Raw genomic sequence first — 72,089 nt, 5'->3', positions numbered from 1 at the left:
GTAAATAGCATTTCAAACCTACAAGTAAATTATTACTGTACTGGGTCAATTATTCAAATGTTCAGAGATATTTAACTATTAATATTAATCACATGCCTTTGACCAGAAATGGGATAATGCCTTTAAAACCTACAGTTTATGGAATTTCAAGAAGTTGTCTGGGATGATGATAGTAAATAGCATTTCAAACAAACAAGTAAATTATTAATGTACTGGGTCAATAATTCAAATTTTCAGAGATTTTTAACTATTATTATTAATCACATGCATTTGACCAGAAGTGGGATAATGCCTTTAAAACCTACAGTTTATGGAATTTCAAGAAGTTATCTTAGCTGATGATAGTAAATAGCATTTCAAACCTACAAGTAAATTATTAATGTACTGGGTCAATAATTCAAATGTTCAGAGATATTTAACTATTATTATTAATCACATGCATTTGAACAGAAGTGGGATAATGCCTTTAAAACCTACAGTTTATGGAATTTCAAGAAGTTGTCTGGGCTGATGATATAGATAAGCATTTCAAACCTCTGAGCAAATTATGAATGTACTGCGTCTATAATTCTATTTTACAGATATTATCAACTATTATTATTAATCACGTGCCTTTGACCAGAAGTGGGATAATGCCTTTAAAACCTACAGTTTATGGAATTTCAAGAAGTTGTCTTGGCTGATGATAGTAAATAGCATTTCAAACAAACAAGTAAATTATTAATGTACTGGGTCAATAATTCAAATTTTCAGAGATTTTTAACTATTATTATTAATCACATGCATTTGACCAGAAATGGGATAATGCCTTTAAAACCTACAGTTTATGGAATTTCAAGAAGTTATCTTCGCTGATGATATAGATTAGCATTTCAAACCTCTGAGCAAATTATTAATGTACTGGGTCTATAATTCTATTTTACAGATATTTTTAACTATTATTATTAATCACGTGCCTTTGAAAAGAAGTGGGATAATGCCTTTAAAACCTACAGTTTATGGAATTTCAAGAAGTTATCTTGGCTGATGATAGTAAATAGCATTTCAAACCTACAAGTAAATTAATACTGTACTGGGTCAATTATTCAAATGTTCAGAGATATTTAACTATTATTATTAATCACATGCATTTGACCAGAAGTGGGATAATGCCTTTAAAACCTACAGTTTATGGAATTTCAAGAAGTTGTCTGGGCTGATGATATAGATTAGCATTTCAAACCTCGGAGCAAATTATGAATGTACTGGGTCTATAATTCTATTTTACAGATATTTTTAACTATTATTATTAATCACGTGCCTTTGACCAGAAGTGGGATAATGCCTTTAAAACCTACAGTTTATGGAATTTCAAGAAGTTATCTTGGCTGATGATAGTAAATAGCATTTCAAACAAACAAGTAAATTATTAATGTACTGGGTCAATAATTCAAATTTTCAGAGATTTTTAACTATTATTATTAATCACATGCATTTGAACAGAAGTGGGATAATGCTTTTAAAACCTACAGTTTATGGAATTTCAAGAAGTTATCTTGGCTGATGATAGTAAATAGCATTTCAAACCTACAAGTAAATTATTACTGTGCTGGGTCAAAAATTCAAATTATCAGTGATTTTTAACTATTATTATTAATCACATGTAATTGACCAGAAGTGGGATAAAGCCTTTAAAACCTACAGTTTATGGAATTTCAAGAAGTTATCTTGGCTGATGATAGTAAATAGCATTTCAAACAAACAAGTAAATTATTAATGTACTGGGTCAATAATTCTATTTTACAGATATTTTTAAGTATTATTATTAATCACGTGCCTTTGAAAAGAAGTGGGATAATGCCTTTAAAACCTACAGTTTATGGAATTTCAAGAAGTTATCTTGGCTGATGATAGTAAATAGCATTTCAAACCTACAAGTAAATTAATACTGTACTGGGTCAATTATTCAAATGTTCAGAGATATTTAACTATTATTATTAATCACATGCATTTGACCAGAAATGGGATAATGCCTTTAAAACCTACAGTTTATGGAATTTCAAGAAGTTGTCTGGGCTGATGATATAGATTAGCATTTCAAACCTCTGAGCAAATTATGAATGTACTGCGTCTATAATTCTATTTTACAGATATTTTCAACTATTATTATTAATCACGTGCCTTTGACCAGAAGTGGATAATGCCTTTAAAACCTACAGTTTATGGAATTTCAAGAAGTTGTCTGGGCTGATGATAGTAAATAGCATTTCAAACCTACAAGTAAATTATGAATGAACTGGGGTCAATAATTCAAATGTTCAGAGATATTTAACTATTATTATTAATCACGTGCATTTGAACAGAGTGGGATAATGCCCTTTAAAACCTACAGTTTATGGAATTTCAAGAAGTTATCTTGGCTGATGATAGTAAATAGCATTTCAAACCTACAAGTAAACTATTAAAGGTCAAATGTTCATAAACTATTATTATTAAAGGTCCTAAACCCTAGGGGGTAATAATACATAAATCACTAACTGGCATCGTTATAAATGAAACCCCGTCATTAAAACTACTCATTTCGACCTTTAATTGACTTAAATCGACCTTTTTGACAACAGTGCACAATTCTCACCCGCGAACGAAATTTCAACCAATCAGAGCGGCGCGACTCTGTGACGTCATATGAGGAATAGCTTTGGGGGCCGATGCAGAATTCATCTACATTTTAGGGGGTAAATTATCTTGTTTACAGGCTTGTATAAACCTGAAATCGTGACAATTGTTGTGGAAAATGAAAGCTATATGTTCTCACAATCTACTGGCATTTAATTTTGTCTCCTGCTTTGCCTAGTTTCCGAGTTACAACTTGTTTTCATAGACGCTTCTGTCACAATTGATTGGTGTCGTTAGGCCCTATTTGTATAATGACTGATCCAAATTGATCCCATTTCTGTGTTTTTACCTCGATATTTAATCATGTCATGTAAAAATCTGTTTGTATTCTCAACACAGTGTCGGCCCATAAGTTTTCACATGCAATACAGCAATTAATACTCCTTGTTGTAACCCGTGTTAGGTGGTATAAACCTACACATGTTATTTGTCACCATTCACTTGATGGTCAGTTAATGAATTTATAACAGGTATAATTAGTGGTAACACACTTAGATTACCGACAAAGGTTCCCATTTGGCATTTCTTGTGTCTGGAGTAAATATTCAACATTATGAACATCGATCAAAGGATTAACCGATAACACGCTGATTGATTAATTACTTTTATCTTACACAGCGGATTTGTCAAAGGTAGTGTTTATGTATGTAGATTTACTAATCTATACTGAATACACTCTGCCGTGCCGGTGTCTGCGTAAAACAACGTCCTTCTTTCAAAGGATTAACCGGCAATACATTGATTGATTGCCCATTATTGGCTAACTAAATTACTGTTTTTTAATGAAAGGCGGACATTATGCAATTAGTTGCCAGGTGTGCTATCTTGGGTGACCAATGAGACTATACACCAATACCTGAAAAGATTTATCACTTTTTCGTATATTAAACTGTTAAAAGACACATCATTTGGAACAGTTTTGTGGATATTGATGGATACATTCCTCAAACAAGGTAATGGCCTGATATTGTTCCTATAACTTTAATCTGTTTTAATTTTAATATTTGCATTTTGTTTTTTAATCATTTGTCGTAGCATTCAACAGAATCATTGTTTTCGCCGTGAAGTGTAATGAGACAGACAACATACACTAGGGTGTGTGTGCGAATTATGATTCACATTGGCAAACTATAAAATGTCTAGATATTACAGTTCTGTTATAAATTCACTATAAGTATCAGCAGATCGTCAGCTTTTATTTAGTTTCAAAATGCATAAAAGTATGATAATAAACTAATTAGGATTATAAGACCAAATATAAAGACGCACATTGACTAGTATCTACATACTGGTGAGTGGACATTAACCATGTGAATGTAGCAAGAAATTTATCGCGCAGTATTGTGACTTCGACCCCACCTCGCTTCCGTGGAAGAAATCGTTATGTTATAAGTTGTGTCATGCAAAATCCTTTTGGTTATGATTCCAATACATATTTAACTACGAGTAGAAAGTAGTTTTGATTTTCTAACTTGATGAAAACAAACTATAATCTCATTAATTCTAACAGACTTTACGATTTTCAAAAATGGCGGCGCCCTGTCGGGAACATCCGCCAGTCTGTGGATAAATGCTATTTAGGTTTGTTTTCACCGAGTTACAAAATCAAAACTACTTTCTACTGGTAGTAAAATATGTATTTTATTGATGGCCAATAGGATTTTGCATGACAAAGCGTATAACATAACAATTTCTCACCTGGCAGCGAGGTGGGTATCAATCTAAAATACTACTTACAATATTATTGTTACTTCGACCACAACCTCACTTCCGAGGAAGAAATCGTTATGTTACAAGTTGTGTTATGGAAAATCTTTATGGTCATCAATCATATACATATTTTACTATAACTAGTAAGTAGTTTTGATTCTTTAACTTCCGTGAAGCGATCTGAACACAAGTAAGATATCGTTTCAGGCTTCCACAACGCTCGCTTCGCACTCACAAACATAACCCATTTAGCACGAACTGCGGGATCCTGTGGAAATCTGTGCATGGTGACACCATCACCCGACCCCTAGGAGCAATTGACTACAAAGCAACGATTCGGCATGTCGTCGTTCATGTCGAGAAATCATCAAAATGATGAGCGTGCTACACACTTTCTATACAACTAACTGAAAATCGTTCCTCATATGACGTCACTGCAGTGCTCTGGCGACAGAGTTACGTAACCTGTCTGTGGTTTCGTTGGCGGGCGAGGGAAGCAGGCGACTTTTTGGCCACTTTTAATCGCTCGGTATTAATTAACCACAAGTTTTTAAAGAATAAATTTGGTGTTCCGCATAAGACTAACCACAAATCTTTCATATGTAATGGTTAAAAGAGTAACAAAAAACAAAGTTTAGTGGTTCTTTAAATTTTCAACTATTATTATTAATCACGTGCCTTTGACCAGAAGTGGGATAATGCCTTTAAAACCTACAGTTTATGGAATTTCAAGAAGTTATCTTGGCTGATGATAGTAAATAGCATTTCAAACCTACAAGTAAATTATTACTGTACTGGGTCAATTATTCAAATGTTCAGAGATATTTAACTATTAATATTAATCACATGCCTTTGACCAGAAATGGGATAATGCCTTTAAAACCTACAGTTTATGGAATTTCAAGAAGTTGTCTGGGATGATGATATAGATTAGCATTTCAAACCTCTGAGCAAATTATGAATGTACTGCGTCTATAATTCTATTTTACAGATATTTTCAACTATTATTATTAATCACGTGCCTTTGACCAGAAGTTGGATAATATCTTTAAAACCTACCGTTTATGGAATTTCAAGAAGTTGTCTGGGCTGATGATAGTAAATAGCATTTCAAACCTACAAGTAAATTATTACTGTGCTGGGTCAATAATTCAAATGTTCAGAGATATTTAACTATTATTATTAATCACATGCATTTGAACAGAAGTGGGATAATGCCTTTAAAACCTACAGTTTATGGAATTTCAAGAAGTTGTCTGGGCTGATGATATAGATTAGCATTTCAAACCTCTGAGCAAATTATGAATATACTGGGTCTATAATTCTATTTTACAGATATTTTTAACTATTATTATTAATCACGCCCCTTTGACCAGAAGTGGGATAATGCCTTTAAAACCTACAGTTTAAGGAATTTCAAGAATTTATCAGGGATGATGATAGTAAATAGCATTTTAAACTTACAAGCAAATTGTGATTATACTGGGTCAATAGTTCAAATTTTCAGAGATTTTTAACTATTATTATTAATCACGTGCCTTTAAGCAGAAGTAGGATAATGTCTTTAAAACCTACAGTTTATACAATTTCAAAATGGTATCTTGGCTGATGATATTGAATAACATTTCAAACCTGTGAGCAAATTATGAATGTACTGGGTCAATAGTTCTTATTTTCAGAGACTTTTAACTGTTATCATGAATGACATGCTCTTTGCCGAAGTGGGATAAAGCCTTTAAAACTTACAGTTTATGGAATTTCAAGATTTCCTCTGAGCTTATAGTGGTAAATAACAATTCCAACTTGTCAGCAAATTATGAATGAAATAATAGTATAGCATTAATAATGAAATAGTAATAATGATACTCACATGTCCTTAACCAAGAGTGGTACAAATCTACAGTTGGATGTATTGTATGAGAAGGGTTGACTGTTAGCACACTATTAATGTATTAGTGATTTGCATGTAGTAACCTTTAGTATTTTGAGGGAAACAGTGGTTGTGCAATGTTTGATTAGTGTCTAAACTGTGCTGTGCGTGATGCCCTTGAAGGGTGATAGTTATTTTACTCAAGCTGAATGGGTGTGAGTGTGTAAACTGTTAGGTTCATGTTATATCTATCTGGTAAAGTTATTATGGCGTTCTTATTCCTTGTTGTGACAATACCTGCTTGAGTAAAGTTGACTAAAAAATTACAGTTATCGAATCTAAAGATTCCTCATGGCTGTTGATAGTATTTAGTCATATGTGAAACTTGTGAAACAGAGTCTACATGCAACAGGTCAATATTGCCAATGTTTAGAGATTTTAAAACTATTTTATACTATTCATATGCCCTTTATTAGATAAAGGAAAACAACTTTAAAATCTGATGATAGTAGATCATATTTCAGACATGTAGAAAGCAGACTATGAAGCAAATAGGCCATTAATTAGTACAACTTTAAGAGAGTTAACTTGATTTAATCCTGTTTGCCTTTGACCAGGAGAGGGATAATGTCTCCTAAGTTTAATACTAACAGAATAATCAGACATTTAAAAATTGTGGGCTGAATCTTGAACACGACAATATCCTGTACAATATTAGTATAATACATACAGATTCAACCAGAAGAGGGATAACACCATAAAATTACAATCAATGGAATCTTCTGATTTCATTTTGCCTGCTCATAGCAAATCACACTTCATATTTAAAAGCACACTGGGCTGATCTACAGTACTAATTTTAAGAGATTTGTTTAATAGTATTACTTATATTCCCTCAACCAAATGTGTTTGAAGTGGAACAAGTTTAAAATCTATATTTTAATGGAATTTATTATTTTCTTTTGGGTTCTTATACTTCATACTTATGGGCAAAATCTAAAAGCAGTGGGGCAATATTGCATGTCTTAATTTCCTTGACTACATTTATCATACAAATTCCTAATCCAAAGCTGGCATAAATTGTTTTGCTTGTTTGTTGTTTGTTCCTACACAATATTCTAGCTACATGATATCTGTAAATAACTGAGTTTGTACCAGACAATCCAGTTATTTAGATAATAAGCATCCACACATGCAATCATTCAGACTTGATTCTAAACAATGACTAAGTCATTGAGCCTGACAACCATATCCACATCAGGTAGCATTGGTTGCTGGGGAAAATTACACACAAAAAAGTAAATATGAAGGCATCATTTACCTTGACAGTGTCATCTCAGTCCCAATATGTTATCAAAGAAGCTTCAGCTGCTTGGCCTTCTAACACAAGGAGCAGATGACCCTTTCAAGCAAATTGTGAAGGGGGGGACAACTCTAACCGCTAATTCGTTCAGCAAATATAATGTTATTGATGACAATGCATGGAATAACAAGTTCAAGCTGCTATGAAGGGCTCAGTGAATTTCCCATTTATATCAAGGTGACCAGGAAGGGGATTTTCAAAGGAACATTAAAGAAATGTTTTTGGATAATTTCTACACCATAATTTTTCTTCAAAGTTATAACTATAGCCTTCTGAGATGGGGCACAAAGTCTCCCACTTTTTTCATTCTGAAGTAATTATGCCTTGTATGTCTGGTGTCTGTTACAAACAGCTTCCATGTACACAATAATGATGAAAGCTATAAATGATCATTACTGGCAAATCGTATATGCTAATAGCAGTAATATTAACACAACATTACTTGGAGGCTAAACATGTTATAAACATAGGGAGCCACTAACTGCTTAGGGGGCCATGTGAACTTTTAGGGATGAGAACTTTAACTGGACCTTTCACTCAGCATTATCAGAATAGTATTACCGGTATGTCTGATGGTGTGTTACTGAATACACCCTACCATTATAAATAATAGATCACCACTCTTTTTACAGTGTCATGAATGTGTACATGAACCTGTATATTTTTCGAGTATTTCATAAGAAATATTCTCTGAAAAGTATGACCACGCAACATACCAATCTCTTATATACTCTCACAAATGGCATAACACAAATAACTTAGAAGTCTTAAATCCCCAAAACAAACTTGAATTGTTATACATACATACCCATCAAGAATGGATGTAACATCATTAAAAAAATAATTATGACATAATTTAATTTTCTTTTATTCCCCGTTCTTACTTTAAAAGAAACTATTTACTGTATTATTACATAAAACGCTGTGCAAAATGGCCAGGCTTGCCGATATTTAGATACAACTTACTATATTTTTACACATATTAGCATAATTATTAAACTATAAAATCAAAGTCCAATACCATTCACATCATATATTTTCTGGTTCTATTTGTGGGCATACACGTATATTGTTAAAAGGAATAATTAGCTATATTTTAAAATATCATTAGATATTGCATGAAAGTCATATTTCAAGTTGAGCAGTAACCATTTCTGGGAATGAATGAATCATTATGAATAAAAATGAATGAAAACACCTGACACCTAAATTCAGCATCCACAACCAGGAACATTAATTGGTCGCTCACTTATTTTAAGCTAGTAGAGTAATTACAGTAAAGCGTATGAAAATGAATTCTATTTCGTTTCAGTTTCACGTTTCTACATTTTCTGCGCTGCTATATTTAGCTATTATGGCGGACATCGACTATGGAGCGCTGCCATTGGCATTTTTTGCAATCAGTAGTTAAAATAAAGGACACGAGTTGTGCAGCTGATTTTGATCTTAATAATTGTTTGTCGATTAAATACATAGTTGACAGTAAGACGTATAATTCTCCATATTAGTTATCCCAGTTCTGGTCGTATCCCAGTTCTGGTCGCAACACACGTTCGCTCGTAATTCCTCAAGGCGTCTGCCCAGCATGACCACAAGAGCTATTGTCTTTCGTTTTTTGAATTTGGCGATTTCGATTTTCGGCAATCAATCTTATTTCTCATATTTCTAACCGATAAGTAAAATGTGCATCCTATTGCTATAAACAATTTGAAATTAGAAATTAAAGGGCATATTTTGTCCTCACAAAATATTTCAAAAGAAGTATAAGATGAAACTGTCTCTCTGAGGTAGTGCAACAACAATATATAATACAATAGTTTGATAAAGTAAAGTGTCGTCTGCTCACATCTATCAGAGTTCTCGTCTACTATTGTTTAGACATGGAAGCTATGTGAGCATTGTTAAATCCAGGGACAACCCGCATTCTGCCAAATATATTAAACACTAAAGATACAGTTTGACCAATCAGAACACGTTGTGCGTTCTTTCTCATTTCCATTAATGAGAACATCCCATTACGTTTCATGTCAGAACCCGATCTTTTACCTGAGGTACGGTGGTTAAGTCTTGTGGTTAAAGCTTTCGTTCGTCCTGCCAAAGACCCGGGTTCGATTACCCACATGGGTACAATGTGTGAAGCCCATTTGTGGTATTCCCCGCCGTATTATTGTTGTAATATTGCTAAAGCGGCGTAAAACCGCATTCATCTGCCTCATTAGTTAATAGCTTATCTGTTTGGTAGAAGGGACGGTTGGGTGGCCTAGTAGTTAAAGCTTTCACTCGTCACGCCGGAGTGATTCCCCTCATGGGTACAATATGTCAAGCCCATTTCTGGTGTCCCCTGCAGAGATGTTGTGGGAATGTTGCTAAAAACGGTGTAAAACCATACTCGCTCACTCACTCATTGTGTGGTAAAGGGACAGTCGTATGTAGTTTCTTGTCTAAATGTTTGACAGAAGTTGCTGAGGCTGAAAATAAGAGCACTGGTTTTCCACATGCTTCCATCTTTACAGGACTGGCAACGCATTTGGCTTACATGTTTCAATCATGGAAGAACTGTTGTCCTCACGGGAGTGACATTGTACTCAAAACATTGTCCAAATTATCAGAACTATCCAAAATTGTGACTAATTCGATCTGGACGTGTTGGAACAGCTATCTACAATATGATTACACTAGGAACTAGAAAACAAGAAACCATGTGATGTAGCGATGTTATTATAATGCTCACTTTACCAGTGACAAATATCGCCGTTTTCAGTAATATTCCAGCAATTTCAAGGCGGTGGAAACCATAAAAGGGCTTGGCATATTGTACCCATGTGGGGAATCAACCAAGGTCTTCGGCGTGACGAGAGAACGCTTTAACTCCTAAGTTGACCCACCTCCAAGAATATTGAGAAATAGACTACTCGGCCCAACAACTAAATTTTGGGGACGCCAGAAATGGACTTCACGCTTCATACCTATGCGGGGAATCGAGTCCTTTGGCATGAGGGGTGAGCTTAAACTTTCCACTTAAAATGAGGATGAACCTCCTAAATGCATCCCTTGTGACAAAAGGTTCACATGTATCATATGTTATATTTGGGATATACACTTTCTTAGCAAAGTACAGATTCTAGTAATTTTTGGGTTGAATCCAATGCGGGATTCGAACCCACACCCTCAGAGTCAGGCACCTAATCGCTAGCACACAAAGTCAGCCGATTTCCACAGATTTACTTTACTAAGAAAGTGTAATCCCAAATATAACATATGTTACCTTTGACCACTTTCTTAATGGCATTGTGTAATCTAAAGGTTCACAGTCAAGCATATTTTCCTGGATGGTGTGGACTTCATTCTTTTGCAAAGGAGACGGTTATTGGTCAAAAGGATCTTTCTATTCGTTAATGCAGAGATACGATTTTGAATACTTGATAATTAAATTACAATCATAATGTTCTTTGTGTACACTACAAACTGAGAATTTTGAGGCAGTATCATTTCAACTGGTTGAAATAGCATGAAATACTTGCTTCAACCCCTTCTCAGTCATGCTCACATTCACTTTCCTTTGTGGGGTGGTTTGGTAGCCTAATGGTTAAAGCGTTGGCTCGTCACGCCGATAACCCGGGTTCGGATCCCCACATGGACACAATGTGTGAAGCCCATTTCTGGCGTCCCCCGTCGTGATGTTGCTGGAATATTGCTAAAAGCGGCGTAAAAACCAAACTCAGTCAGTCAGTCACTATCCTTAGTAGTAGATATTTATCTCTATAATAGTTCTTGTCACTTTAATCATTACTGTGTAAGCACTGATGAAAAAGACAAGAAAAACTATGAATAATATGAAATTATGAATAATGCCTTGGACTTTTTATTCTTTTCAAGTTAAAGTTAATGAAGGCTGATCTTTTGTCATGTGGAAAAAAGTCTTAAAGTTTGGTTACAAATTGGTTTTAAAAAAGATACTTTCATAATATATGAATTAAGTGTTGATTCAGAGGGAAAAAGTAACATACATTCTGATTAAACATTGAATATTTAAAAAAAAACCACGTGATCATATGACGGACATGTGATAGTGAACATATATATGGGAAACAGCATGTCCACAATTGTAAATACAATTTAGTATGGACCTCCTGAAAGCTGCAAACAATGTTGATATTAAGCACCTGCATCTAATAAACTCAAAAGAGACATTGTTATATAATTCTAATACAAAGGGTAACATATCAATATACGCACTTCAAGCGACATTCATAACAAAGTTTATCTGCACTATCAATGTGAATGTTACTTCTATGTTTTTTACGGCCAGATTATCGTATCCAATTCTGAATTTCAACAATTGTCTCTTGTATTAGCTAAATTCTGAAGACTTAAAGTTCTGGGACTGTCGGGTTTATGACCGTCAGATGTCATCAGTCTTACGATGGTGTCTGCCTTGTACATCATGGTTGCTCCCAGGAGATATCATTGTAAGGCAATTCCCTCACGGTCACTTGTACAACGCTGGAGCGATATACATTAGAAGTGAAACCGTTTGCATACTTGTGGATATTGGTTTGTCTGTACTCATTTACAGTTTTATATTCAGATGTCCAATTTCCTTTGTTTTCATTGCTCAAGACACGTGGGACAGATTAAACCTGGAGTAGTATTGGCAGTTTGAACCCGGAGTAGTGTTGGCAGATTAAACCTGGAGTAGTATTGGCAGTTTGAACCCGGAGTGGTGTTGGCAGATTAAACCTGGAGTAGTACTGACAGTTTGAACCCGAAGTTGTCTTAGCAGACTGAACCTGAATTGGTGTTGGTGTTTATACCATGTGTTGTGTTGGCAGTTTAAACATGGAGTAGTTTTAGCAGATTAAACCTGGAGTAGTGCTGGGAGAATACATCTGGAGAAGTAGTGTTGGCAGAATACAGCTGGAGTAGTGTTGGAAGAATAGACTAGGAGTAGTGTTGCAAGAATACATCTGGAGTAGTGTTGACAGAATATATTTAAGGTAATAGTGCCACAACAAACCTTGAGTAGTACTGACAAAATAAACTTTGAGTAGTGTTGACAAAATAAACCGTAAGAATTTTGCCAGAATATACCTGACATACTGTTGACAGTATAAACCTGATGTGGTGTCGCAACTGACAGGGGAAAGCAACACAACTCATACTATCATCTGTGTAAAATATGTAAATCTTTGATGTAAGACGACCAGTGAAAAGCTCGTCACACCTTTTAAAAGAATACGTGGTAAAGGACGGCAATGAGCACCACCAGCAGAGCCAGTGTGAGGAGTCTGTGGGACGACTGCTTCTGTGTACCTTCAGGCAGAGGTCTGGTCTTAAAGGGGTACTCCATTCTGTATGTCTGGGTCATGATGGCCTCCCGGGCCCCCGACCAGGAGCCCGGCCCCCTCAGGCGGAATTGGTAGGGGGTGGTGGGGCCGAAAAAGCACTTGAGTCCAAGTTGCGGATCGGTGAGAAAGAGACGACCTGAGACAGAAAGTTTGAGTAACTTGTAGGGTGAAGAAAAATGTGCACATTAGAACAACCATTATTCTAAAGATTCTCTAAACTGAAATCAGTCTGATAAAACCAAGACTCTTGAATCCCACCATTGTTTCACAACGGACCAATAAGACAGACCAAATGCCAAATTTGTTCGATATTCTCAAACATTTTCTGGAGGGATGAGGGTTGACTTTATGGTGACATCATTCCTATGTTCAGTTCTACTAAGAGGAGATTATTTATATTCGAATATATTCGACTGACATCCCACAAGCTCTGCCAGTTCGTTCCAGCCACCAAAAATGGCAACTTCACGGTCTCAAACTTAAAGGTCACTTGCAACGTAAAACACAACTTTGCAGATTCCGATACCTTTCGGCATGGACTTATAGATACAAATCATCAAAAAATGCAAATTGAACTTATAAAGTTGAAAAATAACGCGATGAAAAAAACGCCGCGAAATCGGAGTTCAAACGATTCACTAAATTCACCCCAGCGCTTGGGGTGAAAAGTGGTTTTGAACAGCTGTGCTGCGCTGTGCTGGGCTGCGCTCATAGCACATGCGCAGTGAAATAGGTTCGCGCAGCTTGGAAGCGGGATGTCCGGATTATAAGGTCGTGAGCAGGAGTAGTCTAATCAAAACAAATAGTAAATAATCTACTCATTACAAAAAAGAACCTTGTTAGGATCAAGATCTACTCAACCAGTGAGGCGTTCGACATTTCAAGACGGAAAACCTCCGCTGGCGGTGAATACTCGGTGAAGGCTTTGATGTGACCTATTTTTCTAATGTTTTGTTGATATTTCACAGGCGCTAGCTTTTTTATATGTTATGACAGTAGATTACCGATTTAACTGTTTATATAATTTCATTTGTCTATTTCACCACACGTTCTTCTTACCGAGTCACTTTCTCAGTTCGATACCTAAAAGCAATGTCCTTATTTAGCGTTGACAGAATTTCTAACTGTGATATAGATATGTCGTTGTCACATACAGACAAAACTCAATGTCTGTTTTATTGACACCTATGTGTCTGCCTGTCCGTCTGCTAATGACAATATTCAATACGCAACTTCGATCACTGACCACATGCAATTTGAAGTTAACACCTATAAGGCTATACACCATAAACAAAACGCATTGATTTAACCCAACATATTGCACTTTTAATTTGCGATTGCACGCTTATAATTTTGTTTATATGTTTTTTTCATAATCAGCAACGAATATTATATGTCATGACGAAGTGATAATTGTGTTCTAATTATGTTTGAGTTTTTGGTTGCATGTGACCTTTAAGCGTGACTTTCACCCCGTCTGCGGTACACTCGGGCAAATTTCAATGTGAATAAAGATTCGTCGCTGACAACTAAATTCCGCTGTCTTTGATTAAACCTTATGTGTTCATCTCCCTACTTCTGGAAGTTGCAGTAACAAATCTGTTCGAAAGATGACGTAATCGTATTGCTTGATCTTCCCGGACTGACGTCACACATCGGTCGGCAACAGTTCCGGTTTAATACACTCTCATCCTAAGATTAAAAATTAAAGGATCTTGCAACAACGACCACAGATTGACCAGCATCAAGCTTCCCCACAGCACATTGACGTTCTTGATTTGAAAGGCGTGGAATTTCCAAACAAAGATTAAAATGAAAAGTTAAATTTGCTTTTCCAGCTCACATTCAATGTGCGTGTTCAGTTGAAGCAAACATGCACGAAAAGACTTCATGAATTTGCTTTTCACAAGTGCATTTAGAATTTTTCAACTTTATAGACTACAAAGTGTAGGTTTGCATGTGAACTTACGATTTCACGAAATTAAAGCATTATCAATTTTGCTGAGTACAGTTTTAGACATTTAACTAGGGGTGACAGTTGTTGACAGAACACTTGGGTATGACTCGAGATGAGATAATTAAGCATTCTCAATTGGAAGAACATCCCATTCTACTAACGGGAGATAATTCACCATTCACCTATATTCGGCCGACATCCCACAAGTTCAGAGAGTTCGTCCATGAAGTCGACGTAGTCGACCTGTATGGTGTGACGCTGGGACTCGACATATCTTGCCGCCATGTTTGCCTCTTTCTTCCCAATGTCCGCCCACATCTCGTACTTTGAAGGGAGACTGCATATGCCCTGGTGAACACAGATTATGACATGTGGAATGTGTTGGAATGTACATGAAAGGCTGTTCTATGGAAAGGGTTTTGTCGCTTCTATCTGTATACAACCAAGTTCCCATTTTGAAGTAAAAGGAATAAGGTCCAGATGTCCCAGCAAACTCTCAGCAACAAACAAATCTCTGGACAGTGACTGAGGATACGGTTGGTTTTATATTCGCAGACTCGGATCAGGTTTGTCCTGGTAATAAATGAGTGATTCATTTTCCGATATCAACTTATTCCAAACAAAGAACCAGTAAAGAACCATTTATGCTTACTTTGAACACTCTGGTTGCAAGGCGACACTGCAATTCTGCAAGGGGCATAATGGCGCCAAGAGGCTGAAAACAACCAATCACCACCAATGTCTGTTTCGGTAGGTCAGGTGGAAACATATATTTGAACATCTTGACCTTATTATTCTGAACGTTGATCACAGATTCATCCATGAACGGGAAGCCGAATTTATATCCTGTAGCCAGTATGATAACGTCGATATCATCTTCCACCGTCCCGTCAATGAACTCTACGCCAGTCTTGGTAAACCTCTTGATGTCAGCCTTGATCTTTAAAGAGCCAGTCGCGATTCTGTTGGGCATGTCATCGTTTACAGTAGGATGTTGAGCAAACACCGAGTGTTTAGGCATCAAGGAGTACAGCTCGTGGTCGAAACGTTTGTTCAGAGGTTTTTTTAGTATATTGCTCAGTGTTTCTTCAGGCATGGCGTGTCGAATGGTATTGAACCAACGCGTGTTTAGAAGAAAATCGCCGGGAATACCATTGGTCGCAATTCTGTTGAGCACCCAGGTACCACGCCTCGTACTCAGAAACACCTGTGCAAAGAAGAATCAGGTCTTCATTCATCTTTTTGTGGGATCCAATATTATTAAATCAGCAATATGTTTGAAAGCACACCAGCATATTTCAGCTGAATGACGGATGTATATAATCGAGACTGGGCCAGATAATGCAGTGATTTTGAGCATCCATGCTCCCGGCCCACATTAAATATATCATCGACTCCTACCTCCGTGTTGCATTAAGTATTTTGAGATAGCATATTGATAATATCAATTCGTCCAAAGTAAGGATGATTGTACGTGTGTGTTTTCTAATGCTGCATTCTGCACTATATTAGCTGTATGAAGGCTGTGTAAACTCGAGTCAGGACCAAACAATCGTGTGAGCAACCATTCAGGATGGTTGTTACAGGGCACAGGCTGATTATCGATTCTACCACCCAATGCATTAAGTCACTTCTCACTAAATAAAGCCTAATTAGGGTTGGCTTTCAATATCAGCGACACTTACCTTCCCCACCCTGCTCAGCTCCACAGCCACGTCCCCGCCTGAGTTACCGACCCCGATAACCACTATCCTTTTCCCAACGTACCCGGTCCAGTCCTTGTAGTCATGAGAGTGAAGGATCTTCCCCTGGAAGTCCTCTTGACCGGTGAAGTGTGGCACATTCTTGCTGGCGTGATGACCCGTGCACACCATCACAGCGTCAAACACCTGCGTCTCGTCACTTCCGGTCTTGTGATCTCTGATCTGCAGATCCCATCTTCCGGTCTGCTCGTAGTCACTTGATTTCTTCACGGCCAGGATCTCTTTGTTGTATTGGATGTGTTTCGTCAGGTTGAAGGCATCTGCATACATCTTGAAGTACTGCCATACCTGGAGTCAGAAATCGTTTGACTTGAAAATAAAGTCATGAGGACCTGTCAATCACTCTCTAGTAGACCTCAAGGGTTCGCATTTCGGTAAAACTACACTAATTCCTGGTGCCATTTCCACGATATCACGATCTCAACTTACCCTCTCTTGGTGTTCAAGAACATTTTATCAATGGACTTCTAATGGACATAAGAAGCAACATTTTTAGGTTTTGTATCTGCATGTCAGTCAATTCTTTAATGTTGAATTTCCCACAAACACTATTGAAGTCAACTGGGCTGGCTGCCATGCTGATTGGTTCGTTAGCCCAAACAGGGCAGCAAATGAATGAGTTTAGTTCTAAGCCGCACTCAGCACTATTCCAGCTATACGGCAGCGGTCTGTAAGTACGCTTAGGCTGCATTGGGAAAATGCCATGCTAATGAATGCTTACCTGATGGAGCAAAACCTCCGAAATCTACGCATGAGCCATGAGCCAGTTGAACCTACCACTGGAGCTCATCAGGAACCTTTGCATGAACAGAATGCTCAAGTGGCAGTACACCCACAACTTCAAATGGACACCTGCGTCAATCTCTCTTGTCTTTGCAATATAAACTCACATGGCCCTGATCCAACTGGCCCCGAAATTTCTGAATCTGATTTTTCTTCTTCAGTTGCAGATATCTCTGATCATCCTGTTTATGTTATGTTTCACTAAATAATTTGATAAAATATTTATTTTACCTTAAAAAGTAGGAGGCCAATCAATTAAATAGCTAACTGTGTTTTTTCCTAAAATGAAATTGATTTACTAAATGGAGTCATTTCTTTAAATAAATTTGTGGACTGTTTATTAAATGAAATTAACAGCTACGTGTATGTCGCTACTCAAGCTCTGGAGAAACTTCACACAGTTTTCAAAGAAATGGATCAAATGCTAAGAAGAATAAAACGACAAAGTAAAAACGGTTTAAGTCAAACGAACTGAAAGTAGAAAATCTATTTCCTTGCTTGAGATGTGCTCTTCCAACGATATAGTGACGAAAGGGTGTTTGGGGTGCAAAGATCAGCTCCATGTACAAAATGTGCTGGATTGACTCGGATACAACTGTCCCTCATGAACGGATTCTGAAGTCTCTTCAATGTAGTGATCTGCCTTAGCAACTACTTCCTTCACTCAAGTCTTTATAATGAGTTGCTGGTCGACTCAACTCGAGATGTTCAGGCACCTAATCGCCAGCACACAAAGTCAGAAGCCGCGGTGGCTGAGTGGACTAGGCGTCTGACTTTGTGTGCTGGCGATTAGGTGCCTGACTCTGAGGGTGTGGGTTCGAATCCCGCATGGGACTCAATCCAACAAAAGTACAAGAATCTGTACTTTACAAAGAAAGTGTAATCCAAAATATAACATATGTTGTACAGTTTTGTTAACTAAAGATAGGGGCATGACGTTTGGACTCGACATATGGAATACTCTTTATTTGAAACGTGGCTGGGTAATGAATGATGAATCGGTCACGTAACAAGGGGGGTGGGGTTATCTTGTAGAAAACCAGGCACACAGCTATCTCGGGATGCGAGAATTTCCATATTCACGATATACGTCAGGATGAGTATAAATCTTGCTAACAGAAAATCTGTCACCCAGAGCTAAATGCTCAAAACAAGGCCAAATCCACGTCTTCGGCCTACTCAAAAAGATCTTGCACTTAAGTACCAAATTGGCAGCCGAAGAGTTTCGGACATTTTGAAAAAGTGCCAGGTGTATGAAACTATATTCATACAAAACATCAATTCAAGAACAAAACGGGTGAATGAAAACAGTAAGTTTGACAAAATTACCACACTGACGCATGATTGGTTTTTGATTGCCCGCAGTAAAAACATGCCGATTTCCTAGTCTGCCAGAATGAAATATCATCTAGTTTTACGGCAAACGAAAGATCATTCTCAGGTTGAAAAGAGAAGAGTTCTCTAAACCGGCACATCCTCTATAACAGCATTTTTTGCCGGTCCCAACGAAGGCCGGTTTAGAAGGCTTCCACTGTATACCTTTGCTATGCCAGTCCTATTCCGTTGGAGTAGTTGGTGCAATGTGTGGAACAGAATAGCAATGAAACCGACTCCCTCGCCTGAATGAAGTCGGCTGGTCTTAAAAGTGAAACAGAGGGCTTCCTTTTATCTGGTCAGGACCAGATACTTCCCACTCGCTATCGCCAAAATGTGATTCTTAAAGAAAATATCAATATGACATGTCGACTATGTAATGAATTCATTGTGACTGTTAACATCTTGTCAGTGGATGTCCTTCTTTGGCACAAACAACATCTTAAATGACATGATGGCATGGCTCGTTGCTTCTATTCACGATCCTAAACATGTTCTGGACGTCATGGAACATGATGCTTTTAAACTGCTTCGGAACAGGCCCATATACAGACACAGATAACGTCTGGCTAGCAAATCGAAACTCGCCCTTTCATAAATATTTTGTGTTATTAAGTTTTATGTCCCTCTTGAAAGCAATGTGATTAGAAAAGCTTTTGAAATGTTTTGCTTGCATCCCAAGAATAAGTTTGTCCGATTCTCCATTGTTCTCGGTGGCATTAGTTTGCTACCTCATGATCTCTTGGTGTAGGTCATAAGAGTTCTGAGTTCTCCACCGGGGGCACAGCTCTTCTGACACAGTGGTACCTGAACTGTTGATGAGCTTAACCAGTCTGACTGTGATATTATCACCCTCTGTGTGGGTACATTTATTCTAATAATAATAGTCAAGTATTGCAGTGGTGATCATTATTTTTAAAAACAATTTGAAAGTATTTTTATTCACTTTACTTGGTTACATTTGAACAAGATATGTCGGTAGAGTAGAATGGTACAGGTTGCATAATATAAAGCAGACAATGTATAACATATGGTACTGGGAATATAGATTAACAATTGAGATGCTAGCTAATATTCAAAGAATTAAAAGACTAAAATATAAATTACAGGACTGCATCTAGGACATTCCATTTTCTGTAAAAATGTTTCATATTATCGTTTTTCTTCTCGATAAATTTCTCTATCTCGTAGACATCTTATAATAATGTTCTGTAGATTGTGAAGCTAGGTTTGTGTCCTTTTATATTCATTACGAAAATGTGGCGCTTTGCCAATAGTATCATGTGGTTGAGTAAGTGGTTACTACTGCAACAAAATAGAATATCATGGTTTGACATTTCATACGTTTTACCAAGGACTTGAGTTATAAAATTGTTAAATTCTGACCAGAACATTTTGATGGTTTGACAATCAAGGTATACATGGTAAATATCCTCACTTACTGAACCACATAATGTACATAAGTCATTATCTATCAATTTCATTTTTAGTAATTCTCGTTTAGTGTAAATGACTCTATGCAAAAACTTATATTGAAAATCTAAGAGTTTCGTGTCTTTAGTGCATTGTCTATATTGTGAAAATATGGTTTTCCAATTTATCAACTCATTTAGTTCCCCGTTCCATTTGAGACACACATTCGGAATGTTATAGTCAGATATAAAATTATCATAGAATATCCTTGAACCTTTAGTAGGTTTAATCAAATCGTTGGTGATCATTATTTGTTGCAAGGCAAAGTGAGATGATTTTTAAACCTACATTGGGGAGAGCATGCTTGTGCATGTGTTGATCTGCTTGTACGACCCAAGCCCAGTTCAGTTTTTGTAGATATCACGCGGCGGCCTAATATGGATATTATCCCCTTAGTTTCGAGTGTCAGGCAGGTTTACAAGGACCGTTTAGCGGGTGGGTGTCTGTATGGAGAGATCGGTGGTTCTATCCCCAGACAGAAAGACAGCTACACATGCATGCATGCATGCATGCACGTACATGCACAGGGCTCGATAAAACGACCTTGATTGAAATTGCACCAGGTGCATAAAAAAAAAAATTGCAGCAAACAAGGACATGCTGTAACCTGTTCCCAAAAATGTATCAAAATTACGGAATTTTGTATCTATTCTGAAATAATTCAAAATGAAAATTATACTTGGTTACATCAAATTACAACCAAGAACAAACCACGTTTAAGAGGTGGAGAAGAAATGGAGAAGAGAAAAGATTTCTTCGTCTCCTACCTAGCCATCGGGATGGAATGACCAGAAAATAATGACCACAACCATAAGGAACGATTAACGATATAAGACCTAAACTGGACTGAACTGAACTTCAATATATTCTCTGGCACTATCTGCGCAATTAGAAGTACAACCGCCGCCATACAGCTGGAATATTGCTGTGTGGGGCGTAAAATTACACACACTCACTCACTCACTCACTCACTCACTCACTCATTAGAAGTACAAATTCCTTTCAACAACATATACATGTACATACAAATATAACAAAATCAGATTATGACTGAGGTTTGAGATCAATAGCATATCTATTATCACCACATTCTTTGTTTTGTTGGCATCAAATCAATGTTGATATAAACTGTAAAAGAGAAGCAGATCCTGCAGCAAAAGATGCTCTTGAGAAATCCCGAATAAATATCGAATACCGAACAAGCTTGTACTGACTTAATCCAACAGGCAATATGTGAATCAGTATTTGGAAACAAACTGGGCTATACAAACCAGTTTCAAGTTGCATAAAATTCAGTCAATCATAAATAATAACAATGTTGGTGTAACCTACTGCAGAATATAATTTAAACAAAATCTAAAACCCATATAGGACCCCAAACAAACAACGGCCAACGCGAAATAAGCAAGGCGTTACCTGAGTGTTATGCATGAAATTGGGGAACTCTTTGGGTATAGGGAAGTCGCTGAAACACATCAACTCCTTGCTTGTGTTGATGACAGTTGACTTCATCACGCACGCTTGATCCTCGCAGATTTTTTCCGTGAAATTCCATAATCCCCCGATCTCGTCAGTTCGCTCAAAACAAAACGGCTGCAGATTTTCTTCTAAACAACATTTGATAGCGATAAGACCGCTACACCCGGCTCCGATGATCGCCACCCGCTTCGCCATTTTGAAAGTTGCCAGAGCGGTCTGACCTTCGACAACACTCAATGTCAACAGTGTCTACGTGCAGTTTGGCACGCACACTACCACACTCATGTCTACTTTGAAATGTCACCTAATTGTGGCAACAGAGTGCCCGTCAGACCGGAATTTATGCAGGAGTCTGCACAACACGACATGTGGCTGTTTACTTTTCTGCACCAGTCTGATATTTAGATTGTCACTGAGTCTGCTTACAACGACACTGAACATATCAAAGTTCTTTCTCATTGTCTCTAACCCCCAAGAATAAGAATATCATAGCTGTGTTGAATTTTGTGTTTTGTGAATCTTGAATCTTATTTTCCATACTTTAATCAATAAAATAAAGTTTGCATTATCTTAGTATAAACAATCTGATGGTAATAAAGGGCCGATTTTCAATGAGGTTTCAAGTTTAACGAAATATCTCCACAACCAGTGCATATTGGATATATATATTCCAACTCCTGGTAAATAATAGTTCAAGTATAAGATGAAACTACCTCTATACATGCAGCCAGTTTTGATATTTCACATTGTTTTAGAAAACAAGAACTCGTGTTTGATGCAGATTAACCCATATTGAGCACTTGTTGCAATATTTTTCCTTTTGGTGATGAAGGCCATTTCCAGAATGAAAGAAAGGATAACAAAGTCAGCAGCCAAAAGTGACCTAAAGACATTAACCTTTATTTTTGAGCAAAATCCCTTTCCACTTTGATGCACACTGTATGCACACAACTGACGCGATGTAACATATGTTATATTTGGGATTACACTTTCTTAGTAAAGTACAGATTCTAAGATTCTAATAGTTTTGTTGGGTTGAGTCAAATTCGGGATTCGAACCCACACCTTCAGAGTCAGGCATCTAATCGCCAGCACACAAAGTCTGCTGGTGGAAGCCGCGGTGGTTGGAGTGGGTTAGGCGGCTGACCTTGTTTTGTACGATTTGCTCTGCTATTTCTTTAAAGAAATGTCAATATTTCTAGTTCTTCCTTGAAATAAATTCTGACATTTGATAAAATAACACATGCAATATATTTGGCCTGTTTTCCATTTTATATTGTTTAAATTGTTGCACAGTTTTGCTTAAGTTAATCTTTTGTGTCACTCCTCTAGGTCATGATGGCCTCCCGGGGCTTCGCCCACGTACCGGCCTCCACAGGCGGTGTTTGTGGGGGTGGGGGCAATGTAGCACTTAAGCCCCAGTCCCAGTCAGCATAAGACGGCCTCAGATAATGTATAGTAACGTATAGGGTGAAGAAAAGTGTGTGTACTGGAACTTTTCCATGTGTAATGTATCGATTCTCTAAACTGAAATCAGTCTGATAAAACCAATACGCTTGCCTCCTCCACTGATTCACAATAGACAGAGGCGACAGACCAAATGCCAAAAATGATTTGGGAGGATGGACCGCCAGTTGTTACAGACATTTGTGTGAGTGAGTTTAGTTTTACGCCGCACTCAGCAATATTCCAGCTATATGGCGGCGGTCTGTAAATAATCTGGAGTCTGGACCAGGCAATCCAGTGATCAACAGCATGAGCATCGATCTGCGCAATTGGTAACCGATGACATGTAGTCAACCAAGCCACCACCCGATCCCGTTAGTCGCCTCTTACGACAAGCATTGGTTACTGAAGATCAATTCTAACCCGGACCTTCACGGGTTGTTACAGACATTGAATCAGGGGGGATAATCCATATCTCATCATTTCATTGGGTATAACTTTATAGTAGCATCATTCCTATGCTCGGTGAGAGGAATTTCGAGTTATACTAAGTAGAGATGAGTTACATTTAAATATATTCGACTGACATCCAATAAGTGTTGACAGTTCGGCCCTCAAGTCAAATGTAGTCAACACTCGTGTTGACGTAGGCAATCGACATATCTCGTTGTCATGCCCGCTTCTTTTTTCTCAGTGTCTCACCTGAGACTTCACGTGTCTTCGTGAACACAGATTATTATTTGTGCAATAGATTGAATGCACATTAAAGGCTGATATCAAGTTCCCATTTGAATTTAGCGTCATAAGGTGCAGATGTCCCAGCTGCATTTAAACAACATATCACGTAAATATCATGACAGTGTCCAAAATACGGTTTGGTTTTACATTCGCAGACTTGCATTAGGTTTGTCCATGTGATAAATGAATGATTGATTTTCCAATATTAACATATTCCAAATAATATCCAGAAAACACAGTGCTTACTTTGATTTGCTTGGCGACACTGCAATTCTGCAATAGGCATAATGGCACCGAGAGGTTGAAAACAACAAATCAGCATTATGTATGTTTCAGGATGGAAACTTGCATTTGAAGATTTTGACCAGGTTATTAAGTGTTGAGTCAGAGGAGTGAGTGAGTGAGTTTAGTTTTACGCCGCACTCAGCAATATTCCAGCTATATGGCGGCGGTCTGTAAATAATCGAGTCTGGACCAGACAATCCAGTGATCAACAGTATGAGCATCGATATGCGCAATTGGGAACCGATGACATGTGTCAACCAAGTCAGCGAAACTGACCACCCGATCCCGTTAGTCGCCTCTTACGACAAGATAGTCAGAGGAAAAAAGTAACACAAATTCTGATTAAAAATTGAATTTTTATTAATAAAAACGTGATTATATGACGGCTATGTGATATTGAACATACATGTATATATGGAAACAGCATGTCCACAATTGTAAAGACAATTTAGTGTGGACCTCATGAAAGCTGCAAAGAATGTTGATATTAAGCACCTGTATCTCACAAACTCAACAGAGACATTGTTATATAATACAAAGGGTAACATATCAATATACGCACTTCAAGCGACATTCATAACAAACAAAGTTTATCTGCACTATCAATGTGAATATTACTTCTATGTTTTGTACGGCCAGATTATCGTATCCAATTCTGAATTTCAACAATTGTCTCTTGTATTTGCTAAATTCTGAAGACTTAAAGTTCTGGGTCTGTTGGTTTTATACTGGCCAGGTGTCATTAGTCTTACGATGGTCTGCCTTGTACAGCCGAACATTCGGGCCTCAGGGTTGCTCCCAGGAGATATCATTGTAAAGCAATTCCACCACAGTAACTTGTACACCGCTGGAACGATATACATTTGATGTGAAACCGATTGCATACTTGTGGATATTGGTTTGTCTGTACCAACTTAAAGTTTTCTATTCAGATGTCCAATTTCCTTTGTTTTCCTTACTCAAGACACGTGGGCCGGATTAACCTGGAGTAGTATTGGCAGATTAAACCTGGAGTAGCGTTGGCAGCTTAAACCAGGAGTAGTATTGGCAGTTTTAACCCCCAGTAGTCTTAGCAGACTGAACCTGAATTGGTGTTGGTGTTTATACCCTGAGTTGTATTGGCAGTTTAAACATGGAGTAGTCTTAGCAGATTAAACCTGGAGTAGTGTTGGCAGAATACAGCTGGAGGAGTGTTGGCAGAATACAGCTGGAGTAGTGTTGGAAGAATAAACCTGGAGTAGTGTTGGCAGAATACAGCTGGAGTAGTGTTGGCAGAATACAGCTGGAGTAGTGTTGGCAGAATACAGCTGGAGTAGTGTTGGCAGAATACAGCTGGAGTAGTGTTGGCAGAATACAGCTGGAGTAGTGTTGCAGAATAAGCAGAATACAGCTGGAGGAGTGTTGGCAGAATACAGCTGGAGTAGTGTTGGCAGAATACAGCTGGAGGAGTGTTGGCAGAATACAGCTGGAGTAGTGTTGGAAGAATAAACCTGGAGTAGTGTTGGCAGAATACAGCTGGAGTAGTGTTGGCAGAATACAGCTGGAGTAGTGTTGGAAGAATAAACCTGGAGTAGTGTTGGCAGAATACAGCTGGAGTAGTGTTGGCAGTTTAAACCTGGAGTACTATTGGCAGTTTGACCCTCGAGTAATGTTGGCAGAATTCAGCTGCAGTTGTTTTTGGCAGAATACAGCTGGAGGAGTGTTGGAAGAAAACAACTGAAGTAATGTTGACAGAATAAACCTAGAGTAGTGTTTGGAAAATACAGCTGGAGGAGTGTTGGCAGAATAAACCTGGAGTAGTGTTGGCAGAATAAACCTGGAGTAGTGTTGGCAGAATACAGCTGGAGTAGTGTTGGCAGAATACAGCTGGAGTAGTGTTGGCAGAATACAGCTGGAGTAGTGTTGGCAGAATACAGCTGGAGTAGTGTTGGCAGAATACAGCTGGAGTAGTGTTGGCAGAATACAGCTGGAGTAGTGTTGGGAGAATACAGCTGGAGTAGTGTTGGCAGAATAAACCTGGAGTAGTGTTGTGAGGCTGGAGTAGTGTTGGCAGAATCGAACAGAGATTGGCAGCTGAGTAGTGTTGGCAGAATACAGCTGTTGAGTAGTGTTGGCAGAATACAGCTGGAGTAGTGTTGGGAGAATAGGTGTTATAACCTGGAGTAGTGTTGGCAGAATACAGCTGGAGTAGTGTTGGCAGAATAAACCTGGAGTAGTGTTGGCAGAATACAGCTGGAGTAGTGTTGGCAGAATACAGCTGGAGTAGTGTTGGCAGAATACAGTGCTGGCAGAGCTGGTAGTGTTGGCAGAATACAGCTGGAGTAGTGTTGGCAGAATACAGCTGGAGTAGTGTTGGCAGAATACAGCTGGAGTAGTGTTGGCAGAATACAGCTGGAGTAGTGTTGGAAGAATAAACCTGGAGTAGTGTTGGCAGAATACAGCTGGAGTAGTGTTGGCAGAATAAACCTGGAGTAGTGTTGGGAGAATACAGCTCGAGTAGTTTTGGGAGAATAAACCTAGAGTAGTGTTGGCAGAATACAGCTGGAGTAGTGTTGGCAGAATAAACCTGGAGTAGTGTTGGTAGAATACAGCTGGAGTAGTGTTGGCAGAATAAACCTGGAGTAGTGTTGGCAGAATTCAGCTGGAGTAGTGTTGGCAGAATACAGCTGGAGTAGTGTTGGCAGAATACAGCTGGAGTAGTGTTGGCAGAATACAGCTGGAGTAGTGTTGGCAGAATAAACCTGGAGTAGTGTTGGCAGAATTCAGCTGGAGTAGTGTTGGCAGAATACAGCTGGAGTAGTGTTGGAAGAATAAAGCTGGAGTAGTGTTGGGAGAATAAACCTAGAGTAGTGTTGGCAGAATACAGCTGGAGTAGTGTTGGCAGAATAAACCTGGAGTAGTGTTGGTAGAATACAGCTGGAGTAGTGTTGGCAGAATACAGCTGGAGTAGTGTTGGCAGAATAAACCTGGAGTAGTGTTGGAAGAATAAACCTGGAGTAGTACAGGGAGAATAAATCTGGCGTAGTGTTGGCAGAATACAGCTGGAGTAGTGTTGGCAGAATGCAGCTGGAGTAGTGTTGACAGAATACAGCTGGAGTAGTGTTGGGAGAATGCAGCTCGAGTAGTGTTGGCAGAATACAGCTGGAGTAGTGTTGGAAGAATAAACCTGGAGTAGTGTTGGCAGAATACAGCTGGTGCAGTGTTGGAAGAATAAACCTGAATTAATGTTGCAAGAATACATCTGGAGTAGTGTTAACAGAATATGTTTAAGGTAATGGTGCAACAACAAACCTTGAGAAGTATTGACAAAATAAACCTTGAGTCATGTTGACAAAATAAACCGTAAGTATTTTGCCAGAATATACCTGACATACTGTTGACAGTATAAACCTGATGTGGAGTTGCAACTGACAGAGGAAAGCAACACAAGGAACACCAGGTACCCATGAACTGAAAACTTTCTGTCAATAAGAAAAGTCTCCAAACAGATTCCTGGCTTTGAATCCCCAGCATCTCATACTACCATCTGTGTAAAATATGTAAATCTTTGGATGTAAGACGACCAGTGAAAAGCTCGTCACACCTCATTTAAAAGAATACTTGGTAAAGGACGGCAATCACCACCGCTAGCAGCACCAGTGTGAGGAGTCTGTGGGACAACTGTGACTGTGTACCTTCAGGCAGTGATCTGGTCTTAAAGGGGTACTCCATTCTGTATGTCTGGGTCATGATGGCCTCCCGGGCTCCCGACCAGGAGCCCGGCCCCCTCAGGCGGTATTGGTAGGGGGTGTTGGGGTCGAAAAAGCACTTGAGTCCAAGTTGCGGATCGGTGAGAAGGAGACGACCTGAGACAGAAAGTTTGAGTAACGTATAGAGTGAAGAAAAATGTGCACATTAGAACAACGATTATTCTAAAGATTCTCTAAACTGAAATCAGTCTGATAAAACCAAGACTCTTGAATCCCACCATTGTTTCACAACGGACCAATAAGACAGACCAAATGCCAAATTTGTTCGATATTCTCAAACATTTTCTGGAGGGATGTGGTTTGACTTTATGGTGACATCATTCCTATGTTCAGTTCTACTAAGGGGAGACAATTTATATTCGAATATATTCGACTGACATTCAACACGCTCTGCTTGTTCGTTCCAGCCACCAAAAATGTCCACTTCACGGTCTCAAACTTAAGCGTGACTTTCACCTCGCCTGCGGTACACTCGGGCAAATCTCAATGTGAATGGAGATTCGTCTCTGAAGACAACGAAATTCCGCTGTCTTAAATGAACCCTATGTGCTCACTCCCTGCTTGTGGAAGTTGCAGTAACAAATCTGTTCGAAAGATTACGCAATCGTATTGCTTGATCTTCCCGGACTGACGTCACACATGACGCTCCCGGCCTCGGGCGGTCGGCAACAGTTCCGGTTTAATACACTCTCATACTAAGATTAAAAATTAAAGGATCTTGCAACAACGACCACAGACTGACCAGCATCAAGCCTCCCCATAGCACATTGACGTTCCTGATTTGAAAGGTGTGGAATTTCCAAACAAAGATTAAAATGAAAAGTTTAACATGCACGAAAAGTCCTCATGAATTTGCTTTTCACAAGTGCATTTAGAATTTTTCAACTTTATAGACTACAAAGTCTAAGTTTGCATGCGAACTTACAATTTCACGAAATTAAAGCATTATTAATTTTGCCGAGTACAGTTTAAGACATTTAACTAGGGGTGACAGTTGTTGACACAACACTTGGGTATGACTCGAGATGAGATAATTAAGCATTCTCAATTGGAAGAACATCCCATTCTACTAACGGGAGATAATTCACCATTCACCTATATTCGGCCGACATCCCACAAGTTCAGAGAGTTCGTCCATGAAGTCGACGTAGTCGACCTGTATGGTGTGACGCTGGGACTCGACATATCTTGCCGCCATGTTTGCCTCTTTCTTCCCAATGTCCGCCCACATCTCGTACTTCGACGGGAGACTGTACGTGCCCTGGTGAACACAGATTATGACAATGTGGATGTGTTGGAATGCACATTAATGGCTGTTTTGTGGAAAGGCTTGTGTCGCTTCTATTTGTGTCTGTGTACAATCAACTTCCCACTTTGAAGTAAAAGGAATAAGGTTCAGTCCCAGCAACCACTCAGCAACAAAAACACAAAATTCTCTAGACAGTGACTAAGGATACGGTTGGTTTTACATTCGTAGAATCGGATCAGGTTTGTCAAGGTAATAAATGAGTGATACATTTTCCGATATCAACTTATTCCAAATAAAGAACCAGTAAAAAAGAAAACTGCTTACTTTGAACACTCTGGTTGCCAAGCGACACTGCAATTCTGCGATAGGTATAATGGCGCCGATAGGCTGAAAACAACCAATCACCACCAATGTCTGTTTCGGTAGGTCAGGTGGAAACATATATTTGAACATCTTGACCTTATTCTTCTGAACGTTGATCACAGATTTATCGATGAACGGGAAGCCGAATATATATCCTGTAGCCAGTATGATAACGTCGATATCATCTTCCACCGTCCCGTCAACGAACTCCACGCCAGTCTTGGTAAACCTCTTGACGTCAGCCTTGATCTTTAAAGAGCCAGTCGCGATTCTGTTGGGCATGTCATCGTTTATAGTAGGACATTCAGCAAACACCGAGTGTTTAGGCATCAAGGAGTACAGCTCGTGGTCGAAACGTTTGTTCAGAGCTTTCTTTAGTATATTGCTCAGTGTTTCTTCAGGCATGGCGTGTCGAATTGTATTGAACCAACGCGTGTTTAGAAGAAAATCGCCGGGAATACCATTGTCCGCAATTCTGTTGAGCACCCAGGTACCACGCCTCGTACTCAGAAACACCTGTGCAAAGAAGAATCAGGTCTTCATTCATCTTTTTTTGGATCCAATATTATTAAATCAGCAATATGTTTGAAAGCACACCAGCATATTACAGCTGAATGACGGATGTATATAATCGAGACTGGGCCAGATAATGCAGTGATTTTGAGCATCCATGCTCCCGGGTTTTATTAAATATATCATCGACTCTTACCTAACGTAAAATGTATTCGATTCTGGATTCGAATTTTAAGAATGCCAGCACATCGCCTTCCCAAACTTGCTTACAACATCATGCTATTGCACTATGATAATCTTGGTAAAGTCACATGGGCTTCTCACATCCATATGTTACTTTTCTCTCTTGGTTTTGGATATATATGGCTGTCACAATCTGTGGAAAATGTAAATATCGATTTCGACAATGTTTCATTGAAAACTTTCGACAAGACTGGATGTCTACTTTAAGTGATAGTTCACCTTATACCTCCTATGTCTATTTTAAAGATACCTTAGAACCTGAAAAATATTTATCCTGTCTTCAAGCTAAAAATATGAGAAATACATTTGTTCAATTTAGACTTGGTCTTACAAATCTAATGATCAATGAAGGTAGAAAACATGATTTAGAAATGTATTTGCGATTATGCCCTTTGTGTAGCTCTGGAATTGAAGATGAATTCCATTTCTTATTTTTGTTTCCAACTTTTAAGTTGCTGCGAATAAAATATCTTGGCGAACATTATTGTCCTATTCATGTAAATTTTACCGTTTTCGCTTATCTCTTGCCTACAAAAAATGAAGCAATTTTATCTGATCTTGCATTCATTGTATGTACATCACGCATTGTATGTACATCACGCACTTGTATGATTATTGTACCAGGTCACTGAAATTTAATATCCTTGGTTTAAAATATTAAATGAATGATTACAGCAGAATGAATATGTTTACATATTGTATCTATGAACTATATATAGGCCTGTTAACTCGAGTCAGGACCAGACAATCGGGCAAGCAACCATTCAGGATGTTTGCTATCGAATCTTACCACCCAATGCATTAAGTCACTTCTCATTAAATAAAACCTAATTAGGGTTGGCTTTCAATATCATTGACACTTACCTTCCCCACCCTGCTCAGCTCCACAGCCACGTCCCCGCCTGAGTTACCGACCCCGATAACCACTATCCTCTTCCCAGTGTACCCGGTCCAGTCCTTGTAGTCATGAGAGTGAAGGATCTTCCCCTGGAAGTCCTCTTGACCGGTAAAGTGCGACACATTCTTGCTGGCGTGATGACCTGTGCACACCATCACGGCGTCAAACACCTGCGTCTCGTCACTTCCAGTCTTGTGATCTCTGATCTGCAGATCCCATCTTCCGGTCTGCTCGAAGTCACTCGACTTCTTCACGGCCAGGATCTCTTTGTTGTATTGGATGTGTTTTGTCAGGTTGAAGGCATCTGCAAACATCTTGAAGTACTGCCACAGAAATCGTTTGACTTTAGAATAAAGTCATGAGGACCTGTCAATCACTCTCTAGTAGACCTCAAGGGTTCGCATTTAGGTAAAACTACACTAGTTCCTGGTGCCATTTCCACGATATCACGATCTCAACTTGGTGTTCAAGAACATTTTACCAAACAATCAAAACTTGAGATATGGTAAAATGAAATGGTGAAGGGGGAACTTGTAATGGACATGAGAACATTTTGAGGTTTTGCCTCTGCATGTCAGTCAATTCTTTAATGTTGAATTTCCCACAAACACTATTGTAGACAATTGGGCTGGCTGCCATACTGATTGGTTCGTTAGCCCAAACAGGGCAGCAAATGAATGAGTGAGTTTAGTTTTAAGTCGCACTCAGCAATATACCAGTTATACGGCGGCGGTCTGTAAGTAATCAAGTGTGGTCAGGCAATCCAGCATGAGCATCGATCTATGCAAATGGGAAGGATGTGTGTGTGTGTGTGTGTGTGTGTGTGTGTGTGTGTGTGTTAGTGTGTGTGTGTGTGTGTTAGCAAATGAGACTCAATAATGAAAATCAAGGGAAAGAAACTTGCCATCAAGATAACCAAGGGATATAAGCGGCGGATTTCGTTTGCATTTTGTGTTTAATGAACTGCAAATTTTAAGTCGACTACTACTACTACTACTACTACTACTACTACTACTACTACTACTACTGCTACTACCCCTACTACTACTACTACTACTACTACTACTACTACTACTACTACTACTGCTACTACTATTACTAGAGCCCACCATCCTCGCTCATCCCTCCATCTTTTATATTTGTGAATTCAATTGGGAGAATATGGCTTGGTTAACGTGGAGGCTTTTCATTTTATTGAACACTTTTGCACACATTTATCTGTCTGATGATCTACTTGTGTAGCATGTCAAAACTCGTGATGAAAGCAAGGTATTCCACAGCTGGTCGACTCAACTTGAGATGTATTCGCAAGGGCAGGTGCAAACATTACAGTCTGTTCCAAAGTATTCTGAAGTCTCTTCATTGCATTCACCTCTTTTGATCTTTTGTGCTCAATGAAGAGGAAGGTTACCACCCTGGACCTCCGCATCAAAGACCCCCAACACTGCTTACTCATCTGCTTAATATGGATAACATGGAGCTGCTGCTTGACAAAAGAGAGACAAATTCGAAGACTGGTTTTCCTTGTCCAGATTTTTTTCTAAAGATAGGGGCATGACATTTGCACTCGACAGATGGAATACTCTTCATTTGGAACGTGGGAGGGTAATGAATGATGGATCGGTCAAGTAACAAGGGGGTGGGGTTATTGAACATATTCACGATAGACGTCAGACTGAGTATAAATCTTGCTATAGGAAAATCTGACACTCAGAGCTAAATGCTCAAAACAAGGTCAAATCCACGTATACCTTTGCTGTGTCAGTTCTATTCCGCTGGAGTAGTTGATGCAAAATAGCAACCAAACCGAGTCCTTCCTCTGAATTAAGTCGACTGGTCTTAAATGTGAAAGAGAGGGCTTCCTTTTATTCAGGACCAGATACTTCCCACACGTAATCGCCAAAATGCATGCAAGCACAGGGCTCGATAAAAGGACCTTGATTGAAATTGCACCAGGTGCATAACAAACAAAGTGCACCAAACAAGGCCATGCTGTAACCTGTTCCCAAACATTTATCAAAATGCAGGAAATTTTGTATCTATTCTGAAATAATTCAAAATTACATCAAATTACAACCAAGAACAAACCACCTTTTTTTTAAAGACTTGGAGAAGAAATGGAGAAGAGGAAATGACCAGAAAAAAATGACCTTAACCATAATTCTAGCACGACAATGTGTGATGCTCGATTCTGATTGGCTGAGAGCTCATCAAAACCGTACTTAAATGACAGTTTAAGGACCGAAAATTAAAGTGACCGATTCACCGTGTATGAATACAACGAACTCATTGACCCTACTGTTTGTAAACAAACATGTCGGACATAGGCAATTTTTATCTCGGCAGCATCTTTGGTGTTTCTGAAGTAAAAAGCGAATGGTTTGAAGGAGAATTTCTTGACCCTAATCCCAGGGAAGAAACTACGAAGCTGGAAAATCCGTCAGCAGCGCAAAAGCGGTAGTATATTCAAAGCGGGTCCAGATCTACGTGTGTTGACGTCGACAACAAACGTCGGCCCACACGTCCTAACCTGACCGCTTCCGTCCCGGTCGTAATGCCCAGTCCTTCCACTTTCACTGTCCATGTATCCCACATAAAACGTGGCATGTCAGGTCTTTTCCAAATTGGGAATAGTAGGGTGGTTATCAACAATTATTTCCGTGAATAAAGTTAGCGGCGACTAAACTTAGCGAGTTCACGGCTTGCATTTGGGCGAGTCGATTGTCATACAGTAGGGGAGATCAATAATTCGCTTGAGAAAAATCAAATAATTGTACTTGCTCACAGTATAAACTGTATGTTTTTTTTATTTATGCATGCTACTTGTTACAAATACAAGCATACTGGTTCCTGAAATATAGCATTTATGTTGTTGAAAATGTCTTATTTTGTTCATTACACAACCTGTCCCTCAACGGGACGACTCCAAGCGATTTCCAGGAAAAAGGCCCCTTTTTCCGCCTTGTGTTCTTGCGTGCCAAACAGTTCGGTTTTAAAACGCTTATCAGTCGTGCTAGTGTCATAAATTCGACTCCAAGGTTTGTTTACAGTAGTTGTCTCGTCGCATGGGTGACGTCATAAAGCGTGACGTCACGACTGTGTGGGTAGGTTTTGGACGTGTGTGAGAGAATAAAAGATGGCGAACTACACCAACGCTTTGCTTGTCTGTGATCCCCAAAACACGGGCGTGCAGCAAGGCCAGAAATCCCCCATACCTGTTATACGCTTGTAGGGCGTCAATCCTACATGGTGGAGATGCAAAGGTAAACCTTACACTCGGAAAAGTCGTTTCAAATATGAATATTCTCGTCATTATACCGTGACCTTGATTGTCCTTGGCATTCGGCGTGTCTCAATCCTATGACTGTTTCAACCAAATCTTCAGCGATTTGGATTCGTGATACAAAATGTCTCAAGTCTACCGTCACTACTTTCTTACACCTGGAAAACTACCCAGTTTCAAGAACTGAATTAATAAATCTACTTGGACCCTAAATCGGCTGCAAAATACGACGGCAAAATACAGCTGTGAATCTTTCTTGGAATTTCTACGGAGATTTAACATCCTATGGTCACCACAACTCGCAGCTCGCCTTGTACCACATGCATCGTGTTCAATCGTATGGTCTTGTGTAGATATCCGACAGAAAAGAACTAAGATGTAATCCAAAATTTTGCTGTTAACAAGATTTCTATCAGGATATCAAAATGGCAGTTGAGTATAAACATTATCAGTTGAGGAAATTTACTGGTCTATCTTCTGAGGATGGGGAAAAGTATCTGAATGACTTTGAAGCTTACGCTACTTTGGCTCAACTTCAGGGGCCAGCTAATGATGCACGTAAGGTTGCTGCATTTCAACTCCATTTAGATGGTCCTGCTGCCAAATGGTTTATGTCCCTAATACCACAAACACGCAGATTCAACTGTTACAATGTTTGTTCTGCCTTTCATACTAAGTATATTGATTTTGACATGAATGACAACCCTGCTATCATTGCCGAGGCCGAACGTTTTGCAAACATGAAATTAAAAGAAGGTCAGCCTATAGAAGTTTTCCATTCAGAAATTCTTAAAAAGGGAAGGAGATTAAACAAGTCTAACAGGGACATATTGGCTAAATTTGTTGAGGGCCTACCAGAAAGATTGGCTTTCTATGTACGAGCTGGACACCCTATCAGTCACCAGACAGCTCTTAATTCAGCCAAAATGGGAGAGGTTTATGGTTACCGTTCTGATACAACAATCTTCCCCCAGTTTCCAACTAGCCTCAATAAACATCAAGCCAATGCAGGTGATAGCACTCAGGCTATGGTTTTTCAGCCAACCCTACCATATGTTGCTTCAGTTGGAAGATCAGAAATGGATACACTAAGGGAAGAAATACAGAAGCCGTCTCAGACTGTACATGAACTTCAAGTTAGTACACAATTAAAACCAAACTCAGCTCTTCACTTTCGGCCAAGTCATAGATATCAGGGACCAAGAGCTGGATTAACAAATCCACCCAGCACTGATAGCTGTTTCAAGTGTCAAGGAACTGGCCACACTAAATCACAGTGTAACTCACCAGACAATCTCAGGGGACGATCGGATCTCTCTTGCCAGGTTTGTCACCAAAATGGTCACTCAGCAAGGAAGTGCAGGCTTGTGACTGTCAAAGACATGGGACAGGGAAACTAGGCATTCCCAAGGAAGCAACTAAGGCGCGCACCCTTGGGATCTGCGAAAGCGCCAATTCTAATCATGTTCAATCAGACTCTATTTTGTTTACAACTAGCAACAGTCAGAATTCAGATAGGTGTATTGTCCAAGAATCAGCCAACAGTTCAGAAAAAGACGATTGCTATTCTTCTCAGTCAGAGCAATGTGACAGTGATGCAGAAGAAAATGAACCCATCCGTAAGACTTTCATGTTTATGCCTGTTCATTTTTCCTCCCTTGAAGTTTCAGCCTTGCTTGACTCTGTAAGTGATATTAACATTGTGTCAAAGGAGTGTTATATGATCCCAGATTGTGACAAGAAACCAATAACCCCAGCCCGGATTGAATCAGTAGTTCTTGCCAGCAACCAGAAAGTTCAAGTATTGGGGACATCAAGAATGAAGATTTCAACTCCTCATGGCAAACATTTTGTAACTGTTCATGTGTTATTACAGACTTCTCATCCAATCATATTGGGAACAGGCTATCTCATATCAAAGGGCATTGTACTTGACTTCAGCCAATGCAAAGTGAGGAAATCAAGTGCCAAGATCAGATGTAGAAAGTCATTTACAGTTCCAGCAAACTCAGAAATTGTGACCCATGGTAAATTACCTGCTACTATTGGTTATGGTGTACAGGGCATATGCACACCAATAAAAACTATTTTAGGAAAGGAGCTCCTAGTTGCAAAGACAGTTGTTTGTTGTCCCTTGAACAACAAGGTACCAGTGAAGTTGATTAATGTCACAGATAGTGCTACTTCTGTTGACAAAGGTCAGATTCTAGCACTATTTACAGCTTTTGACAGTACTTTTGAGATCAAATCTACTGAAGAGGAGAGCCCTTCTTGTGCACATGCTACTTTATGCAGCCCACCAGAGCAGACAAATACTGACATCAATGAACAAATACAGTCAAAGGGGAGTTCCTTATCTGAGCTTGATCACTTTATCTCAAATTTTGAGCTACCCAAGGATCTTGCTGATGGACAGACAAAACAGCTTGCAGAATGCCTATACGATTACCAGGACATCTTTGTGACACCTAGGAATTCTTCTTTGGGATTGACTCACTTAGTTGAACATAAAATTCACTTAAAACCTGATTATGTTCCAAAGCATCAGCGGCCTTACCGCTTACCTCCAGACAAGCGAGAAGTGCTGAAACATCAGCTAGATTAACTAGTTCAGCAAGGTATTATCAGATTTGTGGATGAAACACAAGATCTTCCTTTTACCAGTCCTATAGTGTTAGAAACTAAGAGGAACAAATCTAAGAAAGGACTTGTTCCGGGCACAAAGGAAGCAAGTTTAGCTCTGTACAGATTTTGTTGTGACTTCCCCTACTTGAATTCTCAGACACAAGATTTCAGGTACTAAATTCCAGATCTTCAAGAACTGACTGAATCATTTACAGAACGGAAACCAAATTTCATAACTACCTTGGATATGTCATCTGGAGCCTTTCAGATGAAGATTTTTCCTGACTCTGAAAATACACAGCCTACAGTACTTGTTTTGGTACATATCAGTCCCAAAGGTTACCAATGGGACTTTCTACTGCCCCAAACAGTTTCCAGTTACTTATGGACAAAGTTTTGAGAGGTTTAACCTTTAAGTCTGTACTGTGTTATCTTGATGATGCTGTCATTTACTCTGATACTTTTGATAGTCATATATCTGATCTGAAAGAAGTCTTCAACCGTTTCCGATCAGCAGGACCTAAACTTGGACCAAAAAAGTGTACTTTTGCTCAGCACAAATTTATATACCTAGGTCACGAGATATCTAAGGATGGGATCCGTCCACCCCCAGAAAGATCGAAAGCTGTAGAAAACTATCCTGTTCCCAGAAATGATAGCGAAGTGAGGCGTGCTCTTGGCCTATTCAACTGGTTCAGGAAATTCATTCCTAAATATAGTATCTTGGCTGCTCCACTTAACAAACTCATGGAGAAGAATGTTAAGTTTGAATGGACTGCTCTGCACCAAAGAGCCTTTGATGACATTAAGCAATCACTCTTGAAATCACCAGCTCTTGCCTTTCCAAGGTTTGACTTGCCATTTCAACTTGCTGTGGATACCTCTAGTAAGGGTATAGGCTACATGGTGTATCAGATTCATCCAGCTAATGAATTTCCAAGTGACACTTCAGAGAAAGAAAGAGTTAAAACAGTGCGTTTTGGTTCTAAAGCTTTGTCCCCATGGCAGAGTGCATATGGACCCACCAAAGTAGAACTTCTTGGACTTGTCACCAGCATCCTTGATTGTGCCTCATATCTCAGAGGTAGAAGATTTAAGGTTGAATGTGATCACCAGGCCCTGAAGCCATTGTTTCAGAAACAGATGAAGGGAGCCATATACGAACGATGGTTTGCCATTCTGCAGCAGTTCAGCTTTGACATTGAGTATAAACCAGCTCAGCAGATGGTGGTACCTGATGCTCTTTCAAGATATTTTCCAAATGATGCTGACAGCACATTTCACTCACGCCCAGAAGAATAAGATCCTTATTTTCCATATGTAAAATTAAATTTCCAGATGGACAGGTTTTTAGGGGATTTACTACAGCATCCAGAAGTGAATCATGTAGCAGCACCCTCCATCAGCAAACTTCTACCATTGGTTCATTCACAGGACGAGTATGATGCAGATACTGAGGACCTTGACTATATCAAAGTTCCCATAACACACACAAGATACAAGAAATCCAGGCTTAGAAGATTGGTAAAATGTACTAAACCCATGTTTGTTGAGAGTGATGGAAATGGTGAGGAAAACTTCACAAAATCTGTAAACAGCAGTGCTGCAGTGGTTGAGCGTAGAAGTGGGTTTAATTCCTATGAGTTGATAAACAAACCTTCCAGCACCATAGAGCAGCATCCAGCACCAGTCCAGCTCTGATGATCAAAGATGCCCAGATAGTGATATAGTTTTAGATAAGGACAGCAACACTTGTATCAATGTATCAACATCTTTTGTGTCATCTGAAATCTCTACCCAGACTGAGACTGAAGAGCCTTCTACTTGTGTCAGGAACGTTGATGAACCTCTTACAAAAGGTATTGAACTGTTTGGTCATGGGCTAATCACTGAAAATACATCAGCTGAACTACAAGCTAATGACCCAGATTTGAAGCCAATTATCAGACATCTAACAGAGGGATGGTTGCCTGACTCCCAGAAACAAGCTCGTAAGTTGCTGCTAGAAGTTGCAGACTACAGCATGGTCTCTTATCTTCTATTCCACTCTCAGACAGCAAAGAGTAAGAGAGAAAGAAATCCCCAGCACTACCAGCTTCTTATTCCAAGAATTCTTCAGAAACCTGTTGTTGTACTACACCATGACTCTCCATTAGCAGGCCATGGAGGTATTATTGACACAGTGGGTCGACTGACAGACAAGTATTATTTCAAGAGACTTGGCCAGATCGTTGCAGATTATGTTAAGTCCTGCCATGCTTGTCAAGCTAGTAAAACAACAAAGGTGCCAACGCATGCTGGTGTTGTCCCACTTCCTACTCCAAGTGCTCCTTTCCAGGTTTGGCAGGTTGATTTATATGGACCACTTTCCCATACACCTCTGGGAAATACTTATGTGTTCACAGCCATAGACATGTTCAGCAAGTTTGTAGTTACCATACCGATGGCCAACAAGGATGCCCTGACAGTAGCAAGTGCTTTGTTCCAGTTGTTTACTAGATATGGTGTGTGTGATACCCTGGTCTCTGACGAAGGTAGTGAGTTCATATCCAGAGTAAGTAAGGAAGTTGTTAGACTTCTGTGTGTACCTCAGCAGTTTACTCCAAGCTTTACTCATCATTGTCTTGGTGCAGTTGAGAGAAGTCGCAGAACTCTTGCTGAAAGATTGACCCCTTATGTCAAAAACAACAAAAGAAATTGAGAGGATTTCCTGCCAGCTGTAACCTTCTCAAAGAACAACAGTGTAAACTCATCTTTAAAGTACTCACCTCATGAAATTGTGTTTGGAAGCAGACCAAACTTCCCACTGTGTTTTCCCAAGAACACAAACTTCGATTCTGTGCCTGTAGATTCACATGTCTACATCAAGAAACTTCTGAAAACTCTTGATGAAATCAGAGATAATGTGAAAACAAACATTACTGCAGCAAAAGAGAAAATGGTAGATCTCACCAGAAATTAGGAAAACCCACTAAAACTTTCACCAGGTGACTATGTCTACTTATCTAAAGACCCTGTGGGTTCTGGCAGGAAAATTCAAGATCGGTTTTCTGGACCATATGTGGTTGATAGTATATCACGCCCACATTTAGTGAACATTCGTGATCCACAGACAAAGCATAAGCAATCACTAGTTGTTCATATCAACCGACTGAAGATGGCCTATGTTCGAGAACCTAATCCATCACCATACTTTCTTGATGGAGTAGTCACCAAGGCTGTATCAAGAATGGATTCAAACCAGATCAAGACCACAGATAAGGACACTCAAGTGTGTATCAGGGACCTTGTTCAGCAGCATGGGGAGAACAGTCTTGAAGCTGTTCGTCCCATTCGTGTCAGGCGAAAACCGTCGAGATACAGAGACTTGGATCATGTTGACCCTCTAGAAATTAGTGGCTTTAGTACTGTGGACAGTGACAGTAAAGGCTACCATAAAGTCAAAAGGGTTTTGGGTCAGAGACTTGTAAACAATCGGAAGCAGTATTTAGTGTATTTAACCAACCAATCCATTTGGGTTTCTAAAGCAAACCTAAATGCTAAAGCCTTAAAGTCCATCACTGAGAGACCACCTCCTTAATGTGGTACATCCAGCAACTAAAGCCAGAGACATTGCTGAAATATTCAGTTAAATGTTAGCTTAATGAAATAATCTGCACCACTTGTTAACAAGTTCAGTTCTATTCACAGTTAAAACAAAATCAGTATTATAGTTCAGTCAAATGGAAAGGTGTTCCTAATCTGTCAAAATGGTATTCTTTTCATGTTTCAGGTTATCTGTATGGATGTTACTCATGTTATATTTTTAACACCCATGTTAGTGTCACATCACAATGTAGATGGTAACTCTGAAGATGTCCTTTATACATGATAGAAATTTAACCCAGTTCTATGAGGTAGTAGCACATGTGATATATTGACTTTGGAACATCCTATTCGGCTTGTACAAGTGTGTATGTATGGAGTGTGTTAGTAGGTCATATCTGAGCTAAATAGTTCCATTGTGTGAATGGGTTTGACAGATAGGATATGTCTAGACTGCATTCATCATTGTTACAGGCAAAATCAGATAGAACAAAGTCAATAAGTGTAGGGTTACACTGCTATCTACTTTTGCCATTGTAATATACTGAGTCAAAAAAGAAACTTCACATTCTTTCTTCAGGACACTACAAAAGAACAAGAGTTGGTAAGATGGTTAAATTGTTATTATTTCATTGCTGAGATCTGTGTGATGTACTCGATACACTGACAGTGCCATAATCAGTTCCATAAGGCTACACCGCCGTTCCAAATCACAAGAATGAAAATGCGAAATTTCTCAGTTCAATATCGTGTATGGCCGCCCCGCGCATTCACCACTGCCAAACACCGTCTCCTCATCGACTGCCTGATGCTTGTGAACACGTGGTTGGGGATTCTGCGCCATTGCTCTTGCAAGGCAGCGCCAAGTTCCTGCAAATTCTGAGGTTGGTTCCTAAGACCACGAAGCCTTCTCCCAAGTGCATCCCAAACGTGCTCTATTGGATTAAGGTCAGGGGTCCTCGATGGCCAGTCCATGACGTTGATTTCAGCGTTTTGAAGGAAATTTCGTGTCAACATCGTGGTATGCGGCCGAGCATTATCATGCTGGAACTGTAGACCTGGGCCATGAGCCGCCATGAAAGGAACGAGTTCAGGGGTGAGCACCTGGTCGCGGTAAGCAGCAGCTGTGAGGTTTCCACGGATGCCCAGAAGTCGGGAACGGTTGTTCCGACAGAAAGCACCCCACACCATGCAACTTCCGCCCCCGAATCTGTTGACTTCCTGTACACAACATTGGGCATACCGTTCACGACGTCGTCTCCAGACTCTATGCCTGCCGTCCGCGAATCTGAGGGTAAGCCTGGATTCATCGCTAAAGACGACTCGATTCCAGTCTCTCTGGGTCCATCGGAGGTGGCGTTGGGCCCACAGCAGACGTTGACGTTGATGAAACGGCGTCAATATTGGCCCACGATATGGACGTCGACAATGGAGATTGGCAGCCCGCAACCGATTTCGAATGGTCTGTTAGGACAGTCGACCTCTAAACATCTCAGCCCTGGTTCGTGTAGCCGGCAGAAATCTGTCACGTAGGTGACGTAGGACGATTTAACGGTCTTCTGCTCGTGACGTCACACGTGGACGACCCGACCTTGGGCGATCAGAAGTGGTGCCAGTTTGTTGTAGACGACCCGGCAAGTCATACACAGTACGGCGGCTGCATCCCATTGCTCTTGCGACGTCAATAACTGATCTTCCCGCTTGCAACATGCCAACGGCACGTTCACGTTGCAAAGTTGACAATCATGGCATTTTAAGTACCGTTAGAACTGTGGTTTAAAAGTGTTTTTTCAATTCTTGAGGCCAATGCAAACACGTGCATATGAGGAAAACTTCGATGCGAAGATCAAGTGATCGACTGCACGTGCAAAACCTGATTTGGCACTAACGTCATTTGCACGACGAATGGATGGGTTTGAGTGGGTTTTGCTAACGTTTTTCTAGAGTCGAAAGATAGAGAAAAATTATTCATTATTTTTCAAATTACATTTTTTGAAGTTTCTTTTTTGACTCAGTATATATGTATTGTTTATGGCATTATGTTGTAGGACCATACTATGATGTAGTTATGTAGTACATTATGTTATCAGGACACTCGTCACAAGTATATAAGAGTCTAAGACTAACATAATGTACATAGTTTCACACTCATCAATTTGAAGTTGTAGTCTGTTTTTGTTTGCTATTTTCACTCCCTTTGTCAAGTTGCAGTTATTGCAGGTATCATGCAACATCTATGCTGCAATCGAAACATACAAAACAAACTATTTGTTGTATTACAATCAGCAAGTAATGTACCAGATCAGATTTTATTACTTTCCGCAAGTAATGTTACATTTCAGCAGTGTGCAGTTACACTCGGCATGGGTGATATTTGTAAACCCCCTTACTTTTGGGCCAGTGATATTATCTGTAATTGTTCAGTTACACTCAGCATGTGTAATGCCTGTCAGTTTACCCATATTCTAGGCAGTAATTCAAACCTTTGGCCTACATTTGTTTGTTTTTAATTGTCTATTTTTAATGTTTACCATATACTTATCTTCATCTGTTCAAAAGATGTCATACCTGTTAAAGTTATTTCATAATTTGTTCAGTAAAATCAGTTCCACCATTACAAGTGTGTTACTGAGTAGTCTCACTCCAAGACATGGATCTTAACGAGTAGTCTCCCTTGTATCAGTGCTAGACCATAGTCTGAATATTTGTGTTAGAGGACATGAATGTGTGTTTTGAATTATTAGCCAGTTTACCAGTTCCTGTTTCTGTGCATACTTAAGGTTTCACTGTATTAATACATTGTCACAGCCATAAGCATTAGTTTAGGAAGCAACATCAATGTTCACAAACTTTGGAGTCAGTTAAAATTAAATTGTTGCCAATCCCAGCAGGCAACATCAACGTTGTTTCAACGTTGAGAATAGGTTGATCCTCAACGTTGAAAATAGATTGAAAATAGGTTGTATATGAAAGTTTTTTTGACGTAGATATCCGACGTGGAATCAACGTTGAAGTTTGACCGATTATCAACGTTGAGAATAGGTTGATCCTCAACGTTGAAAATAGATTGAAAATAGGTTGTATATGAAAGTTTTTTTGACGTAGATATCCGACGTGGAATCAATGTTGAAGTCTCACATATTATTAACGTTGAAAATGGGTTGTTCCGTGGTTGTGTCTGGGAGTATTACGCTTTCCTGTAAATAGACTCGCACTTCATCTTTTAACTACAATAAAGTAGCACCAAACTCCTGCATCCAGCTAAAATACCCAAAAAGCTACATGCAATAAACAGTGTTCAAACAGAAAATTGCAGTAAAAATATTTACCTGATAAAATACTTGGTTAAAATTCCACATTCAATATAATGTTCACTTAAGTTTTATGTCAGTTGGGCGTATAATTCCAAAAAGAAGAAAAGAGTATTCCAAATTAAGAAAAACTATTTACTGTTGTATTGTTACCTTGAAAAGGTGAAAATTGTCCCGAGAAGACATTTTGTCTGAATTTCAGCTCTTAGACAGACCCCTGAATAAACACAATGCAATTACTTTCACCATGAAAGGCATCCAAGATGACCAGGAACTATACCTGAAGACAGCACATAAAACAAGTCACTTTTCATGAAATCTTTATGAACACACACGCACACAGAAAACGTGGTTTAATGCATAATGTAAAACATCACACATGACATAGTCTGTAGGTGATCTCTGTTGTGCTAATAACACAATATCATCTGCATATAGCATCAAAGTGACATTTACGCCACCAATTTCAATACCACAGTTCAGATTTTTCAACACAATTACAACTCCAAAAACACAATTATCAGCTCCTCTTCTTTCTGCCACTCCCTGCCTGGCGGTCAGGTGGATACTTCAGAAACGTTCCTAACTCTTTCTTGAAATTTGCTTCGGATGCATTCCCATCTCATTCCCTTGAGATAGGACACATTCTGAAATTTTATATTGAAATACATGAATAAGTTATATGGAAGATATATTGTCTTAAATGATTCAAGTATTTGTTTAATCAATCACTTGAAAGGTTCATTTCATTGCTGTAACTTGGCATGTGAACATATGAACAGCATCAATACAAAATATGAAGAAAAGTGTAAACAATTTATATTTTCAACCGAAGGAATGGAAGTTTTCTTAAACATTTTCAAAGAAAATCCTCAATTGCAAGTTGATTATTTAATTAGACTATGAATTACCGGTAGGATGAATTAGACGATGCTTTACTGTCATATATTATTTGCTATGGTCATGATGAAAATGCTGCACTTGGTAATTAACTTACCAGAGATGATTGAATACAACCTTGTATTCTTAAAAGAAAACTTGCCGTTTTGCCCATCAACATTCATTCTTGACATCAAATTGTTTGACATTGTCCTGCAAAACAATGGAAGATTGTTGTCATTCTGTCAGATTTAGTTTTCTTTAGAGATTCTCGGAAATGATTATTTCAAATTAATAGGAGTTGAACTGATGTAGCAATTTTGCTACCAGGAGTCATAAATTGTAACAAAAGCCATTTTACATTAAATGATAAGAAAACAAAATGGGTGGTGGTTCACAGGTCAAAGAACAAGTCTATTGTGGGAGGTCTCCCAACACCATTTGTTCCCAAACACAAGGAAGTATGGATCATGGAGTTCTGAAAACAATAATGAGCTCTCATAAGTATACAATATATTCTCTATTATCTACTCTCTCTCTCTCTTTGTCATTTGTACACTCATAAAACTCAGATAAATAACTTTTTTATAATTCATAAATGTTTACACTTAATCTCTTATAGGAACGCTTAGAAAATCTCTCATATAATGAATTATGTGTGCGTATTATCTGCGACGTCATAACTATGCTTCTCTGAATCATGAACAATAAAATAATGAGATTAAACTCTACATTGCCAGAAATAATCTATCATACCATGAACAATAAGACATTGAATAACATCTCTTACAACTCCAATCTACACTCAAAAAGACTTAAATGTACTCGTAAACAAACATCGCTGGCACACGCAAATTCTTGGAAACAGTGCATCTCTGACTCTCAATTCCAAGAAATGGAAATCCTACTCTATTTGACCAAAGGGGTGACAGGTGGCCAAAACATATTGAAATGTAGGTCATACACTGAAAATAACTCTGATTTAAAACACTACAAATATACACCTTCTCTCTAATATACTCGATAGATGATCTTAACAAGGGAACATGTACATAAAACGCTGATATCTAACAACACCTGTACTTTAATTAATGGACTCTTCCAAATCTCAGTATGTTTCACTGCACACATATTAGATTGCAAATAATGAAAAACCTACCCTTTGACAATAATAAAAAAACATCATATTCAAATTCTACAGCTGACCAAATACCCGAAGAGTGTGTTTCCCAGCAATAAACATCTCTTGTATCTATAAATGTATGACTTCTGTCCTCTCGCGTGCTATCTTGCATCCAGCTGTTTACGGCGAAAAACAATATGGCGCCAAGCAAGGGAGTGCTCATTAAACTAAACATCTCCGGGAGAAATCATTGTCATTTTTTTCTCTTAAATTTTAAACCTTATATATATAAATGAAAATAAAGACCAACTATTATCACCAAAAAAGACCAAACATTATCACAAATATTCAAAACAGGTGGTAATGAAAGAGCATTATCATCTTTCTCTTAAACTTTGTGGTGGATATACTGGAAACAAGTGAAATGTTAAAAACGTGTTACCTTAGCCTTGCTCCTTTTATGTGATCCACAAAATTGCTGCCACCCAGTCTTCGAAGATGAGATTTCTGCAAATTCCATTAAAATAATCTTATTTCATAATTAAATGTTCCTTACATTAAAATTACTTCTTTTGTATGTAAGATTTTAACCTTTAAGAGACATGAATTATCATATCCCTTCCAAACAAGTGTAAGAATGAAAGTCTGTGGGTGCAGTTTTGTTAATTGTCCCATCAAAGAATCATTAGTGAAGTTACACTTTTTGTAAATAAATAAAAGTTCAAATAAATTATATACAATTTCATCCTTAACAAAGACTTTCACAAGACATTTTAAAGTGAAAATTTTCGTTGCATTTCCTTACGCCATTCTCCACCACCCCCCTCACCCCAATAATATACATATGTTGACAGGGTTCAGGGCGTGCTCAATGCATCATTTACTGATAGATCTATTCAAACGAACAAATGTTCATAATAATGGGATGCAATATAAAATGTTGATTAATCCTATCCGATTTTGTATAGTGTATAGCTGCCCTTAGGGACCGTTCATAATGTATGGCTTTGGGGTGATGTTGATTTTTATGTACAATGTGAATTACACCCCCCCCCCCCCCTAAAAGTGTATGAGTATGTACAGAATAAGAGACGGCCCACCCTGCATGTCATGTACATTATCTATGACGCCCTCTCCCCTTCCCATAATTTCTAAACATAGTGCGTGTGTACAAAAATGCTGACCCCTTAGCTCCCTGAACAAAATGGGTGACACCCACCCCCCCCCACCCTCCAACCCTTACAATCAACACCCCCACCCGCAGCCATATATTTAATTATGAACGGTTCCTTATATTGATGTACTTCATTGATTATTTGAAAATGTATATTTGCAAAATTCAGATCAGGTGATGGGTACGAAAGGAAATCTTATTCGATTCTATAATAAAATGCCAAATATATGCATGCAAATATATTGAAAAATAACAAAACAAGTTCATGGAAAACACAGGCTTCCACTAAATTTTGAGAAACATGTACATACCGGTAACCTTGTGAGATAAAACATGAGCCCTAATTCGGAGTTTCTTGCTACTGCTAGATTTAAACGGCATTCCTACGTTTTCATTATACATGAAGGACATACTTACCAAATAAACACCAGCATGCCGTGAAGATGGTGAAAATAGAACGATATTGCGTTGAACTTCGCCAAAGTGAACTGACAACGATCAGCTGCCTTTGCGCGCGCGATAATTGTGCGCATGTCCGGATATGGCCAAACGAGGCGATCGGAAGGTCAACATCTGGCTTGTGTTTGAAAGCAAATTGTCGGGAATTATACAATTTTCACAGTTTTGTGGGAAAATATCAAATGTAATGCAATTTGGATAACTGATGACTTTATACCTAAAACTGCGATTTACGTAATATTTCCGTCCGTTGATCGATGCACAATCAAATAATATATAAGATTATATCTGTCACTAGCTCGATCTTGATCTTTTATGAAAATAATGTTCCGAAATGATAGTTGCTAAGTTGGATACCTATTACCAATATGAATTATGTATCAAATTTGCCAAGGAAACAATTAGTTGACATTTTGTTGGTTCCTTACGTTGAAACAACGTTGACAACTAAACGAATCTCGACTAACTTTCTTTAGTCGCATGATAAACGTTGAATCAACGTTTATGAAAGGTTGATCAACCAAACAACCAAAATTCAACGTTGATTCAACGTTGATTCAACGTGGGCTATACAAACCAGTAGACACTACCATAGATACTATTACTGCTGGTGACTTTAACATCAATATACATAACCAGACTAATAACATGATTGACAATCTTCTTGGTACATATGATTTACAGCAACTTATCACAGAACCAACAAGGATCACCCAAACGATTAGTACGTTAATTGATTTAATCTTTGTTTCAAACCCTAATTGTATTCGCACTTCGGGTGCGCTTGATCCTTTTTGCAGTCATCAGTGTCCAGTTTTTGTCTCTGTTGGGGGCTCTGATTCAACGCCTTTAAAATTTAAAAGGAAAGTGTTTTATTATGATTTAGCTAATACTGAGGGAATGAATCGAGGCCTTAACAACGTTGACTGGGAATCCATCATTAGGTGTAATGATATTGATATTCTAACACATGAATTTGTTGATGTTTTGAGAAATATATGTGGTATTTATGTCCCAAACAATGTGGTAACTGTAAGACCTCGGGACAATCCATGGATGAATAGTGCTATAAGAATACTTATCAGGAAAAGAAATAGACAGCATAAGAAAGCAAAGACTCGAAATTATGATAAAGACTGGCAAAAATGTAGGCTTTTACGGTACAAAGTAACAGCAGCCGTGAGAGCAGCCAAATTGAAATATATTTCTGATTTAGATGATAAGATCAATCAGAGGAGTAATTCTAAATTTTGGTGGGCTTTAGTGAACAAGTATATAAAATCCAAAAATGGAGATTATAATAAATTTCCTTCGATTATTCATAACGATAATCTGATCAATGATAGTAAAGATAAAGCAAATATATTTAATGAATATTTTGCTAACCATGCACAAGTTGACTATCCTGATAAGGAGACTCCTACACTTGAATGTAAAGTAAAAACTTCACTTGAGTCTATTGTATTGACTACAAAAGCAGTAAGAGACATCCTATTATCAGTTGATATTTCCAAAGCCAGTGGACCAGACAAAATAGGTAACAGATTTATCAAAATGATTGTGCCATCCCTTTGTACTCCTCTTACTAATCTATTCAATTTATCCCTAGAATATTGTAAATTTCCTACAATATGGAAGGAAGCTATTGTCATTCCTATTCATAAAAAAGGTAGTTTTAAAGAATGTAAAAACTACAGATCAGTTGCTCTTACCAGCTGTTTATCAAAGGTATTTGAGAAATGTTTTTTAAAACATGTGTTTAACTTTTTTTTTAGATAATAACGTATTGACCAATTTGCAGTCAGGATGCCTGGGGATGGTACTGTATACCAACTGACATAATTGTATGATTTTATACTACATGCATTAGACAACGGCAAAGAAGTCAGTGCAGTTTTCTGTGACTGTGTAAGGGAATCATAGCGAAATTAGAAGCTTATGGTATTAAGGGTAAATTACTTGATTGGTTTTCCAGTTATCTTGACAATAGATTACAGAGAGTAGCTATAGACAATTACAATTCAGATCTAAAGAAAGTCACTGCTGGGGTGACACAAGGATCTGTCCTTGGGCCATTACTGTTTTTAGTTTACATAAATGATATCATTGAGGGTATCAGTAGTAACATTCGTCTTTTAGCCGATGATACTTTGGTATATGTTATTGTTGATAATCATGTTGTTACTGCCGCTTCCTTAAATAATGACCTAAACAGGATCTCTCACTGGGCTGAAATATGGCAGGTTAGCTTTAATCCTGGTAAGACTGAAGCTGTTTATTCACTCGTAGAAATACCGGTAATCAATTTCCAATTCCTAAGCTTAAAATGCATGAAGTAGACATTACTGAAGTCGGCTACCATAAACACCTAGGAGTAACCTTGCAATCAGACTGTAAATGGAACTCCCACATTGGTGAATTAGTTAAAAAGGTTCGTCCATTGGTAAATTATCTACGTAGTTTTAAATATAGATTATCTAGAAAATCATTGGAGCAAATGTACAAGCGATATATATTACCAATGTTCTATTACTGTTCGCACCTTTGGGATAACTGTACTAAAGAACAAGAAAATCTACATTTAGACGCACTGCGGACGATTTGCGGGGCAGTTAGAGGAACAAGTCATGATTTAATATATAAGGAAACTAACTCTATGCCCCTAGTTGACCGTAGACAAATTAGCAAGTTATCATTATTTTACAAAATGGTTCATCATATGACACCAGTTTATTTAACTGATCTTCTGCCCGAAAAAGTATCACAGTTAAGTGACCATAGATTAAGAAACAGTAATAACATTCAAACTATAAGATGTGGTAGTGATTTGTATAGCAACTCGTTTTTACCAGATACGACAATGGAATGATTTGCCTGAGAATATGTACGATATTGAAACCATGGGCCAATTCAAAAATGCATTCCAATCATCAAAACCACTCAATTTTAATATATTTGATAAAAACTTTGGTACACGTTTCTGCCAAATTATCCACTCACGCTTCAGACTTGGGTGCAGTAACTTGAAAGCGCACATGTTTGAACGGCACATTTCAGTTGATCCATTCTGTTCATGTGGTTACCCCTATGAGGATACTTTACATTACTTCTTTACTTGTCCTAATTATTCTAACATCAGACATCGCATGTATTTTTACGAACATGGATATAATTTATATTCTGCCCTAAATGGAAATCAAAACAAAAATGAACTTGTAAATTCTTTCATACTACAACCTGTCCATACTTTTATAAGAAAATCGCATAGGTTTGATAAATGATTAATACTGTTTAATACGCAGGTTGCTTGCTTTCCTATCATGCTGCATATTATTTAATATTTGTTTTATTCATGTATCAATGAAATGGAGAGGTATTCAAATAAGCCATGACGGCTTGTTTACCAATCCTAGTTCAATTTATTTTGAATAAAATATGTTTACACTATACAAACAAGTTTCAAGTTGCATAAAATTCAGTCAATCATATATAATAACAATATTGGTGTAACCTATTGCAGAATATAATTTAAACAAAATCTAAAACCCATATAGGACCGAAAGAAAACCCGGCCAACGCGTTACCTGAGTGTTATGCATGAAATTGGGGAACTCTTTGGGTATAGGGAAGTCGCTGAAACACATCAACTCCTTGCTTGTGTTGATGACAGTTGACTTCATCACGCACGCTTGATCCTCGCAGATTTTTTCCGTGAAATTCCATAATCCCCCGATCTCGTCAGTTCGCTCAAAACAAAACGGCTGCAGATTTTCCTCTAAACAACATTTGATAGCGATAAGACCGCTACACCCGGCTCCGATGATCGCCACCCGCTTCGCCATTTTGAAAGTTGCCAGAGTGGTCTGACCTTCGGTAACACTCAATGTCAACAGTGTCTACGTGCAGTTTGGCACGCACACTACCACACTCATGTCTACTTTGAAATGTCACCTAATTGTGGCAACAGAGTGCCCGTCAGACCGGAATTTATGCAGGAGTCTGCACAACACGACATGTGGCTGTTTAAACAACATTTGATAGCGATAAGACCGCTACACCCGGCTCCGATGATCGCCATCCGCTTCGCCATTTTCACCTTCGATAACACTCAATGTCAACAGTGTCTACGTGCAGTTTGGCACGCACACTACAACACTACCACACTCATGTCTGCTTTGAAATGTCGACTTATTTCGGCAACAGAGTGCCCGTCAGATCGGAATTTCAGCAGTCTGCACAAGTGGCTGTTTGACCTTTCTACATCAGTTTGATATTTCACTGAGCATGCTTACTACGACACTGAACATATCAAAATCCTTTCTCATTCTGTCTAATCCCCAAGACCAGAATAAGCATATCATAGTTACATAGTTGTGTTGAATCTTGCGTTTAGAATCTTGAATCTTATTTTCCATACTCTTATCAATAAAATAAAGTTTGCATTATCTCAGTATAAACAATCTGAAAGTACAAAAGGGCCGATTTTCAATGAGGTTTCAAGTTTAACGAAACATCTCCACTACCAGTGCATATTGGATATATGGTCGATTCCAACGAAAAGTGTACACAGCATTTTTGGGCCCATAACAATTTAGCATTACTATCTTCACTTATTTCAGGGTGCCCATCACATCGGCACAAGTGAGACGATTCGGGCCATATATAACATGACTATTTTTAATTAAAATTAAGCTTATGGGAGACAAAAACAGGTCATTTTTATTCATTTTGACTTATATTTTACAGATGTTTTGTTGAAAACATGTTGTGTGTTAAATACTAGTCAAACTGGATGAACAGAAGTTTATTAATCTGATTGCCAAATATTTCTTGAATAAATCCCCTGAAATGATTTTGTCTAGGACTTAATTCGTAATTTTGGTAATTTGTTTTCAAGTGGTAGTTTTTTGCGTTACCTACGAATACAGTTTTAAGTGACTCTGTCAATTTATGTAAATGCAACACAAGGTTATGTTTTGTATTACTTTTTACTTTTTACAGCATTAATATGTAAGTACTGAAATGCAATGGCGTTACATAATATTTCTTACAAGTAATAATCTAAAAAATGTCAGAAAGATCAAGGTCTGATTTGTTAAAAGAATCACGGTACCTACAAATACCATCAAATATGTTGCTGTTTCCACAGATGAACACATTAGTGAATGATATCCTAAGTTCAAGTGCAAAGGGCCACAAAGTATACGTGTGCCACATCTGAACATTATCTGTGCTGTTTTTTCGAAGATATCACACAAAATAACCTGTATTCGTAGGTAAATTTTAACTCCCAAATGTTACCTACAAGTAACAACAACTGATCACATTCAAATAGATTGGTAGAATGGCAAGACGTGACATGTGTTCCATTTAGAAGTCATCGTAGATGAGACCAGACAATATCTGGGTGATTAGTAAGTGTATTTTATATTTTCTGTAAGAATTAGGAGATAAACACATCATGCGTTGGCCAATTTCCGGGTGTTATTGAGTATTTGAAGCACGGGAATTCATTTGGAACCGACGGCGTCAGCCGGAGGTTTCAAATTAAATATTCCCGTGCTTCAAATACTCAATAACACCCGGAAATTGGCCAACGCATGATGTTTATCGACATTGTAAACACAAAAGTAAACCAAAAGGTCGTTTTTGTGTCTAGACTCATTGACACCGAGTATGGGTACAGCAGTTAAATGTCATCAGCCGGCCGTTTCGGCTGCCTCCTATGGTGGCATCTGGAAGTGTTCATTTGTGACGTCATTCGGACTTTGTGTCACAATATGATTTTAATGACGTCATCACAGCTGACGACTTAACAATACAATGGTGTGAGCGATGTTTGTATGTATTAATACGCAGTGTATTTCCGGGTATCGAATACCATTTGATCATGTTTTTCAACCAATCAGAATCAAGAACACAGTGACTTTTAGTTTACAATGTTATATAAATAAACCCATGTCACAATAACATATGATGCATATGACACCTGTTACAACCAACCAACCTTTTAGTGAGGTTTTAAGTCTTATTATTGTAACAAAAAGCCTCAGACTGCAAGTGGAATTCACATTGGGGCTCACAAAATGAAATAGAGAACACAATACGCTACTATAATATAATTTATACTGAAGACAATTATTGCAGATCATAAGTAAACTTATTAAGAACGCAGTACTGTATATTAATAGATTGAAATGGTTCCTTGGAATTTCGAATGGCTACATAACTGAGCGTTCAATAAAAATGTTCTATTCAGGGATGCACTGCAGTTCGTAGTTTAGACTTTATCATAGTGATATAATGAATTCTTTTTGATTGAAATGTCAGAAAACAAGTTGATCTGGGTGATAAAAGTAAAAGTTTGCATGATATCACGCGACCAACGGTTGATTCGTTGGTAACATGTGTATTTGCTGGTAACATGTGTATTCGTTGGTAACATTCCGTAACAACAGTCAGTGTGTTTGAAGTTGTAAGTCTTTTTCAGGGCTGTCACCGATGCACTTGCGAACATAGGATAATTGAGACTAATAGCAATTGTCAGTGCAAAATATGGGTAATTAAAGCAGAGTTATTGTTCAGTAAGACGCATAATGTATTGATTGTTTTAGTGACATGTTATCTGTACGTAATGGTATATGGTATACGGTAATAGTTCAAGCGTTTTAAACATTTGTGATGTGCTTTCTTTGAATACAAATGTCAGTTGAAACATTTGGTAAATAAAATTTCAGGTGTATTGATTTTAGTTCAATTTCTATACTTCTCATCAACAGTTTAGACCCACAAATTCTGAACAAAACTTTACACCAAAATGCAGCTGTTCACATGTACGGTATTTGCACATGCTTTTCAGCAATTTGATGCATGATCCTCGTGCAATTCATCTGCATAAGGTTTGCAGTTGGTTTTCTAACTATATATATATATACATACGCACATATAGTGAGTGTTTCTAAACTTTTGATGAGAAGTATATTTCCATCAGTTAAAATGACATTGCTACTTTCCGACATACACTGAGACAAAACAAAGAGAAATCCTTAAACCGGTTGTAAACAATCTGTATTCACATGTCCTATGCACTTAAATAAACAATTTCCAACAACTGTTCGATGTTTTAATAAACCAGCTATGATTTAGTTTGATATATATAAAAATTTATGAAATACAAGGAATTATGTGATATTTGTTACTTACAGACGGTCATAAGCAACTTACGGAAGTGATTGTAACTTACAACTATTGTAATTTACAATTGCTTTGAGGAACGGTTGTGTGATTGTAAGTTAAAGTTACGATTGGATTGTAGTGATTTACAACTATTGTAGTGTTACAATCGCTTTGAGGAACGGGGCCCTTGTATTTAACTTCCACCAAAAATTTAGTTTTTGATGCATTTTCAAATTAGTTGTACTTACCGAAAGTTCCACCCGTTGTCTCTCAGATGAATATGATAGATATGTGATAATGATTTCTTTGTGAAAAGAACACTAAGTGGTGCTATCTCACTTAAATAAAACAAAGGTACCAAAATGGTTCTATTTTCGTAAAGCTTGAGGTTATAAAACATGAAAGAAATCATGATATGGCTTCAGATTTTCTATAGTCATTAACATAATATTATTGTGCATGCAGAACAACAGTGAATTTGGATGTTAGGCAACATACAATCCATCTAATCACAGGATATACAAGGTATGATGTTGGTATTTGTAGGTTATTAAGAAAATGAGCCTTCAACTTCACTGATCCACCAACTTATGGCTTTTAGAGATTAGTGATGGCAACTGATTTTCATAAGAGGCAAATATGTTGACTTTACATTGGTAAAAAGAATTACAAGGTGCAAGCAATTCTATTTTGGTACCCTTGTACCTAGAAGTGTACACTTTTCGTTGCAATCGACCATATACTCTTCAAAGAAAAGAAACTTGACATAGGACAAATTTGAATGTTAGGAAAATATTTGACACGAACCAATCCATGCTGAATCCCAGCATGTGGGCGAATGGTTGCCGACGACACAACGTTTGAAAAAAGAAAAGATTAACAAAAATGTAACGTTACACTCACGTCTGTAGTGAATCGCTAAAACGCACCCTTTATGAAATGCACGAGCATCATGAAATTGTGTATCGCCCCGAGCTGAAGCCTATGACTGTAGGCTTTAAAACGCCACATCAATGATACCCCACATGCATTGATTTAAGCCGCTATAGACGGCAAGAGAATGAGAAAACTGACAGACGCTCAACGACACAACGCCATCGGACGTTTACAAGGACGGACATCGCAGCATGATGTGTCAAGGCACTTCAGCATGTCCAGACAGACCATATCAAACCTATGGATCCGATACAAAAATACTGGGGGTGTTAATGACAGACCCAGGTCAAATCGACCTGGAGTTACCACCGCCGCCCAGAATCGCCACATCCGGTTGCGACATTTTCGTTCAAACGCTGGAATGCGCCGAATCTCCGACCAGACGGTGCAGAAGTGGCTATGGAAAGCCAGACGTTTTGACAGAAGACCAGTTCAACGTCACGTCGTTCCCCACATCAACGTCAACGGTTGATCTTTGGAGCATGACAATGTTCGACCTCACGTTGTACGTGTTTGACAGGTCTTCCTCCAGCAATGTTCAGTTGTTACCTTGGCCTTCTCGATCACCGGATCTGTGCCATATTGAACATCTTTGGGATACTCTTGATTATCGATGCTCATGGTGGTCACACCAGATATTGACATTTTACTCTGACCAAGTTGCTTTAATAGCCCTCTGTGGTTTTACCAAACACTTTCTGGATAATCATGTTTAGAAAATTTGGAAAGAGATGATTTTACTGTAACTGATGTCATGTCTGAATCAGTTATAAACTCCAAAACAGCATGTCAAGTTTCTTGTTTTGAAGAGTATATATATTCCAACTCCTGGTAAATAATAGTTCAAGTATAAGATGAAACTACCACTATATATGCAGCCAATCTTGATATTTTCGCATTGTTTTAGAAAACAGGAACTCGATGAAACTTTGATGCAGATTAACCCACATTGAGCGCTTGTTGCAATACTTTTCCTTTTGGTGTTGAAGGCCATCTCCAGAATCAAAGGAAAGGGTAACAAAGTCAGCAGCCAAAAGTGACCAAAAGACATTAACCTTTATTGTTTAGCAAAATCCCTTTCCACTTTGATGCACACTGCATGCACACAATTGACGCGATGTAACATATGTTATATTTGGGATTACACTTTCTTAGTAAAGTACAGATTTTAGTACTTTTGTTGGGTTGAGTCAAATCCGGGATTCGGCCAGCAAAGTCACAAAACCCACTCAGCCAGCTACCACGGCTTCCACCAGCTGAGCGAATTAGGCGGCTGACTTTGTGTGCTGGCGATTAGGTGCCTGACTCTGAGGGTGTGGGTTCGAATCCCGGATGGGACTCAACCCCAAAAGTACAAGAATATGTACTTTACTAAGTAAGTGTAATCCCAAATATAACATATGTTACATTTGACCACTTTCTAAATGGCATTATGTATTCATAATTGACAGGGTGTCCCAACATAATGTCCACAACAAAAGTTGAAGTTTTTGAAGTTTTTGAAAGGCATTTAGAAGTTGGATGAACATGAATACATGACATGACACGTTGTATGGATAACAACTTCATATTTATTCTTTTCACGACGTTTCAGAGCTAATTCTTGCTCCTTCATCAGGTGAATGATGAGTGAATACATATAGATAGAAACATGTTTACACAATACAAGGAGGGAGAATGTACAAAGAAAGCAATATAATTACGAAGCCAATTAGATTGGATTAATGCACAAAAATAACAATGTATTGTAATGACAAAGCCAAGAGTGGGAGTGGGGTGTGTTGATGTACAAAGATAACAACTTAATAAGAAGCCAATGAAACAACATGATAGGAAGCCAATTAGATAGGATTAATGTACAAAGATAACAATGTAAGGAAGAAGCCAAGAGATAGACAGGACAGGACAATAGAGTATACTCTGGGATGGTAGATGCCTAGGTCTCGGTTAATGGCATGCTTCTTTCTCTGGATCTAGATGCTTTCTTGAAGTTTCCTCTTTTCCCAGTAGTTGATGTTTGTGTGTAGAATCTTGGTTTGTAGCCAGGAAATGTGGTGATTGGGATTTTTGATGAGGTGTTCCGAAGGGGCAGATTTCATGTAAGATTTGCATGCTATTTCGTACACACATCCTCTAGGGTTTGGGGCGGATTCAGTGGGACCGTTCCCATTAGCATGTAGCATGTTCTTTAGTGTTCTGGCTGAGGTGAAGGTGGCGTCTATTTTAGCTGTTTTGGTAAGCAGTCTGCTGATCTGGTGACTTATGGGGCCTAGGTATGGGATACTGACGAGGATGGGTGATGATCCGGATCCGGATCTTTTTGCTCTGAGGCTAGGGTTTTTCAGTCTTTGTACTACTCGTCATTCACCTGATGAAAGAGCAAGAATTAGCTCTGAAACGTCGTGTAAAGAATAAATAAGACGTTGTTATCCGTAAAACGTGTCATGTATTCATGTTCATCCAACTTCTAAATGCCTTTCAAAAACTTCAAAAGTTGAGACGGTGACACAGTTCGTCATAATGTAAATCTAAGATCATATCAGAAAATATGTTAATATTTCTAACATTTATTATTTGAAATAAGTTTGATAAAATATCACATGAAATATATTGGGCCTGTTTTCAATTTTATGTTTTTTAAATTGTTGCACAGTTTTTTTTAACTCCATTGGAATGCCTAGGTCATGATGGCCTGCTATGGCTCCGCCCACGTATCGGCCTCCGCAGGCGGTATTTGTGGGGGTTGGAGGCAAAGTCAGCATCAAACGGCCTCAGATGATGTGTAGTAATGTATAGGGTGAAGAAAAATGTGTGTATTGGAACTTTTCCATGTGTATTGTAACGATTCTCTAAACTGAAATCAGTCTGATATAAACCAAGACGCTTGTCCCCCTCCACTTAGTTTGAGTAAATTGGCGACACTGCCATTCTGCACTAGCCATAATGGTACCAAGAGGTGGAAAAAAAACCCAAATCAGCATTATGTATGTTTCAGTAGCTCAGATGGAAACATGCATTTGAACATTTTGATCTTATTCTTCTGAACATCGCTCACAGATATATCAATTGAACCAGAAGCCGAATATATACCCTGTGGCCAGTGTCATATCAGTGCCTCTATCTTTGTTGGACGTATTCCTGAAGGCAGGTGTATCGCATCGATAAAACATTTTGTGTTTTTAAAATTACCAGGATATTGTCCAAGATTCTTTTGCCACACCAGATACCGTGCCTCATGCTGCGATATACCTGTGAAAATAAGAATCTGATCTCGTAACTCATTTGTGGGATGAAATATTTATAAAAACTTCTAAAAAAAGCATTTTGATAAGGGCATAATGTGTAATTAAACATGCCGAGATTGAGAGAGTGCAACATTGGTCACATAGCGTTGCCTTGCTGTATTCAATGTGTGCACGCATGTATGGGGGTGTATAGTGTTGTTGTTGGTGGTGGTGTTGAGGTTTGTTTCTATTTCTTACTCAGCAATTAATTCTGTTATATGACAGTGGTCTGCAAATCATCGTGTCTGGACCAGACAATCCAGTGTTTTGAGCAACAATCCATACCGCCGAGGTTTGATGGCACAATGTCAACTAAGTTATCGAATCTAAGCATTAAGTCACTTCCTACTAAATAACGAATAGTAAGTGGTGGGCTTTAAATAGCATCAACGCTTACCTGCCCCACCCTGCTCAGCTCCAGGGCGACGTCCCCCATAAGATGTCGACACCCACAACCACCACCACTTCCCAGTGTACCCAGTACAGTCCTTGTAGTCGTGGGTGAGTGAGTGAGCTGAGTTTTACGCCACTTTTAGCAATATTCCAGCAATATCACAATGGGGGACACCAGAAATGGGCTTCACACATTGTACCCACGTGGGGAATTAAACCCGGGTCTTCGGCATGACGAGCGAATGCTTTAACCACTAGGCTACCATTGTAGTCGTGAGAGTGAAGGATCTTCCCCAGAAGTCCTCTTACAAATACACAAGGAATCTTAATCCTTGACTTATAATGATGCCAAGCAAGACAGGAAAAACAATTTACAATCTACTAAAATTTCAAACTTTTCTGTACATTTTTCTGAATTCTGAAGTAACTTTTGGCACTTCCATAATACTCGGGTGATCTTATTCATGATGTGGCTTTCTATTTTTTGACGCCATAGAATTCGGGTAATGGAGGAGGTATTGACAATGGATTTATATACCAGGAAATTCGATTATCCCAAAAAATGTTTTAGAATCCGCATGTGTCAAAACAAGCAAGCTTCGACAGTGGCTTCATTTATCTTGCACCAAGCGCATGTTGGCATGAAAACTAAATTGCACCAGACAAAACCATTTCTTTCTTGGGTGTTTATGCTGTTAGGTTTCTGAACGATAGGTCTGCTTTGCTTCATCGTTAAGGGCTAGGCCCTTCAAAGCTTGTGAAGATGAATTCTCCAAGGACAGAGGTGCTTGCGGTAGAGTTTTAATAATTAGGCCAATCCCCGGTCACCCATTATGTGCTAGGTAACATGGTCAATATGTTATAACTTCTTTGAGTGGCATTTTAGAAGCTGGGAAGTACAAATTGACAAACAATATGTTATAGTATAGAACGTCAGTGATACGGGTTACTTTTTGACAAGCAGCTGGCAGTAAATTACATTTTTACATCTTAAATGAGTGAGTTGCTAATATTTGTCATAGAGACGCAGTATCAGATTGTAAAACTCATGAGAATTGTGAGTTTGTAAAGTTCTGTGGTATTGCTTGCTTGCCCTAAGCTAAACAATCCTGATGGTTTTCTAACAAACACCCCAAACAGATCAATCCAATCAAGCTTGAAGACTTGAAGAAAAATGTCCAATGAGTCCTGGACAATGATGATATGAATCAAGTGTTGAGTCCATCTAGCATTCTTGTGTCGAAGACGAGTGCTTGTTACAGATTGTGTACTGGACATGAAACGAGTGATTGTTGTATCTAGACTCTTGCCAATGTCAAGAATTGATGACTCCATCGTCAGCAAGTTCGACCTAATGAAGGGGTATTGGCAAATTCCACTGACTGAACATACCAAGTTGGTCTCATTTATTGTGACTCCAGATGTGCTTTATCAATACAAAGTGATGATATTATAAATAAGTATTATGACATTACAAGATATGTTTATTCCTCCTCTTGTGGTGTTGACAAATTTTTCTCCTTTAGGTCATCTCTACATACACTTTTCCAGCGCTATAAGGAGAGGGATGAATAATTTTGTCTATGTCATCCTTATTTCATATAGATACAAATTGAATGCATATCCCCCTGTACATACATACGTATCTATACATACATACATGTAGGTGATCCAACCACCTTCCAAGCTCTCAATGACATTACGGCCAATCTCGACAATGTCAAAATCTCTGTTAATGATGTTAATGATCAAAGATTCCAAGGAGTGGAGGAACATCTGAAAAAGATCTGTTTCTTCTTTGACAGATTCACTGAAGCCAAATAAAATGAAACTTTTACAAAATGTAAATTTACTCAGACTCATGTACAATATTTGTGTCATGTCACCAGCTAAGGTCAGGTACAGCCTGATCAAGCCAAGTGACAGTTATTTCAAAATCCCAATTCTCGAAAACAAAAGGATTGCCTTGATCTGTGTATGGGTGTCAATATTGTAAATTTTGTCAACATTTCTCATATGTAGTGACACCTCTGACTAATTTGCTGGGCAGAAAGTTAGCATTTGTTTGGAACAGCAATTGTCAGGCTGCTTGTGAGAAAACCAAAGTAATTTCAAATAGTTTTCCTTTTGTCCGAGCTCCAAAGTTAAAAAACCCCTTTCAAACTAGCAATCTTGTTACAAGATGCATCAGGCTTTGATCATACTGTTTGATGTTATTCATAATAACTTCATAAACTTCAGAGTTGTTGTTCAAATATGACAAAAGAGCTCATGTTCTGTCGTGGGCTGATCCCTAAATATAGCTTCAAACCTTAGGATGTGATGCTGAGCTATATTCAATGACTGTTGTTAGTTTTACAACAATTGGAGTGTATCTAGGAACTCCCTTTTTCTATACAAGTGTGGTGGTGTGTGGTCCTGTGCAAAGAGCTCAGGTCACAAATCAGTTGAAGTTATGCAAAACGTTGAGAGCGGAGAGTCCTTGGATAGGTGACCGTGTTTGTAACCAATTGTAGCCTGCATGTTGACAAGGGAGCTTCTGGCGACAAATATTGGTTCCTAAATACCAATTGTAGCCAAAATCTTTACAAGGGACCTTCTTGCGGCATAGCCGGGTTGCCGAAGACAATTCTAGCCTGGATCTCCGCAAGAGAGCCTCTTGCATCAAATGATGAAGACCAATTGCAGCCTGGATGTTGATGAGGAAGTTTCTTACAACAAACTTTTGCTGCAGAAGACCAGTATTATCCCAGATCTATACAGGATTCTCAGTAAATGATCGTGTTTTTAGCGATGTTTCATGAATCGTATTTGATTGTTGTATTGGTTGTGCTCTGAAACAGGCTTGTGCCATGCCATCGCTCTTTGTACTCTGATGACATCTGTAAGGGTATACTTTCCTGTCAATTCCTATAACGTTCTATTGGGTTCAAATATTAGTGGGAAATATTACATACTTTTTTTGCTTTTCATAATAAGTTTGAAAGATGAGGTACAAATAGGTTTTTCTGAAGCAGTTCAACTGTGACTAAGACAAATAGCCAATGGACAAGCGTTACAGGACGCATCATAAGTTGTTTTAGGTTCTTTTTATGAAGAAAACCACCCCACAAACACATTCTCTCAGTTTCATACATCTTTTTATTTTCCACCACCGAAAGGTCTACTGTGTTTTATCTAACCCATGGTGTTTGGACTAAGCCGATTGACAACTTTGAATAAAAGTACAAATTAAACATTCACATTAATAATGTTAAGCTCTGGGATTTATTCATGAGTGCGGTACAGATATAATGATTCTTGTTGAGTATAAGTCTTGAGTTACTTTGAGTTCGTGTTGAACAATAAGTACTTCAAAACAAGGAGAGTATTTCTTTGCTTGGTTTCTGGGGAAGATAGAGACAGAGATTAAAAATCTGTGGTCATGTACGGATAAATGTGCTTTACAGTTCTAATACAACCATGCCCATGTCTCTGTCCATCGACACTAGAGGCATTGTTGATGTCATCGAGGGTCTGGACAGATTACTGGGGTAATAGATCGCAATTCAATTGAGATGTCATTCTTGTTTCAGTTAGAACTATACTTTCTGATACCACTTTTACTGGTCTAATCACTAATTTACTGGTTATGACTGACTGACTGAGTTTGGTTTTACGCCGCTTTTAGCAATAATCCAGCAACATCACGGCGGGGGACACCAGAATTGTGCCCATGTTGGGATTCGAACCCAGGTCTTTGGCGTGACGAGCTAACGCTTTAACCATTGGGCTACCCCACCGCCCCTACTGGTTATGAGGTGAAATGTATTAATTCGTACATTCCAGGAAAATTGGCAATGTTTTCGTACTGTTTGTTAGAACTAATAACACTGTTTGTTAGAACTAATAACATGTTTTCATGTTTTGAATGTTTTGTTTTTGAATGAACACTAATCAAATTTAACACAGTTTTCGCATCTGCTACACAAAGAACTTAGCAAATTCCATTACAGGTAAGATAAAAACGACTTTTCATTTCACATAGGTATATAAAGTGACAGTCGGAATGTGTTTTCTAATCATGCAACCTCAAAGAAGTTAACAGGGTATTCCTCAGGACAGTCATAGTCTATCCCTCGCTACAGTTTGATAAACATTTGCAACGGAAGTGACTTTCCACAGCTTGTGGGAAGTACTGAGTTACATCCATAATGCTCTTTTGTTCAGTTGGAAGCGGCTTATTTTTAAAATCCATTGGCGCAAAGCTTGAGAAAGCTGCTTACTGATTGGCTAAGGTCAACTTCTTGTTAGACTTTCCATCAGTCGGTCAATTTCGTAAAGGGTCGTTCTGACGCGATCATCGTGTAGTGACGGAACACTGAGATCTGATTTTAATGTTATTGGAACATGATGTATATAATACTTCGAGATATTTACAAAATCTATTAGACTGGCATCTAGTCACAGAAAAAGAGTTATCTTATTTGAATAAGATACTTTAAAATAAAAAATAAGTATAGATCAAAAGGAACCCAGAACAATTCGTGAGACAGCATTATCTTGAAGTAGTGCTGGCAGTAACTGACAGAAAAAGTCAGTGTCAACCACCTGAAATATTGTTGGTAGTTTAAACATAGAGTAGTGTTGGCAGATTAAACCCTGAGTTGTGTTAGGGGAATAAACCTGGACTAGTGTTGGCAGATTGAATCTTGATTAGTGTTGGCAGATTAAACCCGGAGTAGTGTTAGGGGAATAAACCTGAAATAGCCTTGGCGTTTTGAACCTTGACTTGTGTTCGGGAATGCTATCTGGAGTAGTGTTGACAAACTGAAACTGGAGTAGTTTTGACAAATTAAACCTGGAGTAGTCTTGTAGTAAGATAAATCTTTAGTAGAGTTGAGAGTGGCCTAGTTACTGGTCTCTGAAAAAGACGTCAATAGTCACCATATGTAATCTCTGTTACACGTCAACTGAAATCTTTCTAGTGTCAGTCGGGAAATCCCACTGACAGTTTCCTGATTTTGAAGTTCCTCATGGGAAGCATATCTGTGTAGAATACATACATCTTTGACTATCAGATGACACCCGTCCCACGTCTTTTAAAATAAAAGTTTATAAAGGACAGCAATGAGCACCACTAGCAGCACCAGGGTGAGGAGTCTGTGGGACGACTGCGTCTTTGTACCTTCGGGCAGAGGTCTGGTCCTTAAGGGGTACTCCATCCTGTATGTCTGGGTCATGATGGCCTCCCGGGCCCCCGACCACCTGCCCGGCCCCATCAGACGGTATTGGTAGGGGGTGGTGGTGCCGAAGTAGCACATGAGTCCAAGTTTCGGATCAGTCAGCAGAAGACGGCCTGGCAGAGAGAAGTGGAATAATATTCATATACAAAATAGTAATGGTAAATTTTCTATGTTGAATCGAAAGAATCTCAAATTTGAAACTGGTCTGAAAACACAGGGTCTTGCTGGCTCCACACAGATAATTCACACTGGACAGATGGGCCAGGCCTGTTTCCCGAAACTTGTTCTTATTCTCGTTCAGAACATTTATTTAGAGGATGTTCAGACATTTAATTGTTTGATCATGGAAGACCATTTATCTCTTATCATCCCTATTGTGTAAGATTATAAGGTGAGACAATTTCCATCCCATATTCTGTGGGATGAGGCTTCCATTACATCAAGGTGAGATAATTCGTTATTCACTTATTAGGTTCATTCGTCAACAGTGGTTGGGTAAGACTATACCTTAAGATAATTCCTAACCCATATTCGGTGAATAGATTCTTCCATTATACTAAGGGGAGATAATTCATCGTTCACCTATATTTGGCAGACATCCGACAAGCTCCGCCAGCTCGTCCATGATATCAATGAAGTCAACCTGGATGGTGTGACGCTGGGACTCGACATATCTCGCCGCCATGGCCGCCTCCTTCTTCCCGATGTCTGCCCACATTTCAGACTTCGACGGGAGATAACACGCGCCCTAGAACATAAGTGAGTGAACTGACTACTCTGAAATCACCATTGGTGTATCATTAGCTAAGGGCTTCAAACACGAGGTTAGTTTTGTGGAAGAATTAGAGTGGGAGAATTTGTTGAATAATTCGTAGGTAAGTGAATGAGTGCTTGGTTGAGTGAATGGGTGAGACATGGGTGAATGTGTATGTGACAGCGTGGCAGAATAGGTGAGCGAGTATGTTTGTGAGTGAGTGAGTGAGTTGGTTTAGATTTGACCCTCCTGGTAATAATGAAAAACAAACACTTCGACGGGGAACATGACGCTTACACTTTCTGGGAAACAAACCCTAGTCACAGGCGCGATGAACAAACGCTTAACCAGTGTGCTACCCCGTCCCTGGCCCAAAACGAACGAATATCAGGTCTGCATTGTAAATTCCAGTGGTAAAAGTTAGTATCAATATCTTGTCTCTCTTTACATATAAAATATATAGCTATCGCGGTATCGATGTCAGATATTTCTCATTTGTCTTGTCATCGATATACATGCACTGCAATAATACTCTAAGGCCATGATCAGTTACAATTTATCGATTGTTCGATCAATCATACCACGTCTATTGCAAACTATATATATATATATATGGATGAGATGCAAAATACATTCCGGTTTGTGAAATATCAGGTGTTCATATTATTTTTTCTTCTGATAATCAAACACGGCAAACATGTTGTTCGTGTCCGAATCTCCTTCGATACTTTTCCAGATGGCCTTATGCATTAACAAATCTGGTCTGATGCTTTAAGTAGCTGATTGTGCGTCGTCATTTTGTGTCATTATGTCTAAAATGTACCCGTGAAGGTCCGGGTTAGAACTGGCCTTCAGCAACCTATGCTTGTCGTAAGAGGCAACCCCGACTTGGTTGACACATGTCATCGAACCCCAATTGCGTGGATTGATGCTCGTGCTGTTGATCACTGGATTGTCTGGTTCAGACTCATTATTTACAGAGCACCGCAATATAGCTGGAATACTGCTGAATGCGGCCTAAAACAACAAACCAAACCAAATCTTACGCCGCACTCAGCCATTGTCCAGCTATATGGCGGCGGTCTGTAAATAATCGAGTCTAGACCAGACAATCCAGTAATCAAGAGCATGAGCATCAATTTGCCCAATTGGGAACCGATGACATGTGTCAACCAAGTCAGCGAGCCTGACCACCTGATCCCGTTAGTCGCCTCTTACGACAAGCATGGGTTACTGAAGGCCAATATTCTAACCCGGCCCTTCACGGGTTCCAAATCTAGAGATTAGAGAGGACATGGTAATGATACAGAAAGAAAGACTTTCAGGAATGAGGGTCAAGTTTCGGATGTCGCGGATCCTACCATGATGGACTTGTTGGTGGTTGTATAGCCCAATGCTTGCCGTATTCGCTTGTCATGCCAACATCAGTACAATTTTTGAACCTTGCTCCTAGTGTTCCCGCCATGATATTGCTGGTTTTATGCTTCACTGACTCTGACTCTCATGCTTTATTGACATCTTAATTAAATTAAGAAATTAATAATTTAAATGTCAACCCTACTTACCTTGAAAACCCTGGCTGCCAGGCGACACTGCAATTCGGCGATAGGCATAATGGCGCCGACGGGTTGGCAACAACCAATCACCACTATTGTCTGTTTCGGTAGGTCAGGTGGAAACATATATTTGAACATCCTCATCCTATTCTTCTGAATATCGATAACAGACTTCTCTATAAACGGAAAGCCGAATATATAACCCGTAGTTAGTATGATAACGTCGATATCATCTTCCACCGTCCCGTCAACAAACTCCACGCCAGTCTTGGTAAACCTCTTGATGTCAGCCTTGACCTTTATAGAACCAGTCGCGATTCTATTGGGCAGGTCATCGTTTACTGTAGGATGTTGAGCGAAGATCCGGTGTTTTGGTTTGAGTGAATAGAGTGCGTGATCGAAGCGTTTGTTGAGACTTTTCTCGGCTCTGTCGGCCAGATATCCAGATGGAAGAGTGTGGCTAATGAGAGAGTTGAATCTTGTTCTCCCAGGAAGTCCCGAGGAAGTCCTTCTCTGAAATCCTGTTGCTTACCCAGCATCCGCGTCTGGTACTGAGGAACACCTGCGTAAGCAATCGTCGGTTGGTCATACATTAACAGTGAAATCTAAAGGTGAAGTGATATTGAGTTCAACATATACTACAAATATATAGTATGGGAACACTCTATACTTGATGGTCATATACAAACTTAAACGTGGTGAGGTCATTCATACTCTAATGTAAATGCAACTTTTTGTGTGCTTAATGGGCACTTTAAACGACATGTTAGAACATGCAGTGAAGCAACTGATTCAATATTTGTTGAGCTCGAGTGAAATGAAACATTGTCCAAACAAGGGTGCTCAAACACGCCAAGGCCATGTTTGATTCAAACTATCAAATACAACAGACTAGTGCATGTGGGAGACAGACTTCCCGAAAACGCAGTGCACAGCAGTGAGCAAACCCATTTGGTTTGTGAAAGGTAGAGCAGATGTAGGCTAGTGCACGTGCATTACATGACGATGAAACTGATTTCGCGCGTAGGTGCTCTCACGTCGGTGTAGCAAGTCACACTACACTTGATCGCAGACAACCTGGGGCCCCTTCGCTAACAATGGCAAGCCCCATTAGGCGGCACTCATACATGCTAATAGAGGTCAATTGTCAGGTCGGTGCTCAACTTGTCCTTGTTTGCCAGGGCCTCGTTTCACAAAGCTCTCGTAAGCCTAAGATTTCGTATCTTTTCTCGTAGCATTCGAATCTCCTATACTGTAACATAGGAGGTACGAATGCTACGAGAAAAGTTACGAGAAACGGGGCCCAGGACTTTAGTATTGTCCTTTGAACTGAACGTATGGAACCTTTGGTCAAATGTTGGGACAATGGATCACTTTTCTCGAGCAGGGTACTTCTGAGATATTGTCTTATATTAACATAACGGGGGCAATCCAATATATGATGTTAAACTGTTGCTTATTGTTACTACACTGGTCACAAAGAAGGGATACCTCCATATCACCAATGAAGCTCCGGGTTAGAATTGGTCTTCAGCAACCCATACTTGTCGTAAAAGCGACTAACGGGGTCGAGTGGTCAGGTCCGCTGACTTGGTTGACATGTGTCATCGCATCCCAACTGCGTAGATCGATGCTCATGCCGTTGATCACTTGTTGTCTGGCCCAGACTCCATTATTTACAGACCGCCGCCATATAGCTGGAATACTGCTGAGTGCGGCGTAAAACAACCAACCAACCTCCATATTAACACAGTCTTTCACAGTTATTTGACTCTCTTGTCTGGCGAAGATGCTACTGGGTTTGGGGACATTTGTTTCTGTATAATTTCGAGATTTCATTTCACGTGGTATAGCGGGGATCAAGTGGTATAGCGGAGATACTGCCCAAAGCGGTTTTGAACTCAAATCACCTACTCACCTGCCCCACCCCTGCTCAGTTCCACAGCCACGTCCACGCCTGAGTTGCCGACACCGATAACTACGACCCTCTTCCCAGCGTACCCGGTCCAGTCTTTGTAGTCGTGAGAGTGAAGGATCTTCCCCTGAAAGTCCTCTTGACCTGTGAAGTACGGCACGTTCTTGCTGGCGTGATGACCCGTGCACACCATCACCGCGTCAAACACCTGCGTCTCCTCACTTCCGGTCTTGTGATCTCTGATCTGCAGATCCCATCTTCCGGTCTGGTCGTAGTCACTTGACTTCTTCAGGGACAGGATCTCTTTGTTGTATTGGATATGTCTCCTTAGACTGAAGGCATCTGCGTACATTTTAAAGTACTCCCATACCTGCGTTAACAGAAAAGACACGGCTGCTTCACCGTCTTTGTTTTCGTGTCGGTGAGGTAGCCCAGTGGTTACGTGTTCGCTCGTACGCCGAAGACCTCGATGTCAAATATGGGTACAATGTGTGGAATCTTTTTCTGGTGAGCCCCCGGCGTGATATTGCTGGAACATTGCTAAAAGCGACATAAAACCATACTCACTCATTCTTTCATTTTTTTGGGCTGGGAGTGCTGCAGCCTTAGAAACACACACACCCCCACCCCCACCCCCTCCCTCTCACCATTGTACATAAGTCTCGAGGGTTGTGCAAACTAAGATTATCTACTATTGATTGTTCAGCGAGTTTATTAATAGATACTCTTTTTAGGTCGGTATGTGTAAATAGTACGAAATAGCACTAACATAGTGCTATCAGTGTGCTGTATGCTTTCGATTGTACCCCAACGTGTCACCAACGTCGACACTTCATGCTATGAACACGTGACTAGAATTTACCTCGGTAATTCACATATCTCAGTAGGGATTAGAGGTCATTACGTCGGGGCCAACTGTGGCTCGTACGATGATTCAGCACTCCTTAATGTTGTACTAGTCATTTTTTTAATGGTGGCTGTTATATTTGAGATGACTGTGTATTATCGATGTCATATTTTACGATTAGCATTGCATACAATATGCATGCAATATGATTACGAAAAACTTGCCCTACCTCAAACATTCCCCGGTCTTCGTCTTTACATAATAAATAGTTTTTGCCGATCGGTGAAACATTTCATTCAGTTCAAATGCAATAATGTTGTCATACAATATGTAACCCTAATAGTCCCTCACTGAGGCAACATATGCAGAGTCAATACAATACCGTCAATGACTTTACCTGCGTATTATGCATGTAATTGGGGTACTCTTTAGGTATAGGAAAGTCGCTGAAGCACATCATCTCCTTGCTTGTGTTGATGACGGTCGATCTCATCACGCACCCCTGATCCTCGCGGACTTTTTCCGTGAAATTCCATAATCCCCCGAGCTCATCAGTTCGCTCAAAACAAAACGGTTTCAGATCTTCGTCCACACAACTTTTGATGGCGGTCAGACCGCTACACCCGGCTCCTATGATCGCAACACGCTTCGCCATTTTGAAGCAAGATGAGTTGGCAAGGGCTGAACCAGTTTCATTGGCTTAAGGGACCGTTCATAATTTATGCCCAAAGGGGGGCGAAGGGAGGGGGGGGGGGTAAGGGAGACTATGTTGATTTTTATGGGGAAGCATGTATATACAATGCGAATGACCCACCCAGTATATGTACAATGTAAGTGTTCCCCAACCCACCCCGCATGTCATGTACAAAATTGATGACCTAACCCCTAGTACATGTGTACTAAATTGATGACTCCTCCCGCTCGCTACCTTTCCACACACAAAAAAGTGACACCCCCCTCCTCTTTAAAATCACCACCACACCCCTTAGCCATTAATTATGAACGGTCATGTACAAAATTAAAGACATACCCCCTAGTACATGTGTACTAAATTGATGACCCCCTCCCCCCTCTCTACCTTTCCAGAACAAACTTGGTGACCCCCTCCCAATAGTCTCACAGATATATACACGAAAAGGTCTGATGCATCATGGTATGAATCAACTTTGCGGCAAATTCTTTGTTCTTAAATTTTTATTTACAATACAATATTTTCCAAACAATAAGAACAATTTTGATTTCAATATATTTACAGTTTTACAGCTTAAACAATGTTTAGGATGACTACGCGAGTACTTCCTGCATACTGATTTTGAAAAACAATGGGTTTTTTCTACAATAACAGAGTGCATTAGCCTATTTAGGTCGTAACTGTCTGAAATGCCTAACCATGTGTTATTTGACAATAGCTCACAACCATTGCATATACATACCGCCCAAGACCGCCGTGAAATATCTTACCATGTGTTATTTGACAATAGCTCACAACCAGTGCATCTACATACCGCTCAAGACCGCCGTGAAATACCTTACCATATGTTATTTGACAATGGCTCACAACCATTGCATGTACATACCGCCCCCAAACAACCGTGAAATACCTTACCATGTGTTATTTGACAACAGCTCACAACCATTGCATATACATACACCATGGTTTTTTTAACAATAGCTAACAATCAGTGCATCTACATACCGCCCAAGACCGCCGTGAAATATCTTACCATGTGTTATTTGACAATAACTCACAACCAGTGCATATATATACCGCCCAAGACCGCCGTGAAATATCTTACCATGTGTTATTTGACAATAGCTGACAACCATTGCATATATCATGTACCGCCCAAGACCGCCGTGAAATATCTTACCATGTGTCCTTTGACAATATCTCACAACCATTGCATATATCATGTACCGCCCAAGACCGCCGTGAAATACCTTACCATGTGTTATTTGACAATAACTCACAACCACTGGATATACATACCACCCAAAACCACAGCGTAATATCTTACAATGTGTTATTTGACAATGGCGCACATCCAGTGCATCTACATACCGCCCAAGACCACCGTGAAATATCTTACCATGTGTTATTTGACAATAGCTCACAACCAGTGCATATATATACCGCCCAAGACCGCCGTGAAATATCTTACCATGTGTTATTTGACAATAGCTGACAACCATTGCATATATCATGTACCGCCCAAGACCGCAGTGAAATATCTTACCATGTGTCCTTTGACAACAGCTCACAACCATTGCATATATCATGTACCGCCCAAGACCGCCGTGAAAT

The 72,089-nt window shown here is 39.0% G+C and overlaps 2 protein-coding genes and 1 pseudogene across 3 annotated transcripts; all 3 read right to left on the bottom strand.

Annotated features, from left to right (window-relative positions):
• Positions 1-11,427: 11,427 nt before the first annotated feature.
• LOC124271065 (flavin-containing monooxygenase 5-like) lies at positions 11,428-51,578 on the bottom strand. 2 transcript variants are annotated; one of them, XM_046706134.1, is made up of 7 exons: positions 51,276-51,578; positions 50,782-50,783; positions 31,226-31,582; positions 29,567-30,121; positions 29,089-29,254; positions 26,661-28,089; positions 11,428-12,515 (listed from the first exon to the last, which is right to left on the bottom strand). In XM_046706134.1, exons 1-6 carry the CDS (start codon positions 51,538-51,540, stop codon positions 27,833-27,835), a joined length of 1,602 nt encoding a protein of 533 aa, XP_046562090.1. In that variant the 5' UTR covers positions 51,541-51,578; the 3' UTR covers positions 11,428-12,515; positions 26,661-27,832. The 2 variants fall into 2 exon arrangements, 1 of the variants encoding a protein (XP_046562090.1); XR_006896936.1 differs by lacking the exons at positions 29,089-29,254; positions 29,567-30,121; positions 31,226-31,582; positions 50,782-50,783; positions 51,276-51,578 and having other exon boundaries at positions 11,428-12,462; positions 26,661-27,817.
• LOC124271063 (flavin-containing monooxygenase 5-like) lies at positions 12,754-22,003 on the bottom strand. The gene is made up of 5 exons (XM_046706133.1): positions 21,713-22,003; positions 16,589-16,954; positions 15,556-16,110; positions 15,086-15,251; positions 12,754-13,082 (listed from the first exon to the last, which is right to left on the bottom strand). The coding sequence occupies exons 1-5, from the start codon at positions 21,968-21,970 to the stop codon at positions 12,826-12,828; spliced, it is 1,602 nt and encodes a 533-aa protein (XP_046562089.1). The 5' UTR covers positions 21,971-22,003; the 3' UTR covers positions 12,754-12,825.
• An 11,157-nt stretch (positions 51,579-62,735) lies between the features above and the next one.
• On the bottom strand, positions 62,736-70,445 carry LOC124271062 (annotated as a pseudogene).
• Between the last annotated feature and the right edge of the window lie 1,644 nt (positions 70,446-72,089).

This window comes from Haliotis rubra, unplaced genomic scaffold (assembly GCF_003918875.1).
Source record: "Haliotis rubra isolate DU_JTF1 unplaced genomic scaffold, ASM391887v1 Scf157, whole genome shotgun sequence".
Lineage (NCBI taxonomy): Eukaryota > Metazoa > Mollusca > Gastropoda > Lepetellida > Haliotidae > Haliotis > Haliotis rubra.
Note: the sequence above shows the minus strand (reverse complement) of the source record. Positions and strands in the feature narration are given on the sequence as shown.

Excerpts from the sequence above, each read along its gene's own strand:
- LOC124271063 (XM_046706133.1), bottom strand. The coding sequence starts at position 21,970 with ATGGCGAAGCGGGTGGCGATCATCGGAGCCGGGTGTAGCGGTCTTATC. Across the intron at positions 16,111-16,588 it reads AGCTGAGCAGGGTGGGGAAG|GTGTTTCTGAGTACGAGGCG; the intron begins GTAAGTGTCGCT and ends TTCTTTGCACAG. Across the intron at positions 13,083-15,085 it reads GGGATGTCGGCCGAATATAG|GTCGTCTCTTTCTCACCGAT; the intron begins GTGAATGGTGAA and ends TTTCTGTCTCAG.
- LOC124271065 (XM_046706134.1), bottom strand. The coding sequence starts at position 51,540 with ATGGCGAAGCGGGTGGCGATCATCGGAGCCGGGTGTAGCGGTCTTATC. Across the intron at positions 30,122-31,225 it reads AGCTGAGCAGGGTGGGGAAG|GTGTTTCTGAGTACGAGGCG; the intron begins GTAAGTGTCAAT and ends TTCTTTGCACAG. Across the intron at positions 29,255-29,566 it reads TGGCAACCAGAGTGTTCAAA|GGCACGTACAGTCTCCCGTC; the intron begins GTAAGCAGTTTT and ends TGTGTTCACCAG.